The sequence below is a fragment of the Cricetulus griseus genome, chromosome 5, assembly GCF_003668045.3.
Source record: "Cricetulus griseus strain 17A/GY chromosome 5, alternate assembly CriGri-PICRH-1.0, whole genome shotgun sequence".
Taxonomy (NCBI): Eukaryota; Metazoa; Chordata; class Mammalia; order Rodentia; family Cricetidae; genus Cricetulus; species Cricetulus griseus.
In genome coordinates this window covers 78,339,713-78,411,801 of record NC_048598.1, presented here as the reverse complement: position 1 = coordinate 78,411,801, position 72,089 = coordinate 78,339,713, and the positions used below count along the sequence as shown (strand labels likewise).

Sequence of the window (72,089 nt, the reverse complement as noted above, 5' to 3'; positions counted from 1 at the left end):
ATTAAAAAATATGAAAAAAAAATAAAGGTGTATTGGGGATTTAAACTTCCAGACTGTAGACCTTCAGGGGTGGTGATGGTGGGCAGAGAACAACAAAAACAGTAGCTTATCAGTTTTAAAAGGGCAAATATTGGTGAGGGAAAGTGTGTGAGACAAGACCATCTGGGGGTTAGAACAGTGGGAGGTGTGGTGGGGTGTGGGCCTGAGGGCTAGTGTGGGCAGGTTTGTTTGGATTAACTGGGAACTATATACTCATGCCAGAGGTATTTGACTGTAGGGGATGGATGGATAAGTAATCTACGTATGTAATTTCTCCTTGACCCAGTGTCCTAACTGTGAAATGGTCAGACTGATGCAGACGATGTGAAGTTTAAATGAGAATGAAACAGGATCATGTATATACAGGGAGCAAAGCAGTAAATGCCAAATGCCAAGGAGAGCACTGAGGACAAATTGAAGGGATTTGAGCAATAGTCTGATCAAAACTTACCACTTCTATTTTGGAAGCTGACTCCAGATATGAGAGTACAAGTCTGATAGATGGTCACAGAGCGAGTCAGCCTTCGGGTACCTGGTCTCCAGGTCTGCTCGGAGTAGAGCCCAGCAGTCAGCAGAGTTCCCAAGTTCAAGCTTTTCTCACACAAGTTTGAACAGAAGCTAGAAGCTAAGGCATTTGCTCGTGCACAGCTCATTGTCTAAGCCTCTGTTGTGTGGCAGAGATGTAAGCACCAGTTCATTCTTTCTGTTTGTCCTTCCTCTGGAGTTCCTTCACATGTGATGGCTAAGGGCAGCCAGATGAGATGCAAATCTTCCATTCTATGTGGTCCATCTGTTCCCACCAGTCACCTGCACATGAAACATGCTTGTCCTGATTGCATCTCAGGATTAAGCGAAAAGTCAAATACTGCTCCCATCCAGGCTTTATCACAGGGGTACAAGCCTCCCGACAGGGTGACTCCTGAGGCAATAATGCATCCCTCCATTAGTAAGAAGCAGAAGAAGCTGTCAGAAATGATTCCCCGGGACAGGGGCCCCTCAGGCAGGCAGATGTGCTACAGATGAAGAGAAGTTTTCAAAAGCTTTCCTCACTCTCTGCCTGGGGCAGAGCAAACAAGGCTGGGACCATGAAAGCCAGCTGCTGGCCTCCAGGGTGGATGGGCTAGATACTGGATTTAATTTCCCATTCTTGCTCCTCCCCACTCTACTTGGTTCAGGCTTGTTTGCTTTTGTTTTCTTCATTTTAGCATGCTTATAAAGTTAGTCTTCTTTAATTTTCTTGCCTGTCCATGTGTAAAAGTAAAACAGAATAAAAATCAGAATTGTCTAATTGGAACTGAGAGAAGATGAATTAAATCACGAGGGAAAGGCCAGGCATGCCGAATCCTTGGTCTCACATCTCCCCACTTGAGAGTACACCAACACTCGATTACCCACAGCCAAGCAGCAGTGCTAGGTGCAAGTAATTATTCTGTTTTCCTTTCTCCCTTCCCATAGAAGTAGAAGTCAAGATGGAAAAGGAGATGTAAGTTTAGACCAAAAGACTATTTTCCACAAGATTGCACATCTGAAAAGTCAGTGAGTGAATTTGTCTTAAGTGTCTTAAAGGATATGCATTCTGCTAATGCATCAACACAAAATTGACATTACTGAATTCTTTTATGACTTTTAATGTGTTTTCAGGTCTGTAATTAATGCATTTTAAGAAACCAATTCTGTCCTAGACAGAATTCTTAGTATTTAACAAAGGACAAAACAATGCTTGCAAGAAAATTGAAGGATTACAGAGAAAACCTAGGATATCTCCATTAAGCCTACCAGAAACCATGAGAAAAGTATCTACTTCAGGTGAGCCATCTTTTCCTTGACTTTCCTTTAATTTGCCTAATATTTGACCTGAAGAGGAGAAGACGTAGGGAGAGAAAACCAGAGAGAATGGAATAAATTTTTGTGATAGCTTATAGCTCACTAAAACAACTCCAAGGAAACATAGGTTCTTCTGACCTTAATTATCACTTAGACCTAGAGTGACTCCAATTGGAAAACAGGGTCTTCCAGAGAGTCTCTATCCCTAAGATCATGGAATCAGTACCTAGATCTCCATCAAAATTCTGTTCCAGGTTTTCTCTGTATTTTGACCAGGTGTGGTGTTCTGTAATGGTCTCTGTCTATTGCAAACAAAGCTTTCTTTGATAAGGATTGAGAGATACACTTATGTTATATTTAGAATGCAGTAGGGATAATGCTGGTTCATTAAAGTGATGGTAGAAGGTTCTCTTTTAAGGTTCATGACCTCACTAACCCTGGATAGTTGATTAGGCTTTCAGTACCAGGCATGAGTTCCCTATTGTTGAGTCTAATTAGACAGTTATAAACTATGGACAAGGCATGGGTGCCACTGTTTCATCTGCAGGGATATCTTGCCACACTAGTCATTGTTTTGGTTCATAGGTGTCACAATTGGTTAAGACTATTGGTTGCCTCCTTGCCTTTGCAACACAGACACACACACACACATCCTTCTGACACTATGAAAGCTAGTCTTCAATAAGAAGGTTTTAACAATTGATCGTGGGTTTTCAGACACAATTGATATACCTACAAAATGATTTCTACACCCAAGGCTCAGAAACACATCATGAAAGAGATGGCAAAAAAAAAAAAAGATTATGGGAGTCAGAAGACCCTGATGTCTACTCTGTGCTCATTTCTACTAGAAATGACAAGTAATACTCATGATACCTCAAAAATATGACTGTTTAAATAGTACCTGAATAACAACAACATCATTAGACAAACTAATGTGAAAGGAGAATGAAGGGGGATGTCCTTCTATGTATATGTTTATCTTATTGGTTGTTGAATAAAGCACTGTTGGCCAATAGGGAAGCAAGATAGGTGGGACTAGGAGTTGAAGAGGATTCCGGGAAATGTAGTAAAAAGAAGTCTTGTGATACAGGCAGGAAGTGACACAGCAGGCAGACTCAGAATATAAGCAGGGACAAGCAGGAAATCACTCTCTTCCTCTTCCTCCTGCTCTCTTCTCTAGAACCGCCATGTGATCCCAGCAAGAGAAGACATCTGTCAATGGTGTCCAATAAGTCATTATAAAATATATAGATTAATAATTATGGTTGATACTTAAGACAGAGATAGCAGATAAGAAATACTAGTCTTTGACCAGCAGCATTGTACCTAATATAAATTTCTGTGTGTTATTTTGGGCGTGCATGTGGAGGCAGGGCTCGGGAAACTTGGTGTAAAGACTTATCATTACAGGAGGAAGTTTCATAGGACCCCATCCTTCAACAAATAACTATAGGCAAATAAGGTCTACTTAGATTAGAAGAATCTTCCCTCAGAATGATCACTTTAATTTATTATCCAACTTATAAATATTATAGAATTATATATATATATATTATATATATATGCACTTATCAGTAATATATGTAATAAAGTAAAAGAGGTCATGAATTAGGGATGGAGCAAGGGAAGGGCACATAGAAGGGGTTGGAAAGAAGAAAGAGAAGGGGCAAAATGATGTAATTATGTTTTAATTTAAAAAATTAAGATTCTGATCTCATCCCTAAGTCTTAACAGAAGTCCCATAAGACACAAATCTCTTTCCCTTTCCAAGGTTCCATTTTCTGCTCTGACAAGACTATTTTTTTTCCTTTCAAAATTTATTTAACATGAATGAAATTAGCACAACCTGCAAACAAAGTGGACCCATTGAAGATGGGAAACCTGCCCTCCCCATCAGGCCCCAGATCTCCCTGAGTCCTCTAGTGCTTCAAATTCCCCTTTCCAGGAAGCCAAACCCACCTACAAGATACAGAGAAACTGCCTGCCTGCAGTGTAGGGCCTTTCAGAGATGTCAGGAGACCCTTCAGTGTCACTGTGACCATGTCCCCCAACAGCTACCATTTGTCAGAAGGGCCAGTGAGTCCATCTGTCAGACTCCACACCACATGTTATCCTTTAATGAAGAGCTGCATCATCAGTGGGCCTTCCCCACCAGCCACCTGAGGACAGGGTAGGTGTTACCATAAATCTTTCCACCAAAAGCCGCCCGAGCCCTACCGCCATGTGGGTGGTCTCTGCCAGCCGCTCGAGTTCTGCCCACCACGTGGATGGACAAAATAATACAGAGACATATTAGGTACAATGCTGCTTGGCCAATGACTAGGATTCTCATCTGCTAGCTCAGTTTTATTTATCATAAATATATATATTTTATAAGACTTATCTTATCTGACACTTTATTGGCATCCCTCCTTGCCGGTGGATCACATTGCTCCGCAGGAGGAAGAGTGGAGGGGAAAAGGGGAACCCTTCCTCTTTCCTTTGCTTAAATATGAGTCTCCTTGATATGTCACTTCCTGCCTGGATCACCACTTCTCTACTACATTTCCCAGAATCCTCTTTGACTCCTAGTCCTGTCTAACTTGCAGTCTCATTGGCCAAACAGAACTTTATTTAACAAGCAATAAGATAAACATACACAGAACATTCCTCATCAGGTGGGCCTCAGGCACTGTGCCTGCTGAGGCAGCAGCAGCCCAGAAAGACATTTTTTTTCTTTCTCAGGCCTTGAAATTGGCAACAGGGAACAAGAACAGAGGAAGCTAAACTGAGATTCAGGAGGAAGGATGAAGAGGACAGGAAGTGGGCGGGTTCTCTTCCTCCCTCTGTAATTCCTGATGGGACATAGGCCAGTGCTCAACAGCAGTACAGTCTTCCTAGGGGCCAGAGGTCTTACCAGACATTTTCTGGAAACCCTAAGTCCCCAGCTCCCTGCAGACTGGTGTCACCCAGGAATTATGTTACAGAGTCACCAGGCTTGTGGAAGACCTGGCACTACCCACTGAGCCACTAGGCCCCAGGCCTACAAGGTGGGCCCAAAGGAATTGAGGTTGAAGCCAGTGGGACCCTGGGAGCCACCTTTGAATAAACTCTGCTTGCCAGTCACTACAGGCATCTAGGAAGGTGGCCTCTCTCTTGAGATTCCAGCACTACCCAGGAGGTGCTGAACAACAGCAGGCCAGGACTCCCTAGTCCCTATAGATCCATGACCTTGTTTTCCACAGCAGCAGCAATCTCCTGGAGCTGGTATCCCAGCTGCATCTTCTTGGCCGTGCCATCCTCCTCCAGGGCAGTGATGATCTGGTCATATTATTTGTTGATATACTTGTAGAGTTTGTACAGAGCCACTCATGACCCAAGGTCACCAGAGTAGTTCTGGGACAGTTCTGCTCGGACTGAGTTCATCTCTTGGTCACTGACCAGTACTGTCTGTGTGATGTCTGTATAGTTCCTTTCTAACATCTATTTGTAACCAGGAATATCTTGAGCATACAGAAGTTTGTTGGTGGAAGAGACCCTTGTCAGTTTGTGGTCTGCCAGGGTGCAGGTATCCATGAAGGTCTGTTCAATGACAAGGAGCACTGAGTCCATGTTGTCAGATGTCTGCACGTCGAACACCAACTGCGGGTTTTTTATGATGTTGATCCAGAACCTCAGTGGCAGGCTGTTGGTCATCCAGATATGGATGTTATCCTGATCAGAGATGCCATGCTGCTGGGCCTGTTCATCCAGCAAGTCAAAAAAGTATTTCACAGCCAGCGGCATGGGGCAGCTGGTGTTGAGAATCACCTGGAACAGGTCATCCACAAACTACTACAGTGTGTCCTTCATGGACAGCAGGCATGTCAGGAAGATCTCAGGAATGGCCTTGGATCACTCACATTCCCCATCCTGAAGGCTGCCCCTCTGCAACCTGGGAGGCTCTGGCTCCTCACTTGGCTTTACCAGGTACCAGGACCAGATGCCCCCCTCATCTACCTCCTCTAGCATTGGGGTCCATTTTCCAGGGACGTGATCCTGGTTTTCCCTAAGAACATGCTTTGTAAGGCAGAGGAGTAAGGCCACCGTTACTCCATCTAGGACCTTGTAATGTTGCAGGGTATTGAGACATCTCCACAGACCCTGAACCTCAGCAGTGGCATCCTCATCAAAAAGGAAGAGGTGTCTGGCCACTGCAGACCACCATTCAACATCCAAGGTGGGAGAGTCTGGCCGTTGGGCAAAAGGCACTCCCTTAAAAAGCTGGTCGAGCATCTTCTCCTTGGCCTGAGAGATGGTGTCATAGTCCAGGACTTACACAGCTATATCCTGGGCCTCTCCTGTGCCAGGCCCCTCAGCCAGCAGAACATTTGATGTCAGGCAATGGTACTCCATGTCCTCTCTCAGCAGGTTATTGTCATTCATGGTGTATTTGGCTTTGCCAGTCACAGTGTCCACAGGCCCCTTGTCCACTTTATGCTTAATCCCTCAGAAGAGCATAAACAGAGTCCCTCACAAAGGTGTAGAGGCAGATGGACATCCAGTTGGTGAGCAGCTTCTCTGCCACAGTCTTTGTCCTGTGCAGCATCAGCTAGGGGTTCTTGGTCACATACTGGGCCACCAGGTCACTTAAGTAGAGTATGGAGGATGTCAATGAAGTATTTAAGCTTCCCATGAAGTGCCACAGTGAGTAAGGATGCCAAATAGGCACGGTCCAGAGCAGAGAAGGTACGATGACTCTCTCCATTGTGTGGATGAACTGAGGTCAGGGAGAGAGGGACAAGACTCTTTGTTGTGTCTTCTCTGACACAAATGTCAACTGGTTCAATAACAAGTCATAAAAATCTACTCAAAAGATTAAATTTTGGAGACTTTATCTGATGTGAACCATAAAAGAGGACTTTTCATGTTGGTTTTCATTGGTCACCTTTTAATTATCAATGAAGACATTTAATACTCTAGTTTTAAGCATTTGTGAATACAAACTAAAAATGCCTCAGATAGAAACAGGTAGTTAATAAGGGGAACTACCACTGTTTTATCATTAGGAGCATGTCAAGGTGGGATGCAACACATCATCTGAAGAATAATGGACCACTTCAAACTCTAGTCAGCTGATACCTCAACCACAAGAAAAAGGAAAAATAGAGATAGTCTTGTAACTAACAAAGAACACAGTAGAAATCCAGAAGAAATGATGAGAAACAAAAGAGCGAAGCAGCACCCCAATCTTAGCTGCAAGTCATTTGATATATGTGACTATCAACAGACCGTGGAGGTAGGCATAGCTACTCCTCCTTTACACAGAGGGACCTAAAGTTCAGAAGGCTATGTAACCTGTCTGGCCTTGTTCCATAAGTAAGTGGATGAAGTGTAACTTGGACCCCATCATCTGACTAAATCTAGTCATGCTTTACTCTTGCAGCCTTAGCTGTGTGAAGTTGTGTTGTGTTAGGTAGCACATATATCCAATGACACCAGATAACATGTGAGCTTCATTTTGCTCTGTGACTCCCTGAAGGATTATGCAATTGAAATAAGCCAAAAGACTCAATGTTTTAAGATCCACTTAATAAAATTATGATTTTGCATTGTGATTATATAACAGACTTCTTTCATAATGGCAGATCTTAACAATGATTTTTATACCGAAGTGGAAATAATGATCCCCACTGCATAGTATGAGTACTGAAGACTTTGAGTAGTAACAGTGCAGCAGTTTATTTTACAACCCTGAAAGCTGGGCATTACTGGAGGAAAAAGAAAAAATGGCGGTGTGTAGATTTGCAGGAAAGCAGTGCTTTTTGTATCCCTGAATGCTTTTCTCTGCCCTGTTTAGTTCTCATTGGCAAAGTTCTCCAGAAAGCACAGTCTCCTCAGTGTGCAGCATTGCCCCCAGATTTACCATCATACTGGCTCAGGAGGCAAAGCCTTATCTAGTGTGTGTCTTGGAACTTGAGGGTCCTTGTTTTTCTAACTCGGCTCATTACATAGACTGCCTGTAATTTGTAACCCTAGGATAAACCTAGGGACCCTAGACCAGACAGCACTAGTTACCAGCTAAGGAAGATAGTAAACTTGCTTATTTGTGATTTTTTGATGAGCTCTAAACATATCTCATACTGAAGATTAAGTGGTTTATTTACTATGTAAACATACTACTTTATGGTTGGATAGAAATTTTATTATTTTCTACTAAATCATTTTAAGCATTCTTTTTCTTTCTATTGAGAGTAGAAGGGCAGTCCTCAATATTCATTTTTTTCTGCCTTTCCTTGCAATATTGTTAATGTTCTAGGAGAAACCGAACTTCCCTCAACCCTAATTATCAGTGTTAATATGTATATCAAGACCAACTGGTCAGACCAGAGACATCTATTATTAATGATGTGTGAAAGGAGATGTGTGTGGATGCATAATTGACTGCTTTTTCTGGGCATATTGGAAAAGAATTGTGATCTCAAACTTAGATTTCTCTATGGCAACAAAAGAGCCTAGCACTGTAGGGGGCCACCAGGTAAGACCTAGAATAAAGACTACTCAGGAGAAGTCAAAGTCACAGGACAGCAACAGAGACAGTGTGTGTGTGTGTGTGTGTGTGTGTGTGTGTGTGTGTGTGTGTGTGTGTGTGTGTGTGTGTGTGTGTGTGTTTCTGCACTAGATATACCTGTATTGGATATGTGTATAGTAGATGTACATGAAAGGGGGAGTGAGGGCATATGTCTATGCCTGGAAGCCAAAATAGGACTTCAGGTATCCTGCTCTGTCATTCTCTGCCTTATTCACTTGAGACAGAGTCTTTCAAATGAGTTGGGAGCTAGGCAATGCAACAAGCCCCAGAAATCCTCCTCTTCCCACCCAGGCTTTTTAACATGTGTTCCGAGGAGGATTCAAACTCAGACAGTAATACTTGTGCAGCAAGCACTTGCACCCATCTCTTCATCCCCACATATATTGTCTTTTAAGAATCTGTCCCTGACTCCAGACCTAGCAGCCCTACCCCTGTGTCTACTGCTGCTCTATTCTTCACCACCAACAGTGCTTCTTTGTTTTAGGACAACATTAGCATCTAGCATGTGCATAAAAGAGTACTTAGCCCACTTTCTGCCCTGTGGTATTTGTGGAAATAACACTTCTCCCAACCTCTCTGAGGTATTAATAGAACTCAGAAATTATCCGTGTCTGCCACTCTAGGCTTGCTATTTACTGGGAAACAGATATTCAGAATTTCACAGATTGCATAGCCCTCCCTGGTTTGGGTAAAAGATTGGTCTTACGAAGAGGCTGAATAAGAAGCAGGGAGAATTAAAGCACTGACCCCTGTGCACAAATAACCTTGGTCAGATTAATGGTCAGTCCCCACCACCAGGACTTAGAATGGGGGTGAGTACCCTCCTCTACAGAGGGGGGACTTTTGAACTCCCAGAGTAAACCCCTCTGATGCCATACAAGTGATACAAAGCATCACCCCAAATTCCTGACTCCACATGTAGGGAGCAAATCAGGAGCTGGAATGGAAAGCTGGGCCTTATCTCCTGGCAGGAGTGAGCTGATTATCAGAGATCAGGAGCTGCACTGTGCTAGAAAGGCAGAGGAGGTTTAGCAGGAGATCCTGTGGGGCTAGGCACAGACATGAGGAATTAAGGAAAGAAACCATTTCGGCAGAAATTCAGTGAAGGGGACTGCCAGCACTCTGAAGTCCATACCTGTTTCAGAGAAAGGAGAGAAGGGCAAGAGCTGACACCTGGGATGCACAGGAGATCACACCTTCATGGGGACTGAAAGGATGGCTCATCCAGTAAAGGTGCTTGGAGAGCAAGCCTAGAGATCTGAGTCCAATCCCTATGACCCACACAATTGTTGAAGGAGTGAATCAACTCCATGAAGTCATCCTCCTGCATTCATATACACAGGACCTGGCAGGCATGTCTACATAGACACACAGACACAGACACAGAAACAGACACAGACACAGACATACATACACACACACACACACACACACACACACACACACACACACACACACACACACACACGGTGGGGGGGGGAAGAAGAGGAGGAGGAAGAAAAGGAAGAGGAGGAGAAAAAAGGAAGAAGATTTGAAAGAACAAAGGAAAATTACCTTTAACCTTTAATCTGCACCTCTACCTGACAGCATCTACCTGGGCTGTGGGAGACCCTGCAACTACATGTGTTGGGGAGGAATTAGTGAGTGAGTACAAGGTGCATATGACGTTGAGGAAAGCAGAGGGAAGACATGGCCAGCTTGTGTACTGAGTGTTTGACTTCTTTCTGATGAAGGGAATGACTGCAAAGGAAATGGGGCCTCCAGGTCAGCTGGTGGTTTGGGTGGGCACTTGAGGGGATCTTGGGCTGATTTAAAGGACCAGAGCCACAGGAAGCTCCAGTGCCTGCATGGAAAGAAACACTAGTCCTGACTGTTATGTCTGCAGAAAGCATTAATTACTTTATTTATTTGTTTGTTTTGTGTGCAGTTTGAGGCTTTTGAATTTGTTTTTAGAGAAACTGTCAATTATAAGAGAAGCTGTGAGGGAAGCAGAATCTGCTTGCCAGATGGAAGCAATGGGTGGACTCTCGGCCTGCCAGCCGGCTGTAGGCGTATAAAGGGAGGGAAAGGAAGAAGGTAAATATTCAGATTGAGGACTATGTGAGCCAATATGCCAAAATGCGTGCGCGCGCGTGTGCGCGCGCACACACACACACACACACACACACACACACACACACACACACACACACACACACACACACTTGAGGAGACCTGCATTTAACACACAGCCAAAACTGTACCTACAACTGGAATGCTCAGATATTTGACCCTGTAATTCATAGCAGGCTTGACAATGGAAATTCAAGTGGCCACAAAGTCTTTCTTGTGTAAGGAATGAAAGAAAAATCAGTAAGCAGCAAGAATCTTCTTTGTTTAGTAATTGTGTGTTCTGCCCTTTGGTTGTTGTAATACTTCCTGCCCCATTCATGTTCCTGTACTGAGAAGTGAACCCAGTTTTTCCTGCGCAGAATGCAGACACTGTACCACTCAGCCTCATCCAGCTATCTTTTGACTTCTTATTTCTGGAAGGTCTCACTGTTTTGACCAGAATGACCTTGAGCTTCCTGTCCTCCTAGCATAGCTGGCATTCACAGGTCCTCTCATTGCCCTTACAAAGACACCCTGATGCCTTACTGGAGCAGTAGGATTCTAAGGGTTCTTTGGATACCTTACATCATATGTGAAAATCAAGGGTATTCTGCCTCTGCCTGCTACAATGCAAAGGTAATGTGCACAGAGAACATACAAGCAGTTTTATACAGAGTGTGTTGTATGACAATGCAGATATTAAAATGAAGAAATGCAGGAAGAGGTGAGCCATAGTGTGCTATTGAACAGCACAACAGCCACGGATAGTAAATATATATTTCAAAGAACCTAGAAGAAAGATTTTGAATGTTTTTGGTACAAAGAAAGTGATAAATGTTTAAGAGGATAGATACATGCCTCCTGATTTGAATACTACACAATGTTCACATTTAGTGAACTACCATATGATACTCAAAATAGGTTTTATGTGTCAATAAAAGCAAAAGTTGTAGACAGAAATTACAGAAGAAAAAAAGTCTAAGATGCAAATCACCAACAACTTTCTGTCAAGATCAATAGTGCCCAATTGACTATTTAAAGATTTGAAATACAATGAGTTAGGACTGGACTCTTTCTGAGTGGAGTATTGAGAGTTTTCCATGCACTTCCATGATGGTAAGACACTTTTTCAGAAAAGCTCACGGGGTCACAGGCTTCAGCAGAAAAACCTTGGTCAATGAAGTCTGTGCTTAAAAACCTGAGGATGGGTCTATACTGCAGAACACTTCTAAGGAGGAAAAATAGAAAGATTTCATTTTCAAAATGCCTACTGTTTGTTAGTATGGACCATCCTAAAAATAAAATGGATATTTTAGCTGTCCCCCAAATAAAAGAGAAATATACTGGAATAATCTAAATATTGTAAATAAACAAATAGATAAGATACAACAACAACTCTAGCAAAGAAAATGAACTCATTTTAAAATTTGTCTTTAGCAGGTACAATGAAGAAGATAAATTTGAACAATTAAAAACTAATGAAGATTTTGTAAAAATTGCTATTTACAATGAATAAGTGAGAAAATGTTTGGGAAATATGATCATATATTAAAAATAGGTCTAAATGACAAATGTCATAGGCAATTAAAGAAATTAGTCCAGAAACTCAATTAACTTGGCATTGTTTTTCAGAACTGTGACAGCAGACTAGATATCTGCATCTTGATACACATATTCAGAAAAAGATTGGAAAAATATTTGCTCAGATATTGCCAGCTGGTCATTTTCCCTCTAATCATACTAACCTTTAAATTATAAGGTTAAACAAACACTCAGTGCATGTCCAAAGGTGACAATAGAACCACAATAATCATGAACACATTTTTAGAAATAAGATACACATAACAAAACAATATTATTTTTGCCTCAACATCAGATGTAAAACAATGATGAAAAATTGATTTTGCACTACAGAATAAATATAATTTAAAGATGTAGACATGCAAATATTTTAAATGCTGATCACTTTTAACCCTCTAGTTTAGAAGCCAGGCTGTATAAATTGAACCTAATTTTTGGCAAGGGAAGACTGTTAATTATCCTCATATAAAATTAGTTTCTGATGAAGGATCACAGTAATGGACCAGAAGGGTAATTTCCATTTGTCCATGCCCTTCGATTGATGTCAAGACCAAGCTTGAAACCCATGATTATGTCTCAACAGTGAGAGTAATTTTACGATTTAAGCTTTCATTGCACTGGGAATTGTGGTTAGCATTAGTGTAGGTAAAAAAGTGCCTTTCTAAAACCTCAAAGCCAGTGGAAAACATAGCCTTAAATGGGAAAATTGGAAACAAATGTTTGAAAGGAAACAAAATCATTAATGAAGATAAATGAGTGAATAAAAGGCAGTGATCAGTAGCAGAAGGATGTTCTGAGCCAGTTGCAATCCTAATAAATTATTTGCAAGAGAGATGCCCAGGGCCCATATAGAGATGCACTGCCTTCACTCTGGTGCTAGACTGGTCTGCACACCCATAGGACTGGCCATAGGGAAGTCAGGTTGTGGTGAAATTACCCTCATGTTGTCTGAGATAGACAGCGGTCTATGTCACATTCTTGGGAAGAAATATTAAACACAGACAATAATGGGATTAAGATAGTTCCATCCTGTATATTATTAAACTGCATTTTTCGGAGGTCACTTTAATGTTCAAGATAGCTATCAGTTTTCATCTCACTTTCAAAGTACTAAAAGAAAAAGTGTTTTCTCTACCAAAGCAAATAAAATGTAAAGGTATCAATCCAACTTACCCTTTTAACTTTGGACATTTTTGTGTCATTGTATGTCTATATTTCAGTTGTAAAATAAGGTGATTATAAATTAGATTTTCTGAGCCATGCCACAATTGCAAATTCTAACATGCTATGTACATTAGTGACCGCCCCCCCCCATCTTGGTGGGTATGTCATGCTTGTACACACACACACACACACACACACACACACACACACAGAGAGAGAGAGAGAGAGAGAGAGAGAGAGAGAGAGAGGAGAGAGAGAGAGAGAGAGATCATGTGAGAAGTATTTACTGCTCTGTACTACTAGAGTATATTCAGAAATACAGAAATAAGCAAAACAGTTCACTGTTCAAAGAATTTGTACTTTCGGGGGGAAAATACATTTGTCAGGGGAGAGGATAGAATAGCTCTGATTTAGAAAACAAAAACAAAATGAGGAGACATACTTACTTCAGTCCAACATCAAGGAAGATTCCTGGGGAAGTAGAATCTAAGATAAGAGCAGAATCATGGATAAAACTTAGCAAGTTGAGAAAAGACATTCATGGGAAGAACAACCCAAATAGAACAAACAACTGTGAAGTTCCAGAAGAGACTTTCACTACAGATTTCTGGAGTTGTGTATATTTCTGAAAAGGTAATGTGAACAGTGTGACTCACGTGTACACTGTGATACTAAGTGTGGTGGTGGTGGGGGGGGTCAACTAACTAGGTTTAGTGGAAATTTTGCTTGTTTTTGTTTTTGATTTGTTCTGAGACAGGGTCTCACTGTGTAGCCTTGGCTTTCCTGGAGCTCACTAAAGACCAAGATGGCTTCAAACTCACAAAGATCAGCTGGCCTGTCTGCCTCCTGAAGCCGGTGTAAAAGGTGTACACACTACTCCCAGTATGGTGGAAGTCTGCCCAGGCAGTAAGCAGCTAGCATCCTTCTTTCTCTGCCTCCAAGCTCTGGGGTTAGAAGTATCAACTTCCACACTCAGTCAGCACTGTTTTAATGTGGGAACTAGGGATCTGAACTCAGGTTTCAGTGCTCCATCAGCAAGTACTTTAACCACTGAATGCTTGACTTGGCCCATAGAAACCAAATCTCAAATGATCTTACACATACACAACAGAATCCGATCTTTCTCCAAGGGGCAACAACATTATTAATGTTGTAATGAGACCAGGGTCAAATTCTCCTAAGTATCTATCCTTTAGTCACAAAATCACTGCTCACATAGTCTCTACCATCCAGACCTTCAATCAGTAGAGATTCTAAATCAATATAACTTTCAATCAATTCACAACAAATAAAGGAAGGAAGAAGAAGTATGATCAAGATATTCCAAATAAGACTGATAGTAAAATGTCAAAAGGTGAGTATCATTTGTTATAGAGATGGGACTGGGCTTTAAATAGAAATTTCAGATTACATCTCAACACTAATCAGTAATCATAAGTATATTTTTGATGTGGGAAAGAAAAGAAAAGAAATCAGCAGGCCTATGGCACAGGCCTGTAATCTCAGATACTCAAGAAAAAGGAAGCAGAAACATCACAAATTTAATGACTGCTTGGGTTACAGAGTGAGTTCAAGGCCATCCTGGACAATTTGTAATGCTCCTGTCTCAAAAAAAAAAAATGACTTGAAGTGTAGTAGAGCTCAGTGATAGACTCTTACCTAGTATGAGCAAGGCCCTAAACTTAATTGCGGTACCACTGGACATTTTTTTTTAAATCACTGATTTGGCTGGACAACTGTCCAGCAATCACATTAATGGTAGTAAGTCAACTGAAATGTGTATCTTAGTCAGCTGATTCAATGTTGATGTTTTATGGCCCAGTTTCTTAAGTTATGGATCATGACCCCATATGATGTTGCAAAGCAGAGTGTAGAGGTCATGAAAATTCTGACAATAGGAAAATATTTCTGGTCATGCATTGGTGAAAAGGTACCTCAATAAAATACAAAAGAAATTAGAGGCCTTTCTAGCAATGTTCACTCATGTTGGCCTGTGCAATTTCATTGCAGACTTAGTTCTGAACACACAGCATGCATGCTTTGCTGTGTATATTTTGTCACCCCACATAACACCAACAAACACTGCTTTAAACACCTTGGCTCTGAGTTAAGACTATTATATTTCGAGTCATGATGTTTTTACTGTTACTTACAGTGTTTCCTGTTCATATAGAAACATAATCTTTTAATTGCAGAAAACAAAAACAATGTTTTTCTAGCATCACTCTTCAGTATGTAAGTATAAAAATTTGTATATATTTGGATTGCATTGTGTTAGAATTTTAAAAGTTCCTGTTTGAGAAGAGGAAAGTTAACTAGGTTGTAAAGTGCCTACTGCATAAATAGGAGGGCCTGGGTTTGGGTCTCCAGCACTCACTTAAAAAGCTGGGCACATTAGAATACATCTATAACACTATGATTAGCAGCATGGATACAGGTGGATCCCTGGATCTTGCTGGCCAGCTAGTCTAGCTGATCAGTGAGCTCTTGGTTCAATGAGAGACCCTGTCTCAAAAGATCGAGTTGGGGGCAATAGAGGAAAGACACCCAATATCCTCTGGCCAGCACACATGTGCATACCCACAACATAAAATTTTAAAATGTTACTCTTTAAGTTGTTGACTTGGATTTCAGTTTTAAAAAGAATTAAATAAATTTTGGCTTAATGTTAGAAGAAATTTCCCAGCCATTTCTGAAATGCAATGCACATATATCTGCCATTCTGTAATATATATTTATGTACTATTGCTGCGATGAAACACCATAACCAAAAGCAACTTGGAGAAGAAAGGGTTTATTTGGCTTATGCTTCCACATCACTGTTCATCACTGATGAAAGTCAAGACAGGAACTCAAACAGGGCAGGAACGGAGAGGCAAGAGCTGAAGCAGAGGCCATGTGGGTGCTGCCTCCTGACTTTCTCTCTATGGCTTTCTCAGACTGTGTTCTTATAGAACCCAAGACAACCAGCCAAGGGGTGAAATCACCCACCATGGGTGGGCCCTCCTGCATCAATCACTAATAAAGAAAACACCCTACAGGCTTGTTAGGGAGGAATTTTCTCAATTGAGGCCCCCTCCTTTCTGATGACTCTAGCTTGTATCAAGTTGACATAAAATAAGCCAGCATATAAAATACATAAAATAATATTTTCAGTGTTTCCAATTATTAGTTAAAGGTACTGATGAACTCTGAAAAGCATTGATAATGCTCTACACTCTCCAGTATTAAAAAAATCAGTCAAATATAACTCTTTATGTAAAAATAAAGTACAACCATTTCATTATTATACAATTTTGCTGTCATCATTAATAAGTGGCAAAACCACATGTGTATTAAGAATTGTTTTTAAAATAAATTTCTTTTTGATTTATTATCAGTAAATGTTCTCCTTATATTCATTTTTATGGCCCTATGTACCTGGGGTCACATTAAAATTTCTGGAGTTAAAGGGGTGACAAGCAGAGAAGATTTAAGAAACCATGCTTTTACAGATAATTCCTTCAAAAATTCTCTTTGCCCAGAAAAAGAGGGAGAAATAATTGTGGTATAATACATTTGGTTGCCTCTAAAGATAATATTAATCATTCAGCAGAAACGACTGGGAAGGCAAAAACTGCCCACACATGTGATAAGGGGGCTTAATCTTCTGTTACTTTACTTCACATTTAGGCATTTATGCTTAAAACTGAGAGCATGGATACCGGACATCAGGACCAGTTCTGCTTTAAATCAGGTGGGTAGGTCCAGAGCCCAGACACACCGGCAGGCAAGGCACCATAAGGGAGGCATTAAATTGAGTCCTTAAGTGTTGGCAGGAGATCCAACTTAAAGGTAAGAAAATTAGTTTGCAATAGAATCTCTCATGATTAGATGGGATGGAAATCAGAAGGGTTCCAGCAACCCTGACCACTGTTTTACTATTATTTTCTTGGCAACTTACTTGGTACATCAGCATATTTTGCAGTTTTCACCCTGCAGTCAGTCCCTTCAGTAACATTTTTTGCCTGAGTGAGCAGTAAATAACAAGGAAAACCAGGGGCAATTAACAACTATTGTAGTGCTATGACTAATGAAAATTGGTACATTGCCCTTTGGGGAAAATATACTTATTAACATGCCTGTGGGGGGTAGGTTAATGTTGCTACTTTAACTATGTTTAGGAGAAACTAGAGTAGAATAACTTAGCCAAGGTTATCGAGCAATCTGTGGCAGCAGAATTACACAGCAGAGTTCTTCCCAGTCATGGCTCCAAGCTACCTCATGAGGAACAAGGGCATCAGCTCCATCCTCCAGCCATATCTGGGACTCTAAACAGATTCCATTTCGGCCTAAAGCAGCTCATTAGCTGTTAACACAGAATATACACTTACTAGCAGAGCTTAATTTTCACAAAGCTCTTTTAAAAAAGTATTAGTTGAGAGTTTTATATATGTTTTATCATATTCACTTTCCCTAACATTTCCCTGATTCTCAAAGCTGCTCATAACTCTTTAAGAATTGGGAATTCAATAAAAATGTAGAAATCAAAGAAGAAATGATGAGTGGTGAGGTGACAGGGGTGGATGGATGAAAAATTAGGGGGGTGGATGTAGGAATTCATTAGCCACCTAATCTCATTGTCTACTCCCACTTATTTTCACTTGTTTACACATCATACCTGGAACTTACGCAGTAACTGAGTTTCTGTAATGTTAAGCTTTGAGCACACATTGAAGCTTACTTGTCCTTATGTAACAGGAGAGAGCATTATATTCTAGTGACTGGTTAATTACAGGAAAATTCTGAGCAAGCTTGTGGCACAATTGGATTTTTGTGATTGGTTGTGGCAACAATCGAGACAACGGGAAGTGAGAAGTTACTGTAAGAGGTTCAAAATGAGCTTGGTGTAATGGTACATACACCTATAACCCCAGCCCCCAGTAAGCCTAGGGGGTAGAATCAGGTCTCCATACAGAGCCACCCTATCTGAAAAGCAAAAGAAAGTTCAGAAATGATTTCTCTTTTCCAAGGGAGATATTAAAGACTTGAACTAGGTCACTGATGGTGGGGATAAAGGGTTGAAATCAGATGAGAGAGATTTGTACTTAAGGCAAAAACAGCAAGGGATGCAGGAGAGAAAGGATGTAGAAATGAAGACGAAGGAGAATAGGCCTCCGACCAGGCTTCTGCTTAGAGAAAGGCACTGGGTGGAAAACGGCGCTATTTACTGCACTCAAAGGAGGCAAACCAGACAGGCCAGATGCAACTGATTCGGGGCTGGACAATGTCTTTATGTTGAGGAAGCATCCAGAAGATGCCAGCACTAGGTGCTTTTCCAAACAAGTCTAGACAGCGGGCGGAAAATCTGTGCCAGCCTGAAGAGGTCAGAGCAATGCGGCTCTGTTCTTCGTGGAGCCGGTGTTTGATCCTAAATGAAAGTTAGATTCCTTAGAACTGCAAGATTGGAGATGTTCCTTTCTTTTCACTTTGACATTATTTGTTTTAGTGTATTTTTTAAGTCATGAAGTATTCTTTCGCTTGGCGAGGACTAGGAAGATGTTTGGTTAAATATCCAGACATGGCTAGTAACCTTGGAGACAATTGTGGATGCAGAGTGATGGGCACGGAAACACACAGCTGTTCCTCCTGTCTTTCTTTTGTTTCCACTGCCTTTTCTTAGCTTGTTCTCTCTCATCAGAGTAACTAAGGTAAAAAGAAAGCTGTAAAAATTACACAAAAGCAAAGAAAAAAATGATCATGATGAATTTAGGACTGAATATATGTAAATAAAACCATGTCTTCACACTGCAAATATTAATATGCATTATTTTTCATACCCATTTTAATATATCTAAGTACTTTTAATATCTTCTGAAGACTGAAACTGTGTCTGTAATAACAATCAAATTACAAGTTGTAAGAAATCAATTCTAAACATACGGATTCATTTTGCATTGATTTAACCTTGACAATATTCTCCAAGGGTTTTTTTCTGATATTTCTGCTTCCTCTCAGTGTGTCGAGAGATTTAGATGCAGCAACTGAGCCTTTTTATTTTTAATTAAAAATTTTTATGTATTTGGGAAAAGTTGTCTTTTGAAATAAACCCAAAGTTGATCACTGTTAAGTTTATAGAGGTAAAAAAAAAAAGAAAAAATCAAGAATGTTAGTTGAACTTTAGTAGATCTATTCTCAGTTATTTCAGAAAACATCTGTTTAAAGTGAAAAAGTTGTCACTTGTCTATAGGACTTGACTTAGTCAATCACATATGGACTAAGAGTGACACCAAGTGGTGTTATGTGGAAAACATTGTAAATTTGGGTTTGAAAGAAATTACAACCTGATAAAACTGTGGGATTGTAGTTAGCAGGTCTAGTAGTTAGTAGCTACCTTTAACTTGGATATAATTCTTAAAGTATAATTTCAACTAATTCTTCATGAATAAAATTTTTCTCTCCTGTGCAGACCAGAGTCAAATAAGATGTTCTATTTGGACAACCATGATTAATATGTTAATAACCACAGTAAATATAAATAGCTAGTTTTGCTTATGTTTTTGGAAAGAGGCTGAGTGACTTCAGAGTGCTAGGAGGCATCAGACACCATTAATGAGCATCATCTGAATCCTTTCGAAATCTCTACCATTTGAGGTCAAATCCCTTTCGCTCCTTATTAGGTATACAAAATTAACTATCTACCTAAAAATACCTATAATTAACTTAAATCAGTGAAATGCTTCCAGTGAGGATGACAATGTCTCCTCTAAAAGCCATACACTTCAAGAGCCATACACCATCTAACAAAAAACCGTCACCTCGGCATGAGAAGCCTCCTTTGGAATTGTTGCAATGGGTTGTCCAAGAAACTTCTAAAAGATTATAGGCTATTGTCACTGTCCTTGACTTTTTTTTCAAGAAGTGGAAAGTAATTTCTACTGCTGAAGACACCATGTACTTCATGTACAGGACACAGAGACCCATGATCTGGAACTGACCTAAAAGCCTTCTCCCTGAAGACAGGCTTCCATGGTACCAGAAGACACCATCTAAACTTCCAAAGAAGGAAAACAACCAACAATCCTGCCTAGCTATCATGCCTATGAACCCCTGCAATGACGAGCACAGCACAAATATCTTGGCAGCTTTTAAATTGTGCTTAAAGCCCAATCAACAATAGGGAAGTCACACCTGGTATTGGAAACCTAGTCAACTATCCCGAGCTAATGAAGTAATGGATCTTCAAAGAGAAATTACAACTACCAATTTACTAAACTACTATAATTCCTAACTACATTGTGGCTTATACCCACAGATAAGAATAGTCCTCTCCCCTAAGGAAACTTCTCTTTGAAACAGAGACCATTACAGAAAATCAAAACCTATCAAAAATGAAGAATTGCTGAGACCAGTCCCAAGAAATACATCTAAAATACAACTCCTGCACATAAAACTCAGGTATCATTGTGGAAGAGGGGGTGGAAAGATTGTAATGACCAGAAAATCAGGGAATTTGCTGTGATATTGTGTCTCCTAGGAATGTCAGAAGCTACAACCATGAATTCTCATTAACATGACTGCCTAAACACAAACTGATCAAAGAGGATATCAATAGACATTTTAATGTGAATAGAGTTTGGAAGGATTCTGGGGTCTCAACCCTAGATAAGGTACTACTGGGAACTAAAGAACACCGAAAGTAAGAGAAATATTCTTGCCCAGGAAGAGCATACCAATTGCTTATCCAATATTAAGTGGTTATCCCTTAAAAATTATACATACAAGTAACATTGTATAGACTGAGCAGGTTGTATTTATGTATTTAGGAATGCATACAAACATATATGGGTGTGTTCTTGTTTAGTACATTTGGCTCACCATGGCTTACACTGTAGCTCTTCTCCTACTTGATGACATAAGTGTCATTTTTTTCCTGTGCTCTTCTTAAAATTAATTTATGGGATTAGAAAGTAAATTCTCCAGTGAAATGAGTGGTTGAAGATTAATGATGAATATTAATTCAGAATATGAAATGCTAATGGAAGATTGAAAATGTTCTCTTCAGAGAACTTCAAAATTCAGATTAAATAATGTAAAGCAGATCTTATTCTAGAATATAGGAGAAATAATTACATGTGAATCTAGGTGAATCTTATGTACAAAACTCTGAAGATCAGTGTTTCTTAACCTGAGAGTCATCTGGTTTGACTTCAGATGCAACATTCCATCTTGCCAGAAATTGTATGGATGCATATAAAATTGATAATGTAACTTCATGGATTGGAGTTCCATAAAATCCATCCACAGATTTGAAATGCTATAACTAAAGATAGAATTGCAACTACAAGACATTTGCTTGCAATTTTATTCAAAATATGAAGATTGACCATCATTATGAATCATTTAAAGTCAGATATATCTACTAAGGTAGGTAGGACTGCATGTATCTCTCAAAGCCAGTATGCATGTGTAAATGAAAGTAAGTCACATTAGGATATAGCTCAATAAAGGATACATGTATGTAAGTACAGGGTTACATAGAAGCAATGCCTACTCGGAGGGGTGTCCGAGTAGAAATGACACATGGGCAGAGTTTTACAACAGTATTTCTTGAAAGGAAGTCTGAGCAGAGCACTGTGAGAGGAAAAAGTAAACTGAGTACCATGTATGCAATGGAGACAGAAATTCTTGCTCTTTGTGTTTCCAGGTCTGAGACATGGGACTAAAAGTTCCAGTCAGATATCCTAGGATCCAGGATAACCCATTCTCTTCTCAGAACAAAAGGTATATATACTCCACTCTAAAAGGAATCCTAAGGAAACAAGTATGAGATACTTGTTCTAGGAAGGACAATATTGTTAAATCAGTCTATCTCAATTAGGCTTTCTATTGCTGCTATAAAACACATGACCAAAACAAGTTGGGGAGAAAAGGGCTTAATTGGCTTATATTTCCACATTGTAGTCCATCACTGAAAGAAGCAGTACAGTAAGTCAAACAGGGCAACATCCTGGAGGCAGGAACTGATGCAGAAGCCATGGAGGGGTGCTACTTATTAGCTTGCTTCTCATGGATTTCTCAGCCGGCTTTCTTATAGAACCCAGGACCACCAGTCCAGGGATGAACCACCTGAGATGACCTAGGCCATCCCCCATCAATAACTAAGAAAATGTTCTACAGACTGAACTTACAGAAGCAATTGCTATCAGTTTTCTCAGTTGAGGTTCCCTCTTCTCATATCCCTATGTGTCAAGCTGACATAAAACTAGTCAGCATGCAGCCATTGTCCTTTGAACAAAAATACTGACATAGTAAATGAGGTGAAAGTTTTGATAATTGCTTTGAACTTTGAGGTACCTAGGACACATTTTGAAACATGAGTTTATCCACAAAGTTTTATGGCATTCCTGAGACAATTCAAAAGTCAGTCATGGAGTCAGGGGTGTATTTTCCCAAGACAGAGGAAGAAACAAAAATCTTGGGTCAACTTTGACTTCCAAATCATATTAATTTGTTGTTATTGTTATCTGGTTCCTAGTGAACCTAACTTTCCAATAAAATTGAAATACAGACACCCCAACGCCCCCACATACAAATTTTCTCAGTACTACCAAGACTGACTTTCCCTTCTTAGAACCAGCAAGCAACCAAGAAAGAATAATATATTACTTAAGGGATGCTTTCCTCAGGACTGAATGAATGGTTTGAATTTGATCCATAATGTCTTTTAAATCTGGAGAAAGTGGTTTAGTTCAAGCCCTGGCCTTCAACCTGGGAATGGTTGGGAAATGGTGATTATAGAGAGCCAAGACAGGTTGAAAGCTGGTGTCTTGTTTGCCAGGATGACTTCTGAGGCTTCCAGATGGAATACCAGGTCCCATAGGAGTTAGCTCTGGAAGGAGAAAATTTAATGTGGTACAGTGAGCAGAAAGACAAGAGATAAAAAGAGACTTTTTCATTATACTCACCTGGAGGGTGAGAATCCATGTGCCCCCCCACCCCACCCCCGTGAGATTTTTGACCACGGAAGTGAAATGCCCCAGGCTTTTCTTTTATTAGAAAAAGCAGGAAAGAAATATCAAAGCAATATTATATACTACCATGATCAATACCAATTGTCAGCTCAGAGGCTTCTTTGATCTTATGAGTCTAGTGACCAAGAAGTACAGAGAGTAAGGGCATTGAGAAACCTAGTTCATGTACTATTTGGCCTATGAAGACTTTTGTCTTTTGCATATTAGTTTAGTTGGCTTAGGAGATGTCACTGACACGAATCAGAGAGTCCAGATGTGAGGACAAGCTAGTTATAGAAGGATGCAGACCTGGGCAATGGGTCTATTATCACTAGACTTGGACAGCTGAAATTTCTTATCTTTATCTATGGTTCACTAAAGAACATCTTATATTTCCAGAGTGTTTCAATTGGCAGGAGGGTGATGATTTCAAATTTATGATTCTTTTGCATTTGTCTCTAAATTTTTAAGATTGCTGATATATGTATATTATATCAGTACATATGCCATTGTACATCAGGATCTCAACAACTTTTTAATGAAGGTCTAACACCACTTATTCAATACCCCTAGCACAGGTCTATCACTAACAATAATTATTCAAATGAAACAACCCTGAAAATATTTAACAAAATGCTCTAATAAATGATGACATATGCTGAGTTGCCAGGCAAGCCAAACAAACTGAGTCTTAGATTCTTTAACATAAAAGTAGCATTTGAAGTATTCCCTTAAATCACTACTTAAATATTTATACCTACAACTTTCCAGTAAACTTCCTTTTAATAATTTATCTCTATTTGCAGTACTGAATTTTGCATGCCTCTTTACCTCATGTTGACACAAAAACCATAGATTTCATCTCAAAGGGAATACAGAGAGTTTATTCTAAATCCATTTGAGAACATGGCCTGGGAGCATAGATTTAGGTTACCTCAATTCCATGATCTAATGCAAAGGCAGTTTCATGAAATTGTATAGTTTTACAGAACAAAAAACTCATGTGGCAAGGGAAGTTTGAAATACTTTGTGAGTGCATCAAAGAGGTAGATACAGCAAGATGAGAAAAGTCTATATGCCCATGGTGCTATTTGATAGCATTCTTAGGGTTTGGTTAGTGAAAGTTGGTGGTCTCATATGTTAATAGATTACAAAGGTTTCTCTTAGTCATAAGATGTTCCAGGGTAGGAAAATTAGCCCTCAGGCTCTCTCTCTCTCTCTCTCTCTCTCTCTCTTTCTCTCTCTCTCTCTCTCTCTCTGTGTGTGTGTGTGTGTGTGTGTGTGTGTGTGTGTGTGTGTGTTATATAGAATCTAAGCATCTAAGACTTAGTTTGCATGACTTGCCTGTCACCTTACCATATGTCCCCATTTATTAGAGCATTTTGTTAAATATTTTCAGGTTGTGTCTATTAGAATTATTGTTAGTGGTAGATCTGAGCTAGGGTTATTGAATGATCAATATCAAAGAATCTCTGCAGACATAATGTCTTTTCAGTTTTGTTCACACTCATCACCTTCGATTGTTCTCTCTGTCTACCTAGTGGGAAAGAGATCAACCTTTATCCTCTTCTTTAAAGCAAAGTTTTCAGAGTCCCTGGGGGTTTTTTTTGTTTTTTTTTTGTTTTGTTTTGTTTTTTGGTTTTTTCGAGACAGGGTTTCGCTTTGGAGCCTATCCTGGCACTCTCTCTGGAGACCAGGCTGGCCTCCAACTCACAGGGATCCTCCTGACTCTGCCTCCCAAGTGCGGGGATTAAAGGTGTGCGCCACCAAAGCCCAGCAGTCCCTGGGATTTTTATAGACCAGTCCTGATTCTGAACTTTTATCTCTATAAACATCTCTGTATTGTGCTCATACTCGGATAGTATGGGGTGAATGGAAATAATCTCAGCTCCCCTGAAAGCCCTGTGACCCAGCAGACAAGTGAACCTTTCCTGGATGAAGAAGTTTGGGGCGTCTCCACTCACTACCCTCACTACCTTGTGCTCAGAAAAGCTTGAAGTTCCAAGGGCTTTTTCTGGGAACTCACTCTTGGGTTGCTGACCCTCTGCTGGTGAAGAGATGGCTAGGGCAGTCTAACAGCAATCCACTTTGTAACAGCACTGTACCAGTGAAGCAAAATGAGCCACAGCCCAGAGGCAGATTTTTTTTCTCCAATTTTGCTTCTTTCTCTATTTGAATGTCACTTTTCTAATTAGGAAGCAGAGCAGATCAGCTAGAGACCTTGCTTAGCACCGAAGGAGGCTTGCTAACCCCTTTCCCTGACACAAGGAGCAGCCCTGGAGATCCATTAGCAAATGTCTTCATTCTGATGAGAGAAACTTCAAAGGCCCCAAATGAGGAAAGAGGTGTCGCTGGAAAATGTTGGAATGACAAATAGCAATATTTCTGCTGACAAAAGATGAAGATGAAACAAATGTTGGAACAGAAAACATAGTTTTATTTTTCGGGCTCTGGCTGGAAGCTATCATCAAAGTCCTTAACTGAAATGAAAAAGGTGTCGATTTAACAGCACACTGGAGCCAACTTGGATTTCTAACGACAAAATTCATCTTTGAAATAACAAAAGCTTGTAAAGCAGCAAGAAAAATATCAATGCAGAAAGTAAAGTATATGGCCCCAAAATAGTCTTGTGCTGAGCATTTGTTAGAGAATGTCAGAGGCTCAAGCCACTTAGGGATCATCTGGGCAAACCCTTTCATGTTTCAAAGGAGAAACTGACATAAAGAACTTTCCCTAACTTGCTCAAGGTCATGTAACTAGTTACTGACTTAGGAATTATTAGCAGCTACCTCCTAGGCTTACATGAAGCCAGACACTGAGAGTTTCTGTCTGCAAACCCACCCTTGCCCAGTCGTTGAGGCAGCCTCACTCAGGACTGTAGACCAAGTTCACCAGATACAGTGACCTAGAATTTGTCTTTCTTTCTTTGAAACGTGCTATGTGCACTAAACCAGTGACTTGCAGCGACCCACCTCATTACCATGCCCACAACTGTGCAGATGGCTGCCCTCTGCAGTTAGTTCTGGCTGACATATGACAACAGGGGCAGAGAACAAAGACTTTAGTGTCCGAAGTATAACAAGCAAAGCATGGAGAGCTGGCAAAGGCCTGATATATCCTAGAAATTGAATCCCACAGAACTAAAGATGATACATAAAAGCATAAAGGTAAAATATTTATGTTTTTCAAATTCTCCATAGTATGAACAAGAGCTGCTGAAACGTGATGTGTCTGCAGAGCCTGGTGGACTGATTGGAAGTTCAGTACTAAGGAGACATTTGGATGATACAGGTCCAGAGGCTAATTACCTTGTCTTCAGCTAGTTTTGGCCTCTGAACAGCCATTCCTTGACTATTTCTATGTCGGAACTAACATCCTGTGACTAATTGATAGAAACTTTTTGAAAGCTATTAACTTTGCAGCCTACAAGCTTCCACAAATGCAAAACCTAAGAATATCATCAGGTAGCATCTTGATCCTATAGAAACGTTTCCCCCATTTTGCTGTAACTACCTGTCTGATGCACTCACCTGTTTTATTTATTTTTTTAATTTATTTATTAGTTCTAGTTAGGGAACAAGCTTGTTTCACATGTAAGTCCCTTCTCCCTCTCCCTCCCCTCACCCCCATCCCTCCTCCCCCCCCCAGCCTACCCCCCACCCCATCCACCCACCACTCCCCAGGCAGAGTAGGGCCCTCAACGGGGGCTCTGCAAAGTCCACCAAATCTTCCTGTGCTCTCACCTATTTTAAACTTGCCCTGGTTTATGACTTTCTTTGTTCGGTAAAACTATCCCACTTCATGAAAGTGCCTCCACATTGGACCACAGAATTTGGAGTAACCTAAATCTGTGTTCTCTGGATACAATCTCTCAAAACAGCTGCAGAATAAACTGCCTCTTATTCCCTGTAAGATGGGGGCTGTGCTGTTGCATTGGCAATTATATGAGAAGCTCTCAGGATGAGTCAATAGATGAGACATTCTGACCATTTGTGTATCAAGCTGTTTTGGAGCTGCTTACCTCAATCTGCCTTTCAGTTAATCAGACTTTTTTTTCAAAAGTAAGTAAAAATGTGTGTGTGTGTGTGTGTGTGTGTGTGTGTGTGTGTGTGTGTGATGATGATGATGATGATGATGATGATGATGAAACCTGTAGAGATAAATGCCTTAGAAAAGGAAAGAAAGAAGCTGCATCAAAACTCTTCAGATAAAGATAATCTGAGAATGACTCCCAAAGAATCCAGGAAAAATGTAGCAAAAATTTTCCATGCAAAAGAAACAACAGAATGCATTATTTATGAAAAATAATCCTAATGGGAGGAGACTTCCAAGGTCTCCTCACTGACACCCACGTTCATGGGGTCTGGATCAGTCCCATGCTGGTTTCCCAGCTATCAGTCTGGGAACCAAGAGCTCCCCTTTGTTCAGGGCAGCTGTTTCTGTGGGTTTCACCAGCCTGGTCTTGACCTCTTTGCTCATCACTCCTCCTTCTCTGCAACTGGATTCCAGTTCAGTTCAGTGATTAGCTGTGGCTGTTTTCTTCCACTTCCACCAGTTGCTGGGTGAAGGCCATAGAATGGCATATAAGTCAGCCATCAATCTCATTATTAGAGGAGGGCCTTTAGCCTTTAAGGTAGCCTCTACTCTGTTGCTTAGATTGTTAGTTGGTGTCATCATTGTAGATCTACAGACATTTTCCTGGTGCCTGATTTCTCTTTAAACCTATAACATCTCCCTGTATTATGTTATCTCTTATTTTAGTCTATTCTTCCCCCAACTCAAACTTCCTGCTCCCTCATGTCCTCCTCACCCCTCCTCTTTTCCCCTTCTCATTCTCCCTCACTTTGTATTTTAATCTCAATCTTTAGAAAATATTTATTCAATTTTTTATTTTTGAAATCAAAATATAATTATTTCCTTTTCCACATTCCCTTCCTTCCTTCTCCCAAGCCTTGTGCTTTGCTCTTTCTTAAACTCATGAACTCTTTTTCTTAATTGTTTTTATTTTTCATGCACAAACACACACAAATGAACAAAACTGTAAATACAACAATTTCAGTCTATTTAGTGTTATTTGTATGTATATGATATCAGGATTGTCAATTGTATTGGATAACTGATTCAGGGGTTCATGGGGGTGGTATTATTTCCCTCACTATCAGCATTCCTTAACTGTCTTTAGTTCTTTGTTTATGGGTGGGGCCCAATGAACAGAGCCAAACTATCCTACCATACTAGAACCTGAATATTCCAAAATAGCTGAAACAAAAGAAAAGACAATATACTTACTCTCTGAAGATGATAGAGATCCTTAAAGAGGAAATAAATAAATACCTTAAAGTAATCAGGAAAATAAAAAGGAACAATTGGAGGAAATGAATAAATCCCTTAGAGAATGCTAAGAAAAAACAAGTAGTTAAAGGAAATAAATAAAAACTATTCAAGACCTGAAATAGAAATAGTAGTAGTAAGGAAACACAAACAGGGAATCCTAGGAATGAAAAATTTAGGAATGCTAACAGCAACTATACACACAAGGGTCACCAACAGAATACAAGAGAAGAAGGAAAGAATCTCAGTTAGTGAAAATATGATAGAAGTGGATATATCAGAAATCCAGGACACAATGAAAGGAACAAACTTGTGAATAACATGGATACAAAAAGGAGAATACCAGCTTAAAGGCTGAGAAAATATTTTCATAGAAGAAAAAATTTCCTAATGTAAATAAGAAAATGCCCTTTAAGGTACAATAAGCAAACAGAATAACAAATATATTGGGCCAGAGAAGAAAATCCCTTTGTCACCTAATAATCAAAACACCAAACATACAGAACAAAAAAAGAATATTAAAAGCTGCAAAGGAAAAAGACCAAGTAACATGTAGGAGTAATAAAACCTTCAAGTTTTGAAGAAAGAGTATGAAGAAGATATAAAAAGATGGAAAGATCTCCCATGCTCATGGATTGGTACAATTAACTTAGCAAAAGTGGCCATCTAACCAAAAGAAATTTATGGATTCAATGCAATACCCACTAAAATTCCCACACAATTCTTAACAGACCTTGAAAGGGTGATACTCAACTTCATATGGAAAAACAAAAAACCCGGGGATAGCTAAAACCATCCTGAACAATAAAAGAACTGCCAGAGGCACCCAACTCCTTGATGCCTGTCACTTGGTGTAACCTTTCTCCACCAACAAGGGCTAAAATCAAACCAATTAGAGTGAATCTTTCTTGGCATCTTAAGACAATAAAGAACAAATTACCAGATGGTTAATCTGCAATATCTTCAGAGAAATAGTGTTCAGAAATAAGAGGCGGTGGTGGTTATAATCAAAATGAAATTATGCTGGGTATGGTAGCCTTTGTATGCAATCCGAGCACTTATGAAGCCGAAGCAGAGGGATACTAAGTTTGAAGCCTGTGTCTAGAATTCATGAGGAGACATTTTCTCAAATAAGTGTGATGAATTTGCTTGTGCCAGCTCTTCTAAAAACTAAAGCCCAAAAGGTTAGGAAAAATGGTTCTTATATATGGTTACTCATCAACAACTAAATTCATAATCTTGGTCCCTAATTTATTCTGATATTATATTTGTTTGGAAACAGACATTGTTCACCTCAAGATCATGATGTTAAGATCCAAACAAGTTCAACCCCAATAGGCATGCCCTCATGGAAGCAGGGAATCTCATGCGGCCCCATCCTAAACATAACTAAAGGTAACTAAGAAATGCTGATAGTAGGAGAAATATTGGGTACCAATGAACTCTTTAGGCCAAAAAACTATAGAGAAAGTGGCTCATGGGTCAGGTATACCTAGTATTTATCCACTCTATTTGCCTTATGGGTATTGTCTTTGTAGTGCAAGAGTGCTGTTTAAATTCCTTTGTCAGAACTGTACAAAAATTAGCTATAAAGCTTTGTAAAACACAACCACCAAGAGTAAAACTAGTTTTGAAATTTATCCCTACTTCAAAAAGAAAATTCTCATCAAACTGTAACTAGAGATGCCTTCAACCTAGTAAGTAACATCTATGAAAACCTCCTTTTTTTGAGCAGCTGAGACACCCAGCCTTGTGGACTGAGAAACTTCTGGCTTATTGGACTCAATTCACCATCAGTCATTATTGTGTTAACTGGACTGCAGCCTACTAACCACATGCCACAGAAAGGCCCTTACTCCAGCTGTGATCCTAGGAGTTCTCTTCAACACTTTGGACCACACATAAACCAGGAGGAAAAACTTCTTTCAAGAAAACTCAATACATACCATATTTTTATTCTGAATGACAACATATTATGGCTGGGAACAAGATGGCATTATCTCAGTCAGAAAATTACAGATATTTCAATCCTTTAGCTTTTGTGAATTCTGGCTGATAAACTCACTAAATGTTAGCATCTTTAGGCTCTAGAAAACATTGTTACATGTTAAGAAAAACTGAAACAGGGATTGAGGACTCAGAAAACCTCCTTCTAACATGACATCTAATGGTGAGAAATTGCAGGCATTCTCCAAAATAAAAAACAAAACAAAACAAAACACGATGTGTGGTTTGGTGCTTCTAATCAAAAACCAATCTTAAAAAGACCAAAAAGGAAATGAAAATGATCCAATTAGGAAAACAAGTAGTGTTTTCTTCATTAGCAGACAAAAAGTCTGTAATTAAGCTACTTGCTGTGGCTTGAATGTAAAATGGCATCGATAGATTTGTTTGAGGCTTCGTACTCAGATGAGATGGGCCTCGATTGGAGGGGCGGGTCACTACGCAAACCTGGAGTCTGCTTATCCCAGTCTACATCTTGTTTCTGTTTCACTTCCAGTCTGCAGATGCAATGTAAGCAGCCATCACATCTTCTCCTCACTGTGTCTATTACTATGAAGGGATAGCCACACCTTTTTCATTGTGATAGGGCAGGTCTTCCCAACTGAAGCCCAAATAAAAATTTTGCCTATTCAGTTACTTTAGGTCAGTGTTGATAAAGGACATGAGAAATGGACTGTTACTAAATCTAACTTGTTTTATCATATCCACAGAAAACAAGATTAAATTCAAGAGCTCAATATATTTTACATACTAGTAACAAATAACCAGAAATCAAAAATAAAATGTAACACTATAAGAGATACTGGAAAAGAAATATAACAGTAATTGTGGGCAAACTATATATTTAAAACTACAAATACAATGCAAAAATTTAAAGAAAACTTAAAAATGGAGAAACGTGCTTTGTTCACAGGTTGAAAGGTACATATGTCTGTTCATTCTAGAATTATGCTAGTAGCAATGCATTCCTAATAAATAAATCCTAATAAATATCCCAACAAGTTTTCTACAAGTAAACAAAATAAATCTAAAATTTAGAGAAGTTCAAGAGACTTAAAATAAAACAATTCTGAAAAATAATCATAATTTTGGAAGAATTAATGGTGTTCAAAGTTCAGTATTAAGTACAGTAATCAAGATAAGGTGCTATTGCTGGAATCAAGAAAAACAGGCTAATCAATGAAATACAATCATCCAGAATTATAACCCCATAAACATGATCAGCTGGCTTTCAACATATACATTAATGCAATCATAGATTCAAAGGATACTATTTCCAACATAAATAACTCAAAATAGATTCTATCCCTAAATTTACACTTAAACACTATTAATTAACACTTCTGAAAGACACATAGCTAGTTGTTGAAACCTTAGTTTGAATAAAGAGTTCCTAGATATGATAAATACATTATGCATAAACAAAATTATACTTCATTAAAACTGAGAAACTTTAATTTTTAAAAGCATTGCTATGAGAAAAAAAGTCTTCTCCTGGGATCACATGCATGAGTCTGGCATTCTTTGACCTTTTAGAAATACATATATCAGTAGTTATGGGTTAATAGTTAAGATAGAGCTAGCATATTAAAAACCCTAAACATTGGCCAACAGCATTTTAACTAATAGAGTCTGAATGTTATTTGGGGGCTCTAAAGTGGCCACAGGACCCAGGCGGGAATCCCGCAACGCAAATATGTGAACATGAGTGTTCTTAAAAGCTTTATTTACAGTAATCAAACTTGACAACATTGCAAATATCCATAAGACTGTGAATGGATAAACAAATTATATTGCATCTATATAATGACATATTATGTAGAAATAAAAGAAACTATTGATATAGATATAGTATCCCATAATGTATCAAGTATAATGTAATGAAGGAGAATCTAAAAATATTTTCAATGAGTGATAGGAATAATACAAAAATGCATACATTATTCTATAACAAATTAATTATGACACAACTCTCAGCAGTTGTCTTTGAGTGGGTATAAGTGGCTAACACTGATCATCTGTGGGCAGATGGACAGCAAGTTTACAAAGCCCAGGGCACACACAGAAGTGGTTGTAAGAGCCAGCACCACGAAGTCTGCTGTGAAATAGTGTCTTCCAGCTATGACAGGGAAGCTAAATAGTAAAACCTCAACAATACGGCTACCTAAACAAGACCTGAAAATTCCAAGAGTTGATATCCCAGTATAGATAGAGGAAATATCATGGGGCCATGCCCTTAGATGAAGAGTTAGAAACAAATAACAACTGCTACGAATGGGAGTCAGTCATGTCCAGGATGAGTCCCTAATTGGTTATCTAACACTGAGTGGTCAGCCCTAGAAACACACGTGCAGGGAGGGGACACTGAATGGACTCCTCTGCAGATTGCATTTGCATGTTTATCCCTTTATTTGAGTACGTAACAACTATGGTTAAAGATGGGGTTTGCGTTCTGATTTTGGAGGGCAGACATAGGAGCAATAGGAAGGAGAAGGAATGGGAAAAAATGATGAAATTACATTTTAATTAAATTTTAAAATATTCTTAAAATAAAAAAAGAGATGTTACAAAGTTTCCAGAGGAAATTTGCAGGTGTAATGGTCATGTGTTTCATCTTAACTATGCAGATGGCATTATGGGTAGATGCATGTTTCAGAACTTACTGAACTGTACATTCAGTTATTCCTATTCTATCCAATTATTTGGTATTCCATTTAGATACCCCCCACACTCGACTCCTCTTGTGCTTTCCTCAGTCACTCTCATGTTCATGACTTCTTTGTTGCACACATAAAAGTAAAAACACAATCTGCTGAATCCATTTAGTGGTGCTTGAATCTATGCATTTAGGGCATCAGGGGTGCATTTGACTCACTTATGGTTAATTAGACATCTGGTTTGTAAGAATCATTCGGTGTGGAGCTTCTTTTAAGGTTGTGTGCATTAGAAAGAATGGGGCAGGGGAGGGGACTAAGGGCCACACTTTAGAGCTATTGTTTTTGTTTTTGGTTTTTGGTTTTGTTTTTGTTTTTCGAGACAGGGTTTCTCTGTGTAGCTTTGGAGCCTATCCTAGCACTCGCTCTGGAGACCAGGCTGGCCTCAAAATCACTGAGATCTGCCTGCCTCTGCCTCACGAGTGCTGGGATTAAAGGTGTGCACCACCAACGCTTGGCCACACACTTTAGAGCTTTGTCCTTCAACTCTGTCCTGAAGTTTACTGCTGAGTCCTTGAACTTGTGGGAAATTTGTGGGAATTGTTATCTGAACCTTGGGGCATACAGGACTGTTGGGTAACACTAATGCAATGAGAGACTGTCTTGGCTTCTTGTGAGACATAGGGAAATTATAGCAGTTACTCTATAGCTTTCACCCTTGGCTTTGTGAAGGGGAACCTTCAACAGGCATTGCCTGACAAGACTGGCAATGGTGGAGGGCACAGCTTGGAGATGTTAGCAGCATGGATAGCACTTCCAGAGTTGGGCTGTGAATAAGGCTGGAGACAATGAGGCTCACCTCAGACACTCCAAACCAAGTATGGCCTTCTCAGCGCCAAGTTCCCACGAATGGCATTGGAACTGTCAATAGAGATAATCACCAACCACTAACTATACTATTTTTATTTGCACAGTAAAACCATCTTGTCAATCTGGTAACATAGGATTTTAATTCTGGCACATGGCAAAACATGATGTGTAAAACAATCACACATTACTTTTTCTTGTCTTCTTGAGACAGGGCCCTCAAGTTTTCTGCGTAGTTGAGTGTGACCTTCAACTTTTGTTCCCCCTGCCCTGAAATCCCTATGTGCTAGCACGGCACATAGGCACCATCATGCCTGGTTTTATAGAGTGCTTAGGGTTGAACCTATGGCCTGGTGCTTGTTATGCCAATGTCCTACCAAGTGAGCTACATTTCTCAGCCCCATGATAATGCCTTTATGGAGAAGAGAACCTGCCACAGAACAAGATGCTGCTGGTTTTGTGGTGCCAGATGAAGAAAAGGAACGGGTGGTCAGCACAGAACCTTGGTTCTATTCTGCAAGACCGGGCATTCCTGATCACGGCAGTGGTCGCTGCTGCTTCTGTGCCTTCCTCATTGACCTCCACAAAGCACTTATGGGCAACCTTGGACACCGGCACATTCTTCTTAGTTGTCATTCCTGAAAAGTCAGCCTTTGTTTCCTCGAAGGCATCTGCCATTCCTAACTTCTGAAGAAAAGATTCGAGGTCATAGCTCTCCTCCAGCTTTAACCTGGGGAAGAAAACTTGAACTTTACTTTCTGTCATGTTTTCCAGGTTTGTCCAGGCTCTGAACTTCTCATATGTCAGTGCTCTTTCCACCTGGAATAACAAAGGATCAAATTTTTAAAATTAGGAGTTCAATGGGATAGTGCCTCCTGCATTTCCTCATCCCTTCACCTAGTAAGGGGTTCTCCCATGCAATGACAGCTGTTTGACTTTGTTTCTATTCTGAGACTTTTCTAAATTTCTTCTCAGGTGGCCATGGTAGCTCTCATCCTTGACTTATGCCAACAGCTTTCTAATTATATAGAAAAAACAAAGTAATGAAGTGGCCTTGCCATCGACTCCATGTAGTAGGATGGTGTAGCTGGCTCATGCTGATTTTAAATGCTTAGTAACCTAATGTCAACTCTGGTAGGTAGGCACTTCCCTAACAGAAAGCTGGCTTACCAGAACACTGTTGGTCATACATCTTCTACTTTGTAAGTCTCTCCTTCCTTGGACTTTGTCCCTTCTCTGTCAATAGGAGGATTAAATGTAAACCCCAGACCTATACTGTAGATCTTTGTATTTAAGGTATGCTCCATAGGTCAGCTACACTTGCTCCATCTGAAATCTTGTTAGAAATGCAAAATCTCAACCCATTATCTGCTGAATTAAAACCTGCCTTTCTTAAAATAATTCCCATGGGATTCATATGCATGTTTAACCTGTGGGAAACATTGCCACAATCAGAATTATTGGGCTATCAATAAACCTTGCCTTCCTGAATTAAAAAAAGTTGCTGTATTTTTGGAATGTTCTCATCCTAGATTCATCAAAACTTGTCTACTCCTTGATAAACACTTAAAAGAAGTATATTCACATGTTCACTAAAAGGAACACCTCGGTGCTCACCTAGCACTACTTAGGATAACTCTGAGCTGGAAACTCTGCAAATGGTAGTCTGGAGACAGACTGAGAAAATGTGCTCATCTGGCATGCACAAGACACTCGGTGCCTGGGACTCACCACAGCCAGATCAGTGTTTTCATCAGGAAGCAGAATGACCATGCACATCTCATCTTCTGCATAGGGCAAAACCAGGACCTGCATGTTCACCTCATCCACATGCGCCATCTTAAATTTAGCATGCTTGAACATCATCTGCACTGTTTTTTTCTCCTAATGAAAATGAAATTAACATTAGAATTCCAAAACAATAAGTATAATTAACCAAAAACGAGCTATACCCAACTCCTGGGACTCAGAAAAGTCTAAGACGGTCCTTATTTCTATGCACTTAGTCTGTTAAATGTAAAATCTTCATTAGCACATTGCAGCATTGAATGGACTATTGTTCCTTGGAAGAGTTATCACTAGGTAAAAAGGACATTTTGCTAAATGGAGCAGAACAAAACTTGACAATACTTTTGAAGAAATTGTGTTTGTTTTTGAGAGCGCTCCTAGCGAAGCATTCCCGTGCACTTGAGTTTAGCGTTACTTTTCTAGATTAAGAAGGACATTCATTGCCATTCATTCCTTGGACTGAAGGGTCTCATTTAGAAAGATGGACAAATAAAAGAGAAACACACCCATACTCTGAGGCATTGCCCAGCTGTACAGTTAGTTTCACATCTTTTCTTTTCTTAGGAGGGGACCATGACATGAGCTATACAGTCAGGCAGTTTTAAAGCTATACTAAATATATTTTACAATCATAAGCCTGCTATTTTTAAATTGACGTAAGTCAAATTCTACTTCATATTTAAAGGGAATGCATAAAATTATATTTAAAATTCAAGTAACATCTGCTAACCTGTTTCCTTTCATTAAAGATTTTATTCTCTTGAACTCTAAAGGAAATATATCTGGTAACTATCATTGAAATGGCAAAAAAGATATCTATGCAACTATAGTGATAGCATGACATCAACCTAATGACAAGCTCAGGCAGGATCTTCCTACAACCCAGATCATTTTTCTGGAAAGGTAAGATGGAATTGACCAAGGATGAGAAAAGAAAAAAAAAACTATCAGTATATATATTATTCTAGTTTCTCTTCCTACCTCTACTTAAAGACATAGAAGAAGCATTAGTTTCATTCAGAAATGGATAAGAATCAAGATAGTGTAAAATAACCTTTTCTTTTTCTCATCCATCACCTGTCCAGTGTACTATTTTAAGAAAATAACAATACATTGAAAACCATTGCCATACCTGGTTAGCTTTAAAGAGCATGCCCCGTGTGTACTTTCTGTCGAACTGAGCCTTCCACTTCCCTTTGAAGTACATGGCATTCACGAGAACCAGCTTAGTCAGTGGGCAGACTGTTCCAGGACTCAAAACTTCTGAAATTTTCCCTGTAGATAACATAAACACAAAATGTAAAAGAAGAAGAAGACTGTAAGAGACATTTTCAGTGATTTGGGGATGGGATGGCCATAAGCATTCTCCTATAATCAATTGTCCTGGAACATAAAATATAAAGCCCAGACAGGGTAGAGAACTAGGCTACAGCTCTGTCCAAGGCATCATTTGCTCTTAAACAATAACCATGTCCTCTCCTCCTCATAGGACAGTTTTTGCATAGCATAGACTGACCTCAAACTTGCTATGGTGCAGAGGCTATCCTCAAACACACAACCTTTCTCCTTCAGCCTCAGCAGTGCTGATGTATTGGGTATTTGCCAACATGCCCTGTGTAAAGATAAGTTTGGAAGCAGGTATGGCTGCAATGGCATATCCTTGAGCCTATATGTGCAGCAGTTCAGGATACAGCATTTCTCCAAACTTCTGCCTAGTTCACAGAGGCAGAAGTTGGCTATACTAAGAAAACAACCCAATATCTTTGATTCTAACAATGCCTTCTTGGCTTTATCACTACAAGATCTCAGTTACATCACTATGGACATTTTACTTGGGATTACTTCTTTCTTGTGGGTCAGCTCTGTTGTGCATGGTAAGGGACTTAGTTAGAGATACCTTCCTCAATTTCAACAGCCAAAAATACTCTCAGCCACTGTCAAGTGACAGTTGGAAAGTAAACTCAGTCCTGGTTAAGAATCACTGTTCAGGTTCCCACAGGGAGGGAATGAGCCAACTCCAACTGATACACTGTCTAAACTCCATCCCAATAGAAGATGGCTGTGTTTCAGAGAACGGCAGGATTTCCCCTGACAGAACATTAGCAGGAACCCCAAAGAAAGCATTTTCCAGGGACTTTCCAGCACAGTTGAGAAGTAAACAGTTTGAGATTCAACTTTATGGTCTGATAGTCCCAAGGAAATCCGGGCAGACATACCAGCACAGCTCTGAGATGGGCCACAAGAGCAACACCATGGAGGACACAGCTCAGGCACCCACAGACCACCTTGTTCCTCATAATTCCAATGTCCAACTAAATGAAAGCCTCTTACCTTCAGTCTTATCCATTACCCAGTCATTGATGTGTTTCCTGCACTCTTCAGTGTCCTTAGCAAAGGACAGCTCTTCTAGCCCTGCCTGATAGAACTTCTGGCAGGATTCCTTGAAGGTCTACAGACACAAACAGAGGTTGGACAATACTCAGCAGTTTCTCACACTGTGGAAACAAGCATTTTCCCCTATCATAAACATCTGTGGAGGTGGTGCTGTATTTGAAGATGTTTTCATGTAGTCCTCAAAAATATGTGGGCCTCCTACATTGCCCAAAGCTAAGACAGATGCTGGATGCTAGGTGAAAATATGTACCTGACCAGGGTGGCCCGAAGACTGTTAAGAAGGATGCCCTGTACACAAAAACACTTATAACAGGTTAGGATTGCAATTATCCATGGACAAAGCACATAAACGTCTTTTCCACACAAGGTGGGTTGGCTTTGCTTGATTTTCTGTTTCCCAACCAGGCAGATGCTCACTCTTTTACTCATTTGATTGTCAAAAGCGAGAATGATGACTTAAAAAAACAAGGAACTAAACAGAATGTTTATGTCTAGAACACAAGGATTAGGTGGTTCTCAAACCCTTTTACAAATCTCTATCTCCAAAAATTATTTACATTATGATCCATAACCACAGCAAAATTTACAGATATGGTGTATCGATGAAAATGATTCTGTGGTTGTGTGTCACCACAACATGAGGAACTGTATAAAAGGGTCACAGAATTAGGAAAGTTCAGAAGCAACTGTCGGAGAATAGGGAACAAGGAAAGGTCTGTGGAAGAGGCAAAAGATATTGAGGATCATGGATCTTCACAAAGTATATGGATATGAATATATGTATTTGTATGTGTCAGCCTGTCTGTATGTTTGTTTGTATCAGCAAAGTCAAAATATAAGCTGAAATGAAATTAGGAGTTTACCTAACACAACAGAACCCAGATAACCCTTCAAAAATGTGTTTTCAGATAGATACATAGTGATTAACTCTACTTTCTGCCCAATACATATTCTAAAATGTTTTAGGGACCATGTATACTAGAAAGGTAGAATGTGAGCCATTGTGCTACCGATACTAAAAGATAAAGCTTACTTTCCAAATGAAAATGAATTCACTAAAAGAATCTTGGGATCCAGAATCATCTCCAGTGATAGATGAGACCAAAGCAGGGAGCTGACAGGGGACAGAATTCACCCCATCCGGGACAGAATGCATGCTCCTAAGAACTTTCACCCAATAAAACAGTCAAGCTTGTACCATTCATTTCACTGATTTCATGTCAGTGACATTCTGCATATTATTTGGCATGACTGGCAGACCTCACTGTGGGAAGTAAGTGAGTGTGGAATTATATGCTCAATCATGAAGACATTTTTATCTTAGAAAGGCTATTTTTTTTCCAGTGGTTGGATTTTTGAGACAGGAAATGGCCAATGCAGGTATAAAAAGACCTGTTAAAAGCAATCTATAATGATGCAGAGGACCTAGGCCACAACCATCAGAATTCCTTCAACAGTGCTGATTTAGAAGATAGAGTAGACAGACCTTAGAGACCTTGTGAAGTTGTCTCAACAACACTCAGTCCCAAAGCAGAGGTAGAATGGGGAGGGGCTCAATATAACATGGTGGATGCTATGGTCACTCAAGGGCAGGGGACAATGGGTAAGTATATCCATCTTGGTGAAAGAGGAGACATATTGACTTCCACTTCACAGAGGGATTTGTCAGGAAAAGAACTTGAGAAGTTATTATTGAAAAGCAACCCGAAAATTCGTAATTACAATGTCACAAGTGTAATTCTAAGCACACTTCTATGGTGAAAGAGTTAGACTTCATCTCTTGCTCTTCTTTAATTTTTGTCTTTTTTTATCCTTTTTCAACGTCTTTTCCTCAATGTCTGTGTACTACATACCAAAAGGAAATCACATGATTCTTCTCCAAAGAGTCTGCAGGCACTTTTTAGCAAGTACTGAGAGCCAGTTTTGTTAACTTCCGTGAGAAGTGTCTGGAAACTTTGATGAACATCTCCATCTCTGTTCAAACCAAGTACCTAGGATAGAATAAATAAACAGACCGTTTAACATGGTCATTATCTCCCCTTCTACACACAAACCCAGCTAAGAGAGGAAAATGTGAATGTTCTTACAGTACAAGGAGTATGGTGTGACTGTCTCAATAGGTTTTCAACCCTACAGGCTTGCCATCTGAAGTCATGATGGGGCTGCCTACTGTTTGCAGAACATTGGCAGCATTTGTATCCTCTACCCACTAGATGTCAGTAGCATCTCTCTGCTGTAATTAAAGCACTGTCTCTGGGGAAGCAAAATGGCCTTTTTGAGTGAGAGTCACTGGTCTGAAGGATTCATCCATCCTAGAAAAAGATCATGTGACACCTCAGGATTGATGGGCAACAGAAAAATTAGAGAGCAGGTGGGAATCTGATAACCTGAGAACACAAGGATAAAATAACAGAAATGAAAAGGAAGAATCGTTCAAAAGTTTTTGGTTTTTCCAAACCAGACCACGATTTACATCAAAATAAGGCGAGAGTTAAGGTTTCCTTTCTGACTCTGACCAAGTCTCACTCCCAAGGTTTCTTCCCCAGTGAGTTCAATGAGAAGATCTCAGCTGTGGTCCCCTGGTTGCTGCAGTGCAGGGGATCATCACACACTCTCATGCTAGTGGCAAAGTGATATGCATATGGCAATTTATGTGATGCTTTGCCATATGGTTGAAAATATGTCTTCAAAACATCTCTATTTCCTCATTTGCAGATAAAGATAGAGACAACTATTTGATATCTAGCAGATTTATGTGTTCTCTCTAAATGATTCCATACGTGTGCTCATTTTTTTCAAGTTAGAGGTACATGTAAACATACCTGAAAAGTCACCCATTCTCCACAGCTGCATTACTCTTTAAAACATAACACTAAAAAAGCTGGAAAAATAACAAAGTTGGGGTGTGTCCTGTTCCTTTGTGTGGGGCAGGACTCTAATTACTATCTTTCTGCAAGAGGTGAACTTATCAGAATGTTTGATGACTTTTGTTTAAATACAGTAATTTAACACTCAATGTCTCCTGTAAACTGTAGAGAGGATAGCCGATCATGATTGTCCTCCTCCTATACTGACCCACATCAGGATCACCACAGTGTCTCTCCTCCACAGTCAGCCACACTGACTTCCACCCTCTAGCTGAGGATACAGAAGGAACCCCTACTGTAAGGAGACAAAACCAACCTGATATTTTCCTTGCCTCTACTCCTCCTTGAAACTTCCAGCAAACATACCTGGGACATCTGGGCTGCGGTGTTTCCTTTGGCTCCCAGGTAGACCATAGCCAGGGCAGAGGAGATACTCAGTGGACAGAAAAACAGGTTTTGTGACTTGTCTTCTTCACCCAATACTTTTAGTAGGCTGATGGCGAAAGAGCCATTGGCTTCACAGAGGTCGTCCATCTCAGAGGGTCTAAAAAGAAAGCAGAGCACAGAGGCCTTCTGTAGTCACTTGGTCACCAGGGTTTCCATCAGAGGACACTAAGCATATCAGATACAATATCTGTACCTAAAACGATACTTAGTCCCACCCCAAAGGCCTGTAAATATTTTGTTTTATTATCTTATATAGGAGCAAGTACCTGGTGCTGTTTAATTAAGGGTTTTAGACAGGGACACTGACCTACAGTATCAAGGAAAGTGTAATGAATTTGCAAAGGTAATTAGAGGAGAGAGAAGCAGGAAGCTTCGGAGTAAGAAATGGATGTGGGCAGAGGTGCCTGTGATGCCAGGCCACCAATATGGCCACAGCCAAAAGCTGGCAAAGGAAAACAAAACCAAGATTCCCCCTGGGAGCTTGATGAGAGCACGGTGCCAGGTTCTGTGGTGCCACTAATGGGTTTGGACCTCTCGAATGTGGAGATAATGAATTTGTAGCACGTGCAGTCACTAAGTCTGTGGGAAAATGGAGGGGTTAAGGACCTAAGAGCCTCGGGTGGACTGAGAAGCTCGGGACCGGAAAGCATACTTGAGTATGACCACACCAGTGGAAGCATCTGCTAAGCAGATCCACACACGAAACCAGGTGGCATCACCACTTCCAGGTTGCAGGCAAGGTGACCTATAGTAGAACTCTTCATCCCCAAAGTTTCCTCTTCTCATCTTGTAAAGCCCAAGGCCCCCATGCTACAGGGACACAGTCTCACTTTGGAGAAACTGTGGTCCTTCAGCTGTTCTAATTAAAGAACAATTCTGCTCCTGGATAGTCCATCTTCTTCCATTCATTTCCACATTGTCCCCATCGATATTTGTCTCAAAAAATGATACAGAACCAATATGAAATCAAAATCAAATATCCCACTACATATATACAAATGTAACCAAATGGAGGCCTCTGAAAAACAGGTGCTCAGACAGCCTTCAAAACTCATTTAATCCCTCCCTCAAACAGTAAGCCCCTCCAGTAAGTGGCCTATAGGGTAGCTGCCAGTCACTGTTCTCAGCATCCCCTCCTCAGCCCCAAGGAAGGATACATTGAGGGCAATAAAGGCGTTGTCTCAAGTCGGGAGGGATGGGAAGGCTGAGCAGGATGTGGAGCTTCCAGAGCTCCAGGGAGTCATTGGAGACGGGAACTCCTGGATTCTAGAGCCTCTGATTCCTAGCCATCACATATACAAACAAAACAAAACAGAATATTGCTATTTTTTCTTTCAGTTACATATATCTAAAAGAATTATTTAAGAATGCTCTAAGATCATAACTACCTTTCTGCAAATATAGAGCACATTTCTGTTTCCATGTAATGTGAAAACTGGGAGAATAAAAATTCCCCAGTTTTGGAGGGAGTGTTTATGATGGTCTAACCTGAAATGTGAACTGTTGAAGACGAAAAAAATTATTTAAATTAGCAAGACTACAGAAAGATACAACATTTCCACAAGAGCTACTGAGACTGGTGTGGGAACCTACAAAGAGTGTATGGTGTGTGTGTGTGTGTGTGTGTGTGTGTGTGTGTGTGTGTGTGTGTGTGTGTGTGGAGAGAGAGAGAGAGAGAGAGAGAGAGAGAGAGAGAGAGAGAGAGAGAGAGAGAGAGAGAGAGAGAGAGAGAACCTGTATTTCACATGAAACCCAAACCTAGAAGCACCAATTTTGGATCTGTCTTGGCCAGGATGCCTTTAACCTTTCCCTCAGCTTTCCTAAACAGTAATAAAGCTAAACTTGACCAAAGAAACAGACAACAGAGGACTTCCTCCTGCTTAGATCCCTGACTTTCTTCCTCCCAAAGCTTTCACTTTAGAAAACTTGTAATTGTTAACTAGGCTCTTTGCCTCTTTGAAAAGGAAACTTTGTTAACTGCCTCCAGCCAATTTTACACTCACACTCCCCCAAGAAGCCCTGAAGCCATCCAGGGAAATGTGGCACTCAGTGGAGCCCCATTAACCTGGTTCTGGAAATAGTAATACCCCACTCTAGGTCTGGCCAGGCAGCACAATCCTGTACTCCCAGTTACTCAGGAAACTGAGGTGAGCATAATGATCATAAGTTCAGTGATAGTCTGGGCTACACACCAAGTTCAATACCAGCCAAGACAATTCAGAGAGACGCTGTCTCAAAATGCTAAGTAAAACTAGGGATTGACTGGCAAAGTTCTCCCCCCACAGCACATCCAGCACCACAAGTAAATAAAAACTAAGAGAACAAGAGTGGAACTTAAGCAGAAATCTTGTTTCAAGTGATTAAAAGGTAATATTATAAATGTTATAATCATTATAGCATTATCATTGTGATTAGTCTTTATTGATAAATCATTGTCATTGTAATAGAATGACATGATTATTATTAGTTGTTGCTGTTATTAGTTATTGTAATCTTAAATTATTGTCTTTCACAATAATTTTATATTTATTTATGTTTATTTCTACCAAACTTTCTAGAAACACTGACTATTATTCTTAGAATATTTAGAACTCACCAAATTAGTCACCACTTTTAATTCTATGGCCCTACAAGCTATTTTTAAATATTTTATGTTTTCTCCCATAGGCACACATAATTTTAGCTGGAACTTTTAAACCCTACAAGAAGAGTAAGTCCTAATTTGGAAAATTAACAACAACAATGTAGAAAACACTGGAAACTTCACACTAGAGCTGCACAGCCATGTACATATTCATTTCCCTGTGTAGACAGATCATGAACTTTGCAATTGTACTTTATTGGCGTCCAAGTACTTGAGGGTCACTTGTATCCCTCAGATGCAAGAAAAAGTGGGGAGCTGGTGGCTCAGACTGGGGGATTTTCTCCATTATTAAAGGTTTTGTTGGGATTTCCACCCCATCCCCAGAAGGCATCTAGTGTAGAGCAAAATGTGAAGTTCTTTCCTGTCACTACATCATAAAACCTCCTCAGGACCTGTCATCAAAGAGTGCATGTATCAGGTGACATGTTCTGTTGTAGGCTAGCCCCCATAGAGCAGGATCTAACTTGTCTCCAGGCAAAATTTGTCCCCACAGCCTCACCTTACACTTGACATTTCAGAAAACAGAGGCCTAATCAAATTTCACAAACTTCATCAACTTCATCAAACACTCACTTTGGTGGCACCAAAGAAACTCGAAAAAAAAGAAAATCCAGTCAGACAAAAGCATAACTAAATTCTGAATTGATTCTACCTTAGGATAAAATTTTAGGGTGTGTGCACATGTGTGTGGGGGCGTGTTTTCATCTCGTCTGAACAGGTCAACAGAATGAACTAAACTATTGCATGAAACACAACCTTATATCTAATTGCTCCTTATTCTGGTTTCTTTCATGCCTCCTTCCTTCACCTCACTTCATTATCCCGATTCTGCTTTAGCACCCAGGTAGCAGTCAGTAGCATACCACAGCTCATCAACAGTATATTGGCCACATGTTCTCTCTCTCTCTCTCTCTCTCTCTCTCTCTCTCTCTCTCTCTCACTCTCTCTTTCTCTCTCTCTCTCACACTCTCACTTGTAAAGCATCGTCCTACTTACTACAACAGTTAATCCAGGACAGGAAGTAGGTGACAAAATGACTGTCCTTGTTTTTTTGTCTCAATCTCAGTTACACATAGATGCTTTTTGAGAAAGTTGGAATGTCAAGCAAAATGGGCCTTGCTCAATAAATCTAAAGTGAAATTATTTTCAGTAAAATACTAAATACTAGCTTTAGAGTTCATTCTACAAACTAGACTATTCAAACAATAAAGTGAATTAGCATTCAGCTAATTTTCATTTTTACAAGTGGAGAAATAAGGACAATGACAATTAAATACTGTCCAGAGGATTCACAGGAAAAGTGACATTCTGAAAACCAAGCCTTTTGTGTCTCAGTGTGTGACATCATTCTTCAGCTGGAGCATGGAACACTCCTTTTCTCCACACATCTCCCATGTGAAAGCAGAGAGCATTTGTATCGTATTCTCCTTTCATGTTTGTCATGACAGGGTCAAAAGAATGGCATGGTGAATAATGCCTTGAGGAACTGTGAAAGAGGCTCCAGGAAAAAAGGCAGAGGGTCTTTTACCTCAAGTGTGTTTTGTTCCCTGAATTGTTCTTGGATGTGATTTCCTGGCTCCTGGGCTAAACATTTACATTCAATTTATAGGACATGTTCATTCTTGTTGGATGTCAGAATATAGCTGTAGAACCCAATCTGGTGACAGGACATGCTAAGTGCTGTCCTCAGTGTACCCTGAACCTGGATATGGCCTCTTCCTTGCTATCATGTTTTCCCAGATACATAGTACATGCCAAGTAACTGTTTAAATCGGTTTGTCCTGAGAAAGTTCTGTTAATATTGAATATGTGCTTACTGGCATTTATTTATATGTTTTTCTGAATACAAACAACCTCCATTGGATCATCACTTTCTTACGTTCAGTATAAAAGTACACTGAAACTAAAGTAAACTTGTCTGCATTAGGCTGGAGTCTTCCCCACTCTTACAGGGTCCTCAGATCCCAGGTCTCACAGACACAGATCTACACAGGTTGACCAAAGTCAACAAATGTCTGAGGAGAATAGGAAAAATAATTGTCAAATCCCTAACCAGGAGCATACACCATAAACTAAGGGAGACAGAAATACTCCAATGCCTGGTTCCCCCGCAGTAGATAATCTGCCAAAGATTCTGTACCAAGGAACCCCACCAAAAATATGCAACTGATTTCTTCCCAAAGGAGCTGTCTCTGAAAACTTGAGCAGGAATTCTGGAGGTATACAAAGGGTGTATTTCAGTCTGAGAATTTTGCAGACACACACACACACACACACAGAGAGAGAGAGAGAGAGAGAGAGAGAGAGAGGAGAGACAGAGAGGGAGAGAGAGAGACAGAGAGAGAGAGAGAGACAGAGAGAGAGAGAGAGAGAATCTTTCAAGACACCAGATGAATCTCTTTTGCTGAATTTATGAGTCTAAACATGACCTAGGGGCTAGAAGCTATACATAGTTTTCTAACAAACATGCTACCTGTAGATATCAGGCCTTAAGAAAATGACACAGCTCACTATTTGTATAGAAAGGGGCTGGGAACTGTGTTAGTAGGCCACTACCATAGACCAGGACTGTTAATAAAGATGCAATGCTGACTGGAGAAATAGGTATTGTCAGGCAGAGTGACTGCTGCAAATTAGGAAGAAGGGAGGAGGCAAGGATCAATGTAAAGCTCCCTACTAAATGAATACTTAGGTCAAGACTGCTAGGAAGTTCCTATGAAGAACTAGCTTGGAATGTGTTCCATTTGAGATGTGTTGGGCACACCAGGTCATCTGAGATGCTAAGATGACAGTCATTGCAATTTGGAAATAAAGGCAGGTCGGAAAAAAGATGAGCAAACATTTCAGAGCAAGAGTTAGAGGCCCTGGGCATCCTGACTCCAGGAGAGCCTATATTAACTGATGAAATTATTCAAATCCTACAGATGGTGGAGGCACGAAATTAGAAACCCACCTTATTCTAAGGGAAATCCAGTATATGAAGATTATAAAAGAGGGGGAGGGGAGGAGAGAGAGAGAGAGAGAGAGAGAGAGAGAGAGAGAGAGAGAGAGAGAGAGAGCAAAACTGAAATCTGAAATCATGGTTTCAGAAAGGGCTTTTTAGGAGAACCAGGAGGATTTGCCTTAGGCCTGTGTGGTCCACAGATCACAGTATAGGTAAACACACAGTCTTGATTAGGGGGCCATGACACAGGATAAACAGCTCTTGGCAAGGCAGTCTGGGCCTGAGAGCTAATGAGTATCTGGAAAGTGAGGAACTTGGCTGAAGAACAGCCATGACACAGTGGGACGGGAGGTGAAGCTTTGTTTCAAGTTGACAAGAAGTAGTCAATGAACAAAAGAAAAAAGGAAGGGCCAGTGGAGTGGAAAGCTGGGTGCAGAAGACTTGTTTTTCCACCCCATGTGGAATGGGGTGGAACTCCAAACTAGCCTGAGGCTACATACATGTAAATTCCTAACTTCATTGCAGATCACTCCTTAGCATTGTTTTTGCACCACAGCTTCTTCCATTCGCTGGTGTAAAAGCTCCGGTGCTCCCTCCTAGCGATCAAAGTCCTGGGCTTGGGGTAGAAACTGTGTCAGGGACAGCAGATCCTGCAAGCCAGACTCGGCGTTGGAAACACACGCTCCCGGAAGCAGGCTTGGCACCCAGAATGCGCCTGCGCTGTGCTGTCTCTGCTACCTCCTAGGCGGCTCAGGCTTAGACCCACGTGACCTGCAGCCCCTCGGCCCTCCTTACCTGCTGTCACTGGCGTCCTCTGCCAGCTCCTGGGCTCTTCCCTCTACTTGGATGGGATCCCGGCCTTCTCCCACCTGGCCTCTCTGCTTCCTGGCTCCTCGGAGCCGTTTCTGTCCTGGGAACCTGGGGATCTGAGAGCCTCCCCTGAGCTCCTACCTTGGAGATTACTTCGGCTGAGGTTTCTGCTTCTTCTATCCTTGCTTTGTGAACGATCCAAGTCCGCCTTGATCCTGGGCAAGGCCCCGAGGGGGTGACTCAGGCCCAAACAGTCTGTGACTCACACTATCCAGAGTGGGACCTGGGAGGAGCCAGAGCCTGGCCAAGCACCCTCCCACCGGGTGGAGGGCAGTCTGCTGACACCTGAACATGGGTTTGAGGACACAATGAGGGTTTAGTGCCCCAGGACAGTGTGGATGGCTTCACCCCCTTACAGGACTAGTTTGTTTTACCAGATTAGTATGTGTTGCCTTTGTGTTTTGTGTGTATGCAAGAGCAGTTTTGCAGTTGAAATTTAGCTTTGAAAATTAACCAAAGGCAAAATCCAAAGATTGCAACTGCTGGCAGGGCATACATGACTGTTTTTGCTTAGCAACCTAGCTTTTGGCTTACATCCCCAAAGTTGATCATGTGAGGATATACTGACTTTTGATCCCATGCAAATGTCATAAAGCATGCAAACAAAAAAATTTAAAAGACTTTAAACCTAGGAACAACCATATTTGTTCAGCCAAATTTCACATACCGCCCCCCACAGGGAGGAGAGTGATTATGTGTTTGTGTGTGTTCTCATTCGATGTTTTGACAGTGATTTGAAGACTTGGTTTAGTTTTGATTCATTACTAACTGGATTGTTGGCCATCCTAAAGAAAAGTCATCTCAGAAATGAGCTGATTAAAATGTAATACCACTTTCTTTAATAAACCTTTACCCTTGATTTTTAGCTTGTCTGATAGTTCATCTGCTTTGGTATAAAATATTCAAAAATTTAACACTTTGAAGTGCACTGGTTTTCTATTTGAAAGACCATTATGGAGTTTAGATAGCCACATTTCCAAGCCTCTGAGACTTGTCTTTTCTAATCTTCAAAGCAAGTGACATCTTGTTAGGGTCTGAAAATCCGGGGATAATCCACCACAAAGGACCAGGCTCATGGGAGCCAAAAATTTATCTAGAAAACTTGGTATCAGGGAGGCAGCAGGGTTCGGGCTCCAGACCGTGTCCCTGAGGCAAGGGCCGCAGCCAGTTTCAAATGGGAAAACCACCAAGAGACAGCTCCAGAGTCCCATCCATTCACAATGTAATTTGGGATGGGTACTTTTCACCATGACACACTTTCAGCCTGTCAGGGAGTTCTGTGGTTTGTTGATTCCACTGACTCTGGGCGGACCAATCAGAAGCGGGTGGGACGTTTGTGGTTTACACCTGTGTGAGGAGTTTGGGGAATGTAGCCTAGCCTCAGGAAATTGTGGGTGGTAGCTCAGGGCAGTATGGCAGACTGGAACAAAATGGAGTTTCTGCTGCTAATAGGATCTAAGGATCAGAGCATATGACACCAAGGCATAGGGTCATATGAAGACACTATAAGTCACCAGCAGGATGATCGCTACAGTTTCTAAGAGCAGTTCCTCTCTCATGCACTGAACGAGCCTTTGTCTGCCAGGGATCGATTTTCCTTTTTCACAAAAGGATTCTCTAGATGTTCTTCTGTGAGGCGCTTACCAAGACAGAAAAGCTCAGCAAACTTACAATGGTGGCCCTGGGGAAACAAAAAACAAAAAACAACCAAGAACTAAACAAGAATTGTAACAATAGGCTGGGTGGTGGTGGTGCACACCTTTAATCTCAGCACTCCGAAGGCAGAGGCAGGCAGATCTCTGTGAGTTCGAGACCAGCCTGGTCCATAAGAGCTAGTTCCAGGACTCCAGGACAGCCTCCAAAGCCACAGAGGAACCCTGTCTCAAAAAACAAAACAAAAAAAACAAAAAAAAAAAAAAAAAACAAAAAAAAAAAAAAAAAAAAAAAAAGAAAGAAAGAAAAGAAAAGAAAAACAACAACAACAAAAACAAGAACTAAACAAGAATTGTAACAATAGGCATGCCTAGTGGGCAGGGGAAAGCCCAAGGAGCTTCAACCCTACACAAAGAACCACATACAATTAATGTATACTCAGTGGAAGAAATTGTCTTCTTGGGAAAGAGGATACCCACTGATTTTCAATAACAAATGGGCAACTCTGAAAGCATACATATGAATAACATGCAGACAGAGCAGGTTGTACTTACGTATTTAGGAACATGTATATACGCATGCACGTGATAGTGAACGAATGGAAAAGGAGGCTGTGGATCTGAAAGAGAGCAAGGTGGAGTGGATAGGAGGGTTTGGATGGACAAAAGAAAGGTAATGGGGAAATGTCATAATATTATCTCAAAAAATAATTTTTAAAAATCTATAAGTATGTGATTAATTTTCCTTTAAAAACACTCTTAAAGTGTACTTGGTGACACACCAGTTTCGGGTGCCACTACGACCAAGAACAAAGGTGATAAAGAAAGAGGCTGGGAGGATGGAGGAGTGGGGTGGTACTTGTATGGCAGGACTGGAGGAGACATGACAACTCTGACTAGTTTTCGAGAAGGCAGAGATTCATAGAGGATTGGGTCATTGCACAGAGGGGTCAGTGAGGAGATTTTTCTGTTGTTTTTTGTTTTATTTTGTTTCTCTGGGGGGAGTGGAGACTATAAGGGTGGAGGGAAGATATGAAAAGAATGGGAAAATAGTGGGATTGGGACACTTGATATGTAACCCCCCAAAAAACCAATAAAAATTAGTTAGAATACAAAAAAAAATAAACACTATTATGAGCTTCGGTGTTTACTAAAAGAGATTGGTAGTAATTGGGTTACTTATTACAACACATAATCGTTCCTAATCATTGTTTTTGAATCACAGTGCTAACACCCAGTGCCAGTCATCTCTTGCAATGCTTACCTGAGAACACACTGGAAGCTGAACTCTATTCATCATGAAGCAGTGCTTCTCCCTCTGTATACATGCAGAGGCTCTGAGTGCCAAGCTGCAGTGCAGAAACATGTCTCCTGGTTTTAAAGTCTTTGTGGCTAGCTATGCTCTGCTCCTGGAGAGAAACCAGAAAGGCTAAATATGCATTAAAGTAGACACAGACACGAAATCTGTGTGTGTGTGTGTGTGTGTGTGTGTGTGTGTGTGTGTGTGTGTGTGTGTGTGACCACTACTATTAAAGGTGTTATTCATCTGGAATATCATAAAGGCACTTCAGCCCTTGCTTGCCTTTAAACCTGAGTAGAACAGATGGTCCCAAGGCAGGTGGTTGTGCCTGGAAGGCCTTAACCTAGAGCACGCATATCTGGATTTAGTGCTTTTCCCTTTCATGAGTTATGACCAGCCATCTCTCCCCTCTTATTGCAATATCTTTACCTCCTTTCTTTCTTTCCTATATCTGTTTTTCTTCAGTTGAATTTTGCACTTGTTTTGTTTTAAGGCAGGGTTTCATTTAGCCCAGGTTGCCCCAAGCTCCCGATGTTGCTGAAGATGACCATGAACTTCCTCTCTTCCTGCCTCTGCCTCCTGAGTGCTGCCTGTTGGAATTATGTGTCACATCATTGCATTTTATGCAGTGCTGTGGACAAAAACCAGAGCCTTCTACTTCCTAGGGCACCATCATTGAGTTGTATTTCCAGCCATGACTCTTCACTCCTGAATCTTTTATCTCCTCACTCCTTGGGAGTCTTATCTGAAACATACCCAACATTTCCCCTATTAAAACAAATAATCACTTGGTGAAAAAAAATACACATGATTAAAAAAATAACCAGACTTCATTCCTACGTTTCCATCCAAGGCATTGTTACAGTGTTTACAATCAAATTTCTGAAAGTGGGAAAGTATGACTTTTTTATTTTATTTTTCCCATTTTTTATTTTAATTAGAAACAAGATTGTTTTACGTGCCAATCCCAGTTCTCTCTCCCTCCCCTCCTCCCCTTTCACTACCCCCCCCCCAACTAAAACCCTACCTATCACATACTCTTTCTGCACCTCAGGGAAGGTGAGGCCTTCCATAGGGGGTCTTACGAGTCTGCCATATCCTTTGGGATAGGGCCTAGGCCCACCCCCATGTGTCTTGGCTCAGGGCGTATCCCTCTATGTGGCATGGGCTCCCAAAGTCCACAACTATGCTAGGGATAAGTACTGATCTACTACAGGAGGCTCCATAGATTTTCAAGGTCTCCTCACTGACACCCAGGTTCCTGCCGTCTGGATCAGTGCCAAGTTGGTTTCCCAGCTATCAGTCTGGGAACCAAGAGCTCCCCATTGTTAAATGTGCCTTAACTGTTGGTTTTCCCATCTTTGCTTCACAGTTTCCTGAAGTTTGACTTCCACACTAGTCTTCCCTGAAAGTAGCCCTGCTGGGGTCTCCAAGCTCTTCTATCTGCTGTAGCTAAAAGACCTAGCCCTGGTCCCCTTTCATTCTAGTTAGCCCCTTGTTTTTGGCCTTCCCAGAATCTCCTGGCTTCTTGGCTTTTTCTCCAGATTCCTTTTACATCACTTGGTGTTTACTTTTAATCATATGGTGATGCTATTTTATATAAACTACTTAGCTGTATTCATAAATTCAAGTTTCAAATTTTTTGTTCATTTAATTGTTGTGTGACACTATTCCTGGGAAGATATGAATGAACATCTAGCCCCAGATAGGAAACTTATAGCAGGCCAAAGCACAGCTACCACCAAAGACCAACTTGTTGAGACAATGGGCTTTATTGGAGATATTTAAAGAAATAATGGTATGCTGGCTAGTTTTATGTCAACAGGACACAAGCTAGAGTTATTAGAGTGGAGGGAGCTTCAAGAAAATGCCTCCATAAGATCAGTAAGGTAAGCCTTTAACACATTTTCTTAATTAGTGATTGATGTGGGAGGGATCAGCCCACTTTGAGTAGAGCCACCCTGGGCTAGTAGTCCTGGGTTCTATAAGAGAGACAGCTGAGGAAGTGACTGGGAGCAAGCCACCACTCCATGACCTCTGCAACAGCTCCTACCTCCAGGTTCCATCCCCACTTGAGTTCCTGCCTTGACTTCCTTTAGTGATAGACTACGATGTGGATGTGTAAGCCAAATAAACGCTTTCCTCCCCAGCTTGTTTTTGGTCATGGTGTTTCATCATGGCCGTAGTAACTCTGAGAGGACAGTTGGTGAGAGATTACTTACAGGTGCCAAGATGAGTCAAAGACAGCTGCATCACCAAAGCTCAGCCAGTGTGGGTGACAACTAATGAAAACTGGAAAGATGGAGCACACTGATCAACTTTCAGGTGACTCAGCAGAGCACCTTTCCAGGTGTCCCAGTGTGTATGATCCAAACCTCTCAGCTGTTCTCTGTTTCCAGGCAACTCGGCTTGTCTGAGAGATCTCCCAGCAGTCCTTATTGTCTTGAGGAGGGAGAAGCCTGATGACTATGGTTAGCCTCGGGGACCTCTTGAAGCTATGTTGTGGTATTTGCTTCTTGAACTTAATGAGCTTCCATGAAGGATGGAAAATCTCACCTCTTCATCAAACAACCTGTCATTTTACCTGCTAACACCTTACAGTGTCTTTCCTATATTGTCAAAGCTGTGGCAGATGATCAAGTAGCACTTCCAGGGTCCACTCCTAGTATCACAGAGAACACACTGGGGTTAGACTTAGAGCTGAGGGCAGTGACATCACATCACTCAGCAGTGAACTCAGGTCTCAGGTGAAGTGAAGCCTGTGCATGTGTGTATACCCGCTACAGGGTACCTCCCATGAAACGTACACTGCCGTCACAGCTGCTGCTCCTGTACCCTCCTCATTTGCCCAAAGAAGGCTTTGTGCATGACTATGGAAAAATACATATCCTGTATTGGTGGGGGAAGTGCTCTGTGTCTTTGTCTTACTGGATGATAAATAAAATACTGTTTGGCCAATGAGGCAGCAAGTTAGGCAGGACTAGGAGTCAAAGAGGATTCTGGGAAATGCAGTAGAGAAGTAGTGTCCCAGGCAGGAAGTGGCATTGCAAGGAGACTCATATTTAAAAAAGAAGAAACAGGAAATGTTCCCTTTCCCCTTCCCCTGCTCCAGCGGTGCCATGTGAGCCACCGGCAAGAGAGGGTGCAAGCAGAAGGCATCCTCTATAAGATAAGTCTTATAAAATATATAGATTTATGATAATTAAGACTGAGCTAACAGATGAGAAATCCTAGTCGTTGGCCAAGCAGCATTTGAACCTAATACAAATTTCTGTATATTCATTTGGGCCCTAACTTGGGCAGGCAGATGGTGTAAAACGCACACGTGGCGGTGGGCCTCTGCAGCTTTTGGCAGAAAGATTTATCGTAACATTGTATGGTATTTTAGAAAAGTCATCCCTGACTGTTTCAAAGGTGTCTACTACCTCAAATCACAAAATATGTCTTTCATGCCATAATTTTCAGAATTGGAGGTGGCTAAGTTGTTTCTGTCCTGTGTCCTGCTGTCTATCCTGCTGCTCACATGTTTTTTTAAGCAAGCATTTGTGTTGATTTGCCATTTGTTCATAAGAAGACTGTTCTTCTTCAAAGAACATAGTTCATTGACACTGCTCTCTAAGCACAAGCACATGGCACTTACTTTTAATCGTTTCCTGCTCAAAGTGATAGAAAGATGAAAAAGACAATTATTTCAGCACTACCACTGAGACGGAGGTCACTATGGCACCTTGGAAAAGGAGTGTCAAAATGGGACAAGGACAATGGGTAGTGAAAGAATGCTTCCTAAAGGGAACATGGGTCATATGAAAGGTATAGGTGGTGCTTATGACAAATGAAAATAAAGAAATAAGTGGGCATAATCCAAATTATGAAGAGCTTCACACCCCACGCAATGGAGTTTGAACATTTGAAGGCTCCATGATCAGATTTGTGTTTTAGATCATACTTGATATATATTATCTAGAGACCTGAGGTAGAGACCTACAAGTATGTAAACACTGTTGATGAGATATAAAAAGTGTAATAGAAAAGTCCAAGGGTTTGGAGGGGGATACAATTATTCAGTTGATAAGGATTGTGTGCATTCAAGTTACGATTTTATGATTTATTTTATATTTTAGTTAACTTATTTATTTTATGTGTATACATGCTTTTTCTGCATGTATAACTATGTATATGTGTTGCATGGTACATGGGGGTCCAGAAAAGGCTGTCAGATATCCCAGGATTGAGGTTCATATTATTGTGAACCACCATGTAGGTTCTCAGAATTGAACCTGGGTCTTCTTGAAGAATACCAGATACTCTTAGTGAGAGTATTTTAGACCAAGTCTGACAACCTGAGTTCAACCCCAGAACCCACATGGTGGAAGGAGATAACTAACTCATGCAAGTTGTCCTCTGACTTCCATACAGGTAACATGATAGGCAGAGAGAGGGAGAGAGCAAGAGAAAGTGAGAGCAAATAAGAGAGAGACGGAGAGTTTTAGAAAATTTGATAACACTGTGACACTCTGAGACTGCTAATAAAGTTAACTTTGAGCCAGGAGACAGAGTCAATGACTAGTTTACCATAACTGGCCATAGAGATTTTGGAGGACCCAGGCTGAGACAGAAAAGCACAGAAAGTAGTCTGGAGGTGCTTAGAAAGAGTCAAGGGCCCTTTCAGTCTGGTAAGGGAAGAGAGAGTCAGCTGGTTGTTCCTCCACTGCTTTTTTGATCTATCAGGCTTTTACTCCAGTATCTGACTCCTGGGTATTTTTAAATTAATAATAGAACAATTTAGATAAATGCTTCAGAGAGGGAATGTAAAAATAAAATTAAATTAAAACTGCTCTCAATTTAATGAATATAACTAACATCTGTTAACTGTTTTATCCTAATAGAAGAGCTATCATTCTTCCCAAATTTGTATTCATGCTTATCCAGAAACATCACATTCTGTATCATAAAACATACATTAGTAAATTAAAATAACAAATATTATATGACGTCCACTTTCACGCCATAGTACAACTCAACCAGAAATCAGTAAGGAGAAGATATAAAGCAATGGAATTCTACCTCTGGTACCAACCCAGTTGATGTCATTGTCAGCTCACAGAAGCTATGACCAAGCCCACTAAGAAAAGCCCACTCCCCTCCAAAGCCCATTGTTTGATAAATTATGTAGGAAAATATGTAATTATGATAGATAGAAATTCCTACTATTATAAAACTCTCTGTCATAAATGGTGTCATATGGAAGTATTGAGCACTAAAATGGAATTAGTGGGTTAAAGAACTAAACATTTAATTACATTTAAATTTATTTACATTTTAATTAAGTATACTGAAGTTGTAATCAACACATACAGGCAGTGACTAGTTTTTTAATGTAGAAATTGACCAACTCTATAAAAAGTTCAAACTATATTTACTCAACATATTCTAGGAAATGATGAGATCAATGAACACCTACATTATATTATATGAAAGGGGCAGATTAGTGGAAATCACATGAATTGAGACAACTAATTTGTTAGCAATTGTTATGTGAAATACCAATATAGGTCCATGTGTTTGAATCCCTGCCCACAGATGGTGGTGCTGCTTTGGAAGACTGGGGAACCTTCAGGAAGTGGGCTCTGTCTACCTGGAGGATGTGGATCACTGTGGGGGGTGGCAGGGGCAGGCTTTGAAGGTGATAGCCAGAGCCTGCAACCAGCCTCAGGCCTTCTGTTCCTGATCCATGGAGATAAGAATAAATAGCCTTGTGCTATTTATGCTTTCCCTGCCATGATATACAGTATCATTTCAAAATGGCAGCCAAGATAAACCTGTTCTCCTTAAAGCTGTGTGTCTTGTCAGGTCACAAGAAAATGACACTATCATACACTATGAAACAACTTTTGATCTTCCTCCCAAACTGTATATAGCTAATCACTTGATTCCTTTTTTCAGAATTATTTTTATACCATTGGATTTTATACACTTTCTGTATAGTATTCAAAGGAAACTTGAAGTCTTATCATTATTCCTGTTTCAGAAACATGACTGAATTCTTAGTGCAGTTCCAGCACCATTTAGCTGATCTATATAAGTCATTTTTTTCTATCAACCTATGTTTGTCTCTGTTTGTTTATCAATAATTTGGACCTTTTAAAATCCTGCCTTCAGAAAATAATTTGAAAGCACACTGACTACCCTTAGACTGATGACTTCATGTACTCTTCTTGAGATTCCCAATTTGTTAATACATTCTTATATAACTATCTGCATTTTTACATTACTGTTTTATGAACACAACCCTGTCAAACTAAATTAACAATATGTTGCTATTGTATCCATTGATAAATAAAGTATAAAGTTATACTATCTTGTGATTCTTACCATTTATTTCACCTCTACCCATTGACCTTCACTCAAAATCCATTTGTTTGAAAATAATTATAGGTTGAAATATATTTAAAAGAATATGTAAAATAATTATATCAATATCTCAAATATAGAAACAATTACTACAAATTAACAAAACTGTGTGCAAATCCCTTGAGAAACATGTAGCAGATATATATGAGAGTCACAGCAACATAATATAAACACCAGCAAAACTGTCCAATTCTATTAATAATTAATATTCAGAGGAATAGTAGTAGCTAGTCTAGAGAATAGTAGAGGAAATAAACAGTTCATATGTGCCCTGAGTATTGCATTGTGAAAAGCAATTACCATGTTTATTAAAATTTCAAAGCTTCACTTCCTATTTCCTCTATCCTAAAATCCACCTTAAAACTGGCTGAGGTACAGATACTAAAATCTGCACAATGTTCACCACAGGGTTCAAGGATCATAGTGGAAGAGGAAGTAGAAAAATAAAAAAAGAAATCCAGAGGTGAATGATTTCCAGAAAGCAGTGCTTTCCAGAAAGGACAGGGCAGTAGGTATGAACTTACAATAATTGTGACACCACGAACACAAGACTCACACATGCACAAGCTAAACAAAATCCTAGCATGGAGGGTGGATGGAGGCATGAAATCCCACTCCTTACCCGGGAACTATTGGCATTTTAAAGCTGCTATGAGATGGAGAGTCAGTTTTCTTTAATGATGTGAGATCTGGTAGGTTGCCTCCCTGCCTCAGGAATTGTAGTCTACCAACAGAAACTGGATTTGCTGTGGAACAATAGAAAGAAGAAAATTCAAAATTGGGTGAGAGGGAGCTGAGGGTGGGAGTTGGGAGAGAAGAGTGAGTATAATCTAAATATATTGAGTGAATTCATAATGAAATAACTTTTTTCTGGAAAGAAGTCAACAAAAGCAGTGCCAAGGAAACACAATCAGCCAAAAGAAAACAAAATAGTTTCAATGCCTGGAAACCTATATTAAAATATTTATGCATGTAAAAAAGTTTGCAAGTTTTCCAATTCACAAAATAATTAGCATTATCTATGAAGTGATGAATGAAAATATTGGTTCTGACAACTTCCTTATTTTGGCTGATTCATATGAAACTGTTCTAGCTGTGTGTTCTTCTGTATTAGCCCTCTGGACAATAATTGCTAAGAGTCCCATTTGGCAGAGGAGAAACCTGAACTGGGAGCTTCATGAGGTCCTTCAAGGCCTGCCTGAATGGGGGCCCACTTTTGGGAACTGACAGCTCACTGCTTCCCATGATTCCTTGGTGAAAAACAAATGTGACTAACAGAGAGGAAGTCATAAGACTTGTCTCCAAAGAGACTGTTGGCATTTCTAAACAAGTCATGAGTTACCCCTTTGTTCATGTCAGCAAGAAGCAAATGACACCTCCATGAACTTCAAGAGCCTGTTATGTTCAAACATGTAGGAGAACCCTTTTTAGTATAAAACATTTAATAGCATCATATTTAACATTGGCGCCCCATCTCCCATCTTAGAAGTCTCCCAGAGGTTTCCTGAAATTGCTTCCTGAAGGAAACCAAAATTCTGCAAGTATTAGTCAAATGGGAATGATGTTTCCAGTCCCAGACTAAATGAACTGGTTCATTAATGTTTGTTGTCAGTAGAAGTTTGCTTGCAGACATGGCTCTCACCATAACTCTTAAGTCTTCTAGCACACTCTATGCTGGGTAGTGTTTTGGTACATTGACACAATCTAAAGTCATGTTTCAAGAAAGAAAACTGATTCATTAAATACCCCTACCAGACTGGCCTGCAGGCAAGCTTGTGGGGCATTTTCTTAATGAGTGATTGATATGGGGGGCTCAGCCCATTACAGATGTGGCAGCATCCCTGAACAGTGGTCCTGAATTATATGAGAAAGCAGGCTGTTAAAAGCATGAAGAACAAGCCAGGAAGCAGCTTGCCTACTTCATAGCTCCTCAGTAGCATCTGCTTCAGTTCCTGGAACAAGATTCCCTCCCTGCTTGAGCTCCTGTCATGACATCCCTCAGTAACAGACTATGACCTGAGAGCTGTAAGCTGTAAGAAACCCTTCCCTCCTTGGTCATGGTGTTTTAACACAGCAACAGGAACCTGAGCCATGACCCATGATGTTCCTAACATCAAGACTGAGTTTCTCTCTCCTCTCCTGGTGATCTCACTAGCTTTGTGACTGGCTCCAAGCTACACGATGCAGAAGTGACACTTGCGTAGACATAGTCCTTCAAAACAGAAGAGCTTCCACTTTTAATGACTTATAATTCAGCTATGAATGTGCATGCAAGTCCAAACTGTCCTAGGAAAGGCCACATAGAAGGGTCCTAGTGGAATGGAAAGACTTCTTTGTTCTTTTTAGCAGTGTTAGTTGAAACCCCACTGTCAGCCAGTACTTAGGCTTTCTTGGACTGGATATCACATCCCAGATTCTAGCTATCGTGGTGAGCTTCTGGCCACCAAGAATGGCCAAGCAGTGGTGCCATGCTCTATTTTGTCCACTCCCAATCCTAAGCCCACGGACACTAGCAAATATACAATCCCTTGTGGAATGTAAAAGATTGTCTTAATCAGTAAAATCACAGCAGTATTGATTATGTAGGAATATCTTTAGACATCTGGAACATCTGGGCAATAGTGTTTACCTTAACCACCATCAAGACCATAGCCAATGCAACAGAGGTGCTTAGGGGTTACGAACATATTTTTCTTCTGTGTGTTTATTTGGACTAAAGCGCTGTGGGACTGGGCAGGACAGAAACTTCTGTCTACAGATTTGTCTTCACCTAGATTTTTCAAAGCCTTCAAGGCAAAAGGTATGATTCACTTCCAGCAGAATATCCACGATGTTAAACGTGAAACCACACATTTTAAGAAAATACTGTGCAAATATAGGCTTACATTCCCACTGAAATATTGTTCTGCATTTTAATAGTTATGGTTGATACTTTTGTTCATTGAGTAAATAAATATACATGAAGAATTAAATGTTTTTTTGTTGAGGCCTGGAATTTATGTATTGTGTTTTTATTACTAATTCTGGGAAAATTAATACTGTTTCTGGCATAATCTATTTTTAAACAAAGGAAGTAAAAGTATTCATATCTGAATATTTGTTTCTATACACAATCTGTGAAGATTATTCACATGATTATTTCTTCAGAGTGGAATTAGAATGAAACATTAGTTTTTCTTATTTCACTATATCATTTCCTTTTGACATAAAATTGTACTCATTACTTTATAATTTGAAAAGAATCCAGTATAACAAACTAAATCACAAAATTAAACAAAAGCATAAAAGAATTTATGATCTTGAAAACAAAAAGCATTACCATAAAACATGATAAATCAAACCACAGAAGAACATGCATAAAAATTTGCAATTAACTTTAGGTCTTCAATTCTCCCTCAAGAAAACATATGCACACAGCTATGCGCAAACCAGAGAATGTGTTGCTGAGAAAGCTCTGCCTCTCCTATACCCCACTTCCTCTTTGTCCATGATTGCAACAATCTAAGGCATTTGCTCTCAGAGGGTGTGTTGGTCAAAGTGGATTATCAGATTTATTGGATTGGGAATCACCTGTAGGATTAGTAAAGTACCTCTGAGTGCATCCAGGAGGGAATTTCCAGAAATGAATAATTAAGAGGAAAAAGTCTGTCATTATCCCAGATGAATTAAGAAGGGGACTAGGGATACAAAGAACACAAGAATCTAGTCACCAAAACACCAAACAGTCCAATTAAAAAGTGGGGTACAAAACTAAATAGGGAATTTTTAATAGAGGAATCTAAAATGGCTGAAAGACAAATAAGAAAGTGTTTAACATCCTTAGCCATCAGGGAAATGCAAATCAAAACAACTCTGAGATACCATCTTACTCCTGTCAGAATGGCCAAAATCAAAAACACCAAAGAAAGTTTATGCTGGAGAGGATGTGGAGAAAGGGCTCACTCCTCCACTGCTGGTGGGAGTGCAAACTCAGTACAGCCACTTTGGAAATCAGTATGGTGATTCCTCAGGAAAATGTGAATCAGTCTACCACAAGACCCAGAAATCCCACTCTTAGGCATATAACCAAAAGATGCACATTCATATAACAAGGACATCTATTCAACTACGTTCATAGCAGAATTATTTGTAATAGCCAGAACCTGGAAGCCTCCTAGATGCCCCTCAACTGAAGAATTGATGAAGAAAATGTGATACATTTACACAATGGAGTATTACTCAGCAGAAAAAAAACCCAAAAACAATAGAATCTTGAAATTTGCATGCAAATTGGTGGAACTAGAAGTAATCATCCTGAGTGAAGTAACATGGTTTGTACTCACTCATATATGGATATTAGACATAGAACAAAGGATTACCACCCTACAATCCACACTGCTAGAGAACTAGGAAGCAAGGAGGACCCTAAGAGAGACATACATGGTCCCCTGGAGAAGGGGAAAGGGACAAGATCTCCCGAGCAAACTGGGAGCACAGGAGTAGGGGAGAGAGTTAGGAGAAAGAGAAGGGGAGAAGAGGAGCAGGGAGTAAGACATGAGGGACCAGTAAAGAATAGAGGAGAGCAAGAAAATAGATACCTTAATAGAGGGAACCATTATAGGTTTAAAGAGAAATCTGGCACTAGAGAAATGTGCAGAGATACACTAGGATGACCTCAACTAAGAATCTAAGCAATAGGGGAGAGGCTATTTTAAATGCTCTTCCCCTATAATGAGATTGATGGCTACCTTATATGCTGTCATAGAGCCTTCATCCAGTAGCTGATGGAAACAGAAGCAAAGACCCACAGCTAAGCACTAGCTGAATTCCTGGAATCCCGTTGTAGACAGAGAGGAGTGATGAGCAAAGAGGTCAAGACCATGCTGGGGAAACCCACAGAAACAGCTGACCTGAACAACGGGGAGCTCATGGACCCCAGACTGACAGCTTGGAAACCAGCATAGTATGGAACCAGGCCGCCTGAACGTGAGTGTTAGTTAGGAGGCCTGGGCAGTCTATGGGGCCCCTGGTAATGGAACAGCATTTATACATAGTGTACAAATGGACATCATGAGCCCATTCCCCATAGAGGGATACCCTCTCAGCCTAGACACATGTGGGAGAGACTCGGCCCTGCCACAAATGATGTCACAGACTTTGATGATCCTCCATAGAGGGTTTCACCCTTTCTATGGAGAAAAAGAGGGATAGGATGGGGGTTGGTGGGGAGCATGAGAGAATGGGAGGGAGAGGGAACTGGGATTGATATATAAAATAAGAATGTTTCTAATTTAAATTTAAAAAATGAATAAAAGAAGGGGACTAGGAAGGAAGTCAGGATGGGAAGAAGTCAGGTAGCTTAGTCATATATTTGAATTCTCTCTCTCTTCCTCTCCCCTTCCCTCCCATCTCCTTCCCTACATCCAACCCTCCCTCCTTTCTGCCTACCATACTGATAACTGTTATACTCTCCCATACTCTCCTTCTCACAACAATGGACACAAACTTCTGAAATCCTTCCATCCCAAATATATTTATCTTGCCATCTCATGGTTTCTTGAAGGTGCTTTGTCACAGAGATGAGAAACTAACACACAATTGTAGGTATCACTACCTAACATTGTATATTCATTTCAAGCTGATCATGCCAAAATATCAATAAGTGAATGGGTTAAAAAGATGGAATTTTTTCTCACAGTTCAGGAAGTCAGACATCAGAACCAGCATGTTAACAAGATTGGTTCCTTCTTGAGACTTTGAGAGTTGATCCTAGCTTCTTGTGGGTATCTGAAATCACTGCCATTTCTTGACTCAGAGACATCTGTCTGGTCTCAGAATCTTCCCTCACCTTCTTTGTATGTTCCCTTACTTTCAAAGGACATTAGTCATTGTATTAAGCCCTCACATCAAACCAGAGCAACCTCAGGCTCCTTAACTAGTGATATCTGCAGACTCTCTTTCTAAACACAGTGGCATTGTAAGATTCCGTGTGAGCATGAATTTTCATGAATATATTCAGACCAGCAGACATGGGCTGTAAGTGCATGACTGGTTTTCTTCTAGATTACAAATCTCTAAAGGTCAGGGGGCTCATACATCTCAATAAACCTGGCCATTCTGGTCATTTGACAGTAGATCTGGCTACCCAAACAAAATCCAGGTCAATAAGACAACTAGACCATTCAGAATAGAATGCAACAGTGTCTTGATGCCAGGGTTATTAAATAATTATAAGATATTGAGGAGAGAAATGTAGGGGGACTCTGTCCAGGTCACTCTGTAAATTTTCTCTATAAATACCCTTATATTTCTACTTGGCTCTGTATTGGTAATTTCCCACTATAGAGAACTGGTCTTTAAATATAACTGCCATAGTCTGGGGAACTGGCTTAGTTGGTAAAGAGATCGCCTTGAATGAATAATAAGAACCTAAGTTCTGATCTCAGAACTAATATAAAAAGCCAGTCACAGTGGCACTTGTATATAATCACAGAGATAGAGAGATGAGCAGCAGAGACAGTCAGATACCTGGCATACTGCCTGAACATTCTAGTCATCCAAAGAGAGATCTTGTTTCAAACAAAAGGTGGAAGATATTTGAAGGCTCTTGGCCTCTGCATATAAGCTGTACTCCACACCACCCCCACATACATAAGAGGGGGTGGAAGAGGGAGGGATCAACACATACACACACACACACACACACACACACACACACACACACACACACACACACACACAGGAGAGAGAGATAGACAGAGAGAGAGAGGGAGAGAGAGAGAGAGAGACCTCTAAGAGAGGTCCTAAATTGTCCTAAATTTCTAATTATGCTTACTGAGAACTTTTGAAGTAAAAAGTCCAAACCCATTGATTCCCCCTCTTCCCATGGCTACTCAAGAAATTCTCCCTTTGGAAGGAAGGTCATTACAGAAGAATCTGGGTGAGAGAACAGAGGAGATGTCCAAACCTAATAGTTTAAAAGCCTGCAAACACAGCAGAGCAGACATGGGAGGTGGGACAGCCTACAAACACAACAAAGAAGACGTTGGAAATAGATAAGTGACTTCGTGGGGATGAGAACCTGATATCTTTCTGTCTACCACCTTTCATAAATATTAGAAAGTTGATGCTTTGCCAGATCATCTTGAACCTGGTGACATTTCAAGTGATTCATCTGAAAAGAATCACAGAAGCTAAGCACATTTGTCCAAAATACTTTGTTTAAAATATTTTATAAGGGAAACTGGAGAGATGGCTCAGCAGTTAAGAGCACTGGCTGCATATCTGAAATAGCCCTTCAATTTTTACTTGGTGTTTACTCCCTTACTTTAATAGAGCAGTAGCTTCTAGACATAAAGCATATATTTTGGTGTCTTTAATATCTGAAAATTTATTTATTGGAGTAAACTTACTGATGTGCATTTGGTAGGGTCTGTATTCTAATTTTCAAACTATTAAACCTTAAGCCTTGAAGCATTGCATCATTGCTTTACAACCTTCAGTTTTGCCACTTAAGTTTGATGACATTCGCTTTCAAGTACTATTCACCCTTCACCTCCTCCTACTCTTTGGAAGCTCATGAGATCTTACCATTGTCCCTAATATCCTTCAATGTCACAAAGAATATGTCCACAATGTCCTTCTGTGGATCTGATTCACCAGCCTTCTAAAACCTTGCAGGGCTCCTTGAGCCTATTGGTTTAACATATCTACTTATACTTATTTGCTAATTTCCCACAGGTTAATTCTGTTTTGATTTTTGTGTGTTTTATGTCTATCACACTTATATTGATTGTTCTATCTTAGACTTTCCAACTCTCTTAGCATTATGTTCCTTTCAAGAAACTGTTCACTTCTGTCATCACCACCTGGCAGCTTCTCTATTCAAGTCCCTCCCTAGCATCAGCACACAGCTCAGAAACTTTAATCTTTCATCTGTCTATCAACTCCTATAGGAAAAAAACCCATGTAGTGGCTGCTCAGGCAAAGGTAGGGATGGTGTTTGATTGGTAGAATCAGTTAACTAACTACTCTGTGGTAGGATTTTAGCTGGAGTCCCCTTTCTCATGCTTTGTTTGACTCCTGCCTGGCTGGCTCCTGTGTTTTCCCCGAACAGACACAGAGAATAGATCTTCCTCCAGTTCTAGCTGTTCCCATCAAACTCTGCAGAGATCCTTGTCTGTATCATCTAGTCACAGTGTACATTATGAAGCCCACTGTCATTCCTAAAATGTTACTTATCATGTCACATCAGTCTTCCACACCACAATAGGAAGACACTTCTGAGTCACACTTTTGTCATTAGACACAACTTTTCTCAGAAACAAACATACCAACCCCTGACCCAGCCTTCCAGTATCAAATATCAATTTCTCACAAATGTTGTTTCCCAAAACTGAGTTTTAATGTGAGGAGATGGGTCTAGAGAGAGAGAAGAAATGAAACTAGTGCGCATTTGCATAAAAAACCAACTCCAAGTATTATCAAAATGCCACCACCATCTCTTAGATTATGTGTAACAAGTCTTGAAATTGTTTATACAGTGATTTTAAGAATAAGATAATTGTACAATCTTGGGATTATCTTTACCAATTGGAAGACCTGAAACATGTTGTGAAATGCCAAAATCAAGAGAGGATGGCAGGTTATGAAGACCCTTAGCTCTCCTTGCAAAAACTGGGGGCAGGGATTGCATCTGTGGAATTTCCAAGGCTCAGCTCCCTGCTTGGCCACCTGTGGCTAAGAGGCTTGGAACTGCAGCACCTGAGGCTCAGACTGCCACCCTGGCTAGCCACCTCCTCTCAGGGTGACAGGTGGGTTTATCCAACTCCTGGTGGTCCTGAGTGCCACTGACTGGCCACAACCTTTGGGGGATAAGAGACTCTCCTTCCTCTAGTGGTTCCAGCCTAGAAGCCCAGGCAGAAGCATGTCCAGCTGCATTCCAAGTCTCTGCCATAGGTTCACTTTCCCTGAGCTTCAGAGAACCAAGGGACCGTAGAAGCAGAAGAGCATCAGAAAATGGGAGCCCTGGGAAAAGCTTCCACAGGCTGCAGCAGTTTTTCAAAGCTCCAGAACTAATAACTCCAAATCATTGTGGGAGCAACCCCCAAGGCCAAACATCATGGGAAGTTCTCAGTCGGATCTGCACAGATGAGGCCACTGGAGCTTTGCTCGGTACAAGATTCTGATAGGGTGGGAAGGGCACAACTCTAAATGTGATCTGGAGTGGTCCACAGCCAAAACTCGCCTGCTGGGAGTCCTGCTTATGCCAGACAGACATCACCAAGACCTTGCTACCCAAGTTTTCTTTCATTAATGAGGAATTCCAGCACTATGGAGAAGTATCTCATAATCTAAGTTCTAGAAACAAGACCATAAGTAATTATGTGTGTTTTTGTTAAATTCGATCCCATAAAGATCCTGTCAGTTTCCTACCTGATCACCAAAAACACCAGTTTCTTCCTTTTGTAGCCTTGCCAGTAGCATTGTTGTCAAAGGATCTTACCAACGTGAAGAGTGACATGTGTGTTCTTTATTATGCTGCTGAGCATCTCTCCATACCTCTAAAGATCATTGCCCTTAGTCTGCCTCGTTTGTCTTACTCATCTGACTGGAAGCACTTCATGACTTTCCCCTCATAGGTGCATGCATGGGCACTTGAACACTGGTACCACCCCCCCACCCCCGCTTCCTCATCAAGTCCACTTTGTGTTGGTTATCTATTCCTGGGCATGGGGTCTGTCCTGAGTGTGGTCATTATACCACATATCACACCATTGAAGAAAACTATCCCTCTCTCCCCCAGCACTGATCAAATGACAAAAGCTCCTTAGCTATTGATGCAATTTCCTACCTGCTTTCCCTTCTCCGTGCTAGTATTTCATCTGGCTTTAGCTTACATAGGTCTTATGCAGGCTGTCACAATCACTATGATTGCTTCTCTATTCCAACAGTGCATGCCGGAAATAGTCCTTTCCAGCTCTATGAATATGAACCAGTAGGGATGAAACTTGCAGTTGACTACCAGGTAGATGTCTCTCTCCATGTACTTTGACTCAAGTATTTGTCTTTATCAATGGGATCTTATTGACAAGTTCTGGCGGTAACCAAGATGACTGGCAATGTTTGGGGGTGTCTCAGAATCTGTAATGTTTGGGGGCATCTATGGGAACCTATGGGTCAAAAATCAAAAAAGGGTAAATCATTCCTGATGTTGGGGTTTTACTTGGTAGTGTTTGGTGTCTAGTTGAAGTATTTTCCCCTCTATTATTGACTGAATCAATTTAAACTCTTTTCACATATGTATATATTTTAGCAAGCTTTTATGGTAGTAGGCTTTTATATGGCTTTTTCAAAAGGCCCCAATCCCCTACCCCACTGAATACTTCCTGACTATTTCCTTCTTTATCCCTTTATAAAACTGTATTCTGTATACTCTTCCTTGAAAGATTCCTTCCTCTGCATGGCATTTCACTAGTTATATCATCTTTGTGGGGTTTCCAAATGGAACGTACATACCTGAAGCCTAAAAGCTGAGATGCACATTTGAGAGAAAATAAGCAATACTCATCTATCTCTCCTTTCATTCCATATTTACTTTTGTGGGGGACCGAATATCCCTCTTATGGAATATTTTGGGTTCCAGGCTCTGGCTGCCATTGGCACCAGGAAGCTCCGGGTCACCATTGTATTGTTAATTAACACTAGGCTGTTACTGTTTACCATAGCCTCAGAGTAATATGCCTCTTATTTGCATCTGTATGTGCCTAAGCATCTGAATAGGCCCTCACCTGGGCAGAGGAGCTGGAGGTATAAGTAACTTGGGAGGACAAAGGTTAGAAGCGAAGAGGTGAGCAGGCCAGAGCAGAGAGGAGAACAAAGAGAGAAATGGTTGCCTCATGTTATTAGCAGGATGGTTAAGAAACACCAGAAAAGATGACTAATAAAGAAATGACTCTAGTTCCACAACATGGAACTGAGAGCTCTCTAAAGATGACAAGATGCCTGTGTTTGATCTTTATCACCGTTGGGTCGCTAGGAGCTTCCAGGTCCACACACCCCCACTCAGGTAGAACCTCATGGACTAAAGCTGAGACAAGCCGGGTTACGACAAATACTTTATATATTTAGTTGTTCCAGTGTTGGAGCAAATACCCACAGTTACTAATCCTCCCATCATATAATATATTTTGTTGTCATTTATGGTCTTCTTAGCTACTGTTCAATTGCTATGAAGAGACAATATGACCATGACAGCTTATAATGTTAGACCCCCGAAAACTCAAGTATCCGGGGTCTCAGGCCAGGTTCACGGTCACCCCAATCACCAGGCAGATTCGAGAGCTTGCTGCAAACTGCACGAGGCTTTATTGTAATTTAACGAACTAACCCCATGTTAGCTCGGGTCTTTCACCCACCCGCCATGGCAGACGGCTAGAAAAAGACGGCTCCTACGGGCTCCCAAAAGATCTTATAGGGCAGCGTAAGGGGAGTGTCTAGGGGTACGCACAGGCTTACGCACAGGCTCATGATTGGTGTGCCTCCAGGCTTGGAGGGCTTGCCCTGTGTTGATTGGTCAACTGGTTGTTATGGCTCATAGGCCCTCCCAGGGTGGTTGCTATGCTCTCTACGTCATTGCTGTGCGCTTGTCCGTAAAGCACACCCAGGGTCGTAAAGCATAGCGCCACCAGCTAACTTCTGATTGGTTCCTTGTCACAAGACAGGCATCTGACCTCTAAGTGACCAAGGCAGGTATATGGCAAGCACATGTTCGGCTGTTATGGCTGCCAAAAGGGAAGCCGGTTCCTTCAATAAAAGAAAGCATTTAATTGGTGACTTGCTTATATTTTCAGAGGTTACTCCATGATAATCATGGCAGGAAGCATTGCAGCAGGCAGGTAGGAATGGCTCTGAAGCAGTAGCTAAGAGAGTACATCTGATCCACAAGCATGTGGTAGAGAGAGTAAGACTGGGCCTAACCTAGGCTTTGGAAACAAAAAGACTAACCCCAATGACATACCTCCTCTAACAAAACCACACTAATGTTTTCCAAATAGTTCCACAAACTGGGAACCAAGCATTCAAATATATAAACCTATGGGGGGAGCAATCTCATTCAAAGCACCACAATGGATTTTAACATAAAGCCTACATTATCAAATGAAAATATAACCATTCCTGCTCTTGTTTTTGTTTCTATTTGCATAGAATAGTTTTTTCTACCCTTTACATGCATATCCATATAGGTGAAATATGTTTCTTGAGGGAAACATATAATTAGGTCTTGTTTTAATTAGGGAATTCAGTCTATTTATGTTCAAGACAAGCAATGACAGGTAGAGACTCACTACTATCATTTTGTTTCTCATGTTCTTGTTTTGTGATTTATTTGCTGTTGTCTTCTCATAGTTTCTTCCTTTCTTCTTTTAACTATTTCTAAATACCCCGTTTTCTCCAAAAGACCGATTTTCTTAATGTTTCTTTTATTTCTGAGATTAAAGTGTAATTACATTATTTTCCCCTTTACCTCCATCCCTCCAAACCCCCCTTTTTCTCTTTCAAAGTCATGGTCTCTTTTTCATTAATCATTACTAAGTGCATATATGTATATACATATACACACCTATGTCTAACCTACTCAGTGTGTATAATGTCACTTGTTTGTGTGTGTTCAGTGCTGATCATTTGATATTGGATAGTCAATTGGTGTGCTCTTCCCCAGGAGATGTTTCTCCCATACTGAGAATTTCTTAGTTGCTCATAGTTCTTTGTGTAGGGTTGAGGCTTCATGGTCTTCCTCCCTTCTTATTTGGCATGTCTATAGCTGCTGTCTTTGTTCAGGCATGTTTGGGCAGCCATGCTGGAGACACGTCATAGTTGCAGATTCTGACATTACTAGGAGAACCATCTCACATCAAACTCCATAAACCTCTGGATCATAATCTGTCCATGCAGCCGCTTCTACAGTTTTCCCTGAGCCCTGAGTGCAGGAGTTGTTTGGGGGCTTAGCTCCACATCTCTGGAGTTTTCTTGATGGTGTTTTTCTGTAATAGTCTGTGGATATTACAAAGAGAAACTTCCTTGATAAGAAGTGAGGACTATATTTATCTGTAGGTACAAGGACAGATATTTACAATGTGGTTAATTATACTGGTTTAGTAAAGTGGTGGTTGTAGGTTCTCCACCAAGATCCATGACTTCACTAGCTCTGGGTAGTTGGCTGGGTTTCCATTACCATGCATGGGTTCTAGCATGTTGAGTACTGGCTAGGTTTCCAGTACCATGCATGGCTTCAAGCATGTTGAATGCCATAAGTTCTTTTAGTTTGTTGCTATGGCTCTCCAAATGTACATTAATTCTGGTTCCCTCCTCTACAGTTTCTGTTTGAGATTTTTAGATATTATTTTAATCTCTGTTAAATTTCTCTGATAAATTTCTGAGTTGTGTGTTGGCATTACCTTAGAGTTGACTTAGTTTCTTCAAGACAGCTGTTTTGAGTATTTGGTCATCCCAGCTTGCATCAGTTATTGATGCCTTCTTTGTTCCATTTGGAGAGTACACTGCTCTCCATTTGCTTTTAATTTCTATGAGTTCAGGTCTGTGCCTTTGCACCGAGGAGTTTGATAGTTACCCTGGTCTTTGCCATCTAACTTGCTTGTGTTTGTTTTGTAAAAATGTTGGATCCTTAACTCAGAGTCAATACTTCCTTATGCCACCAGATGGCATCTGAAGCCCAGGTAGCTTCAGGTCTTGGCATAGCATAGTACATTTTCAAGATGTTCCAGCTTGAGCCCCACACAAGAGGGGAGCAGGAATTGTGGGAGCCAGAGGGGTCCGGGACACCCGGAGATCATGGCCCATGAAATCAGCTAGGGACTCACAGAGACTGAAATAGCAATCATGGTCCCTGCATGCATCTGTTCTAGGTCTTCTGCATACATGTTATGGTCCTTAGCTTCTTTGGGGTGATTCCTGATACTGGAAGTGGGGTTGTCTCTGACTCTGTTGCCTGCTTTTGGGGGCATTTTCCCTTCTGCTGGGTTGCCTCTCCCACACTTGATGTGAGTTTTTTATTTGTTTTATTTTGTCTACCTAACCCCATTGTATTTTGTTCTGTAGTGTTCAGTTGATGTCCCGGGGAGGCCTGCTCTTTTCTGGGGGTGTATAAAGAACTAAGGGAGAGTGGAGGTGGAGAGGGAACTGGGAGGAGTGGAGTGAGGGGATGCTGCAGTCAGGAAGTATTGTATGGAAGAAGAATAAGTAAAAAATTGAAATAAATAAATAAATAAATAAATAAATAAATGTGATTCTGATTCTCAACCTGTCGGTCACGACCCTTTTGGAAGGTAAAATGACCCTTTCACTGACATCATCTAAGGACATCAGAAACACATATTTCTGATGGTCTTAGGAATTGAGATGCTGCTCCCCTCTCTATCTCCAGGCAGGTCTGCCCACATGCAGAAATGCCCACATGGGAGTACATGGTGAGATAACATCATTGAGACAACCCCAGAAAACACACCCCAAACAAATACAAGTGTATGTGACGTGAACCATAATTTACTTATGCAGAGAAGTCACACATGTATAGAGAGTTGCTACTGTGTTAAAAGCAGCAGTATTGGAGGTAAAAGTGTATTTCATGGATTATAATTATTGGCTAAATGTAAAATCATGTATTGTAAAATCAT

The 72,089-nt window shown here is 40.5% G+C and overlaps 1 protein-coding gene across 3 annotated transcripts; it reads right to left on the bottom strand.

Annotated features, from left to right (window-relative positions):
* Nucleotides 1–31,298: 31,298 nt before the first annotated feature.
* Nucleotides 31,299–48,286, bottom strand: LOC100762694 (serpin B8). 3 transcript variants are annotated; one of them, XM_027417873.2, is made up of 7 exons: nt 47,685–47,878; nt 41,516–41,693; nt 40,136–40,273; nt 38,220–38,337; nt 37,021–37,163; nt 35,832–35,984; nt 31,299–34,919 (listed from the first exon to the last, which is right to left on the bottom strand). In XM_027417873.2, the coding sequence occupies exons 1-7, from the start codon at nt 47,702–47,704 to the stop codon at nt 34,515–34,517; spliced, it is 1,155 nt and encodes a 384-aa protein (XP_027273674.1). In that variant the 5' UTR covers nt 47,705–47,878; the 3' UTR covers nt 31,299–34,514. The 3 variants fall into 3 exon arrangements, with proteins under 3 accessions (XP_027273674.1, XP_027273676.1, XP_027273675.1); XM_027417875.2 differs by lacking the exon at nt 47,685–47,878 and adding an exon at nt 48,136–48,286 and having other exon boundaries at nt 34,515–34,919; XM_027417874.2 differs by lacking the exon at nt 47,685–47,878 and adding an exon at nt 47,980–48,245 and having other exon boundaries at nt 34,515–34,919.
* Nucleotides 48,287–72,089: the final 23,803 nt, after the last annotated feature.

Bases quoted from the DNA above. Each gene is read 5' to 3' on its own strand.
- LOC100762694 (XM_027417873.2), bottom strand. From the start codon at position 47,704: ATGAAGTTAGGAATTTACAT. The intron at 41,694-47,684 runs GTATGTAGCCTC...CTTTCTTTTTAG, and splicing joins ATGAAGTTAGGAATTTACAT to ACCCTCTGAGATGGACGACC. The intron at 34,920-35,831 runs GTGAGTCCCAGG...TTGTTATTCCAG, and splicing joins AAAACACTGATCTGGCTGTG to GTGGAAAGAGCACTGACATA.